The 72,089-nt window shown below is 36.2% G+C and overlaps 3 protein-coding genes and 1 long non-coding RNA gene across 5 annotated transcripts in view; 1 reads left to right on the plus strand and 3 right to left on the minus strand.

Annotated features, from left to right (window-relative positions):
- Nucleotides 1–4,687: 4,687 nt before the first annotated feature.
- Nucleotides 4,688–34,109, minus strand: LOC145801154 (uncharacterized). Of its 2 annotated transcripts, none has more exons than XR_014342140.1 (3): nt 10,928–11,594; nt 7,797–7,978; nt 4,688–5,035 (listed from the first exon to the last, which is right to left on the minus strand). It is a non-coding gene; the product is annotated as an uncharacterized LOC145801154 (long non-coding RNA). The 2 variants fall into 2 exon arrangements; XR_014342141.1 differs by lacking the exon at nt 10,928–11,594 and adding an exon at nt 33,975–34,109 and having other exon boundaries at nt 4,871–5,035.
- A 3,140-nt stretch (nt 34,110–37,249) lies between these two features.
- On the minus strand, nt 37,250–40,809 carry LOC145800455 (disease resistance protein At4g27190-like). Its single transcript, XM_082890133.1, has 2 exons — nt 38,579–40,809; nt 37,250–38,542 (listed from the first exon to the last, which is right to left on the minus strand). The coding sequence occupies exons 1-2, from the start codon at nt 40,064–40,066 to the stop codon at nt 37,250–37,252; spliced, it is 2,781 nt and encodes a 926-aa protein (XP_082746259.1). The 5' UTR covers nt 40,067–40,809.
- Nucleotides 40,810–65,442: 24,633 nt separating this feature from the next.
- On the plus strand, nt 65,443–68,044 carry LOC114287617 (protein FAR1-RELATED SEQUENCE 5-like). The gene is made up of 3 exons (XM_082890134.1): nt 65,443–67,319; nt 67,420–67,718; nt 68,022–68,044. The coding sequence occupies exons 1-3, from the start codon at nt 65,443–65,445 to the stop codon at nt 68,042–68,044; spliced, it is 2,199 nt and encodes a 732-aa protein (XP_082746260.1).
- Nucleotides 68,045–71,018: 2,974 nt separating this feature from the next.
- Nucleotides 71,019–72,089, minus strand: part of LOC114272826 (uncharacterized) — a 3,791-nt gene continuing 2,720 nt past the window's right edge. The window contains exons 6-9 of the mRNA XM_082890135.1: nt 71,911–72,012; nt 71,464–71,573; nt 71,297–71,363; nt 71,019–71,189 (exon numbers count right to left, since the gene is read on the minus strand). Coding sequence (XP_082746261.1) covers nt 71,019–71,189; nt 71,297–71,363; nt 71,464–71,573; nt 71,911–72,012 — 450 coding nt within the window. The remainder of the gene's footprint in view (nt 71,190–71,296; nt 71,364–71,463; nt 71,574–71,910; nt 72,013–72,089) is intronic.

The raw sequence follows: 72,089 nt of genomic DNA on the forward strand, positions 1-72,089 counted from the left end.
ATAATAAGAGATGTCAAATGAGTTTCTCACTTGCACGGATATCTTCTAGACTGGGCTATTTCTAAGAATTGTAGGTGAAAAATGGATCATCAAGGTTATGGTCCCAGACTTATCAGCTTATATTTTTTTAATGTTGTATTTGAGTGGTAGAGATTGAATTGATGTAGTGTGGAGTCTACTTATAAATGAATTTGAGCCATAGATTGATGTTTTTGGACAAAATTCGGGATAAAAATTCCGAATTCCTAGTATTACTGAAAATGGATAGGTTTAGGGCTCAACATGGTTCGGACTAAATCACTATTTACAGTTTTATGAAATTTAGAATCAAACTAAATTATGAAAATTTTGGAACTAAAGTACTATTTGGCATAAACTAAATAGGTGCATTGATTTGGATCACATCACCTCTTTATCCTTTTGCATATTTTTTTTTTCCATAAAAAGTAAAAAATTATATTTATTTAAATCATCTCAAACAATCCCTAAATCAAATCAAACTTAGAAAATGTAATTTGCTTCGGTTTGGAGTAACGGTTTTTATATACGTTGTCATTATTTACAAAATGATCACAATACGCTCAAAACATAGAACAATATGTCATAATTTTACAAACAATAATTGTTTAAAAAAAAATTTGGTTAAAACTCCCTCATAATAAAATTTTCATACATTAAGGACAAGCACAAATTTTTTTTTTTTGAAAAGTCCATTACGCATCACTATTATCAAAATTATCATCAGTGAGTAATTTAATAATTTAAATTTTAAATTCCTATTTAAAAAAAATTAAATTTTAAATTAATATAACTTTTGATTTAGACATCACTTTTTAATAAAATTAATATTTTTAAAATTCTCTTGTCAAGATCTATTAAATAAGATTTATGAAATTCTTTAAAAAAATTAATAAATTTTTTACCATTAAAATTAACGTTAACAATAAAATTTTACTCTATCTTATAGTAAAACTTATTGTGAATCAGAGTAAAATTTTATTATAAAATTTATATTTTATTTTGTATTATCTTCAGGACTAAATTGATTCAAATTTAATATTTTAATGATTTAATTGACAAAATCAAGACTTTAAGAATTTAAACGAAAAAGATGTTAAATTGTAAGGACTATAATCGTAGAGTAATATCAACCTGGAAGTTTATACATGTCACTACCCATTTTTCAATCAATCAACCCACATTAAGATTAAAAGCAACTTTTTCGAGTCTCTTCTATAATTTATTTAATAATGTTAAACCCACTAAACCTAACCCACTACTACCTACCACACACACTCACCTCCTCACCTAACCTACCACTACCACCTCCACTTCATCCCCTACCACTTCACCTACTACCTTCTTCTCTTCTATATATTTGATCATTGTAAACATAACAAAATATCAATATACACAACAATCTTGTAATACATCAAATAATATATACACAATTTATGCTCTCTCTCTATCAATTTATCTTACATGGTATCAGAGCTATAGGTTAAAGATCTTGGTGTTCTTCGCCTTCCGGCGGGCGGCAACCTTGCCTTGACCGCCCGCTGGACCTCAACCTATTCCGTTTATTTTCTACGCATACCTTCCCGCCATTGCCCTACCTCATCTTCGACGACATCGACAAATACTCCGTACCTGGATTTGGCCTTGAAATGGTCCTGTAATTCAGACCTCCAAGTATGCCAGATGCCTTTACCCATGTCTCCAAATGTTTGTCCCACGTATATTGTCTCATGAAATCAATGATCCCTAGAACCAGCTCTTTGCTCTCATCATCCACCCCCACCAGCAATGAATAATCCATCACGTCAACAGACGCTAGAAAAGAAGTATCATTCCAAACAGCCCGTTCGAGGCTTCTCTTTGCCGCGCTCCCAACTCATCCTCAACGTCCTCCCCCCGCCACGAGCAAGGCGGCCTCTTCACCGCCGGGGGCTACACACGCGCCTCCGGCCTCCCCAGCGTCTGCATCGCCACCTCCGGTCCCGGCGCCACCCACCTCGTCCGCGGCCTCGCCGACGCCATGCTCGACCGCGTCCATGTCGTGGCCATCACTGGTCCCGTCCTCTAGGGAAGAGAAGCATCACAAGTCAAGTAGCAGAAAATGGAGATATCTTCCAGAGAAAAATCCATCCAAGAACTGCAGCTCAACAATATCTTCATGCGGAACACTTGACTTTACTATCTCTCTCAGTCACTGTTTTTTTTTATATTCTAACCCATCCTCTTTTCTTTCTTTTATTTTACTATCTCTCTCTCTCTCTCTCTCTCTCTCTCTCTCTCTAGTTGAGCCGTGATTGTTTTTTTTTTTTTTTTTTCTCTTCTTTTTTTTAAAACAAACATAATCATCTCCTTTTACCCCCACTTTATCTTTATTTATTTTATTTTATCATCTCTTTTTCTTTATCTGCAGCTGCTCCCACACGGCACATGCTTTCACTATTATTATGTATTATTATTATTATTATTATTATTATTATTATTATTATTCTTACACAATCAAACCATTAATATATTATTATTTTATAGTTTTCCAGCCCACGGTTTTCCATTATTATTATTATTCTTATTATTATTATTATTTTTTTTTCAAAAAAAAAAAAAAAACAGCAAACAGGCAGAAGACGAACTGCTTTCATACCCACTACCCACTACACTCTTTTATTCACGTGGGGGTTCACCCCGATCCACATTTTACAAAAAAAAAAAAAAAAAAAAAAAAAACACAACAAAAACAACAAAAAAAAAAAAAAAAAAAAAAAAAAAAAAAAACAAACACAACAACGGCTTTGTTTCCTTTTCTGCAGACCCACACACCGACATTCCTTCTCTACTCTACCGCCGGTCTTTTCTTCTTGCCTCCGTCCTGGACGGCCCTTGCCGGTGTTGCCTCCGTGTTTCCCAATCCACTGGGCACGATCACTACTCCCTGCTCCTCCACTGCAGCATATGGCGGCCCTCCAAATCGGAACATCACGGTGGCCTTCCGCTTCAGCTCCTTGTTTTCTGCCCTTAGCACGCTTATCTCTGCTCGCGCATCCTTATACATGCGTTGGAGCAGAGCCAGCTGGGAGTTTAATTGCTGCACCTCATTTGTCCTACTCTGCAGCCGGTGCGACAAGTTTGTGACCGCCGTCATGGACTCCACACATGCCTTCAAAGTATACTGATTAGCTTCCACATCCGTTTGCACTGCCATTTTTTGCTCCACCGACTGCATCGGAAAGTTCAACGGAGCAAACCCAGTGGTGTTTGGTTGAGGTTCACGGGACACCGCACCAGTTCTCTCTCCTGTGGACTCGTTGAGATCGGGAAAGAGAGTGAGCAGCCCACGGGACGACGAGGCCATTTTCTGGGCAACAGAGTGTTACAGAATATCTCTCGCAACAGAGTGTTACAGACTATCTCTCTCAGCAAAACGACCTCTCTTTCTCAGCAAAACGAAGAATTTTTCAGAGGTTTCTCTCAGTTTTTCTGTCTCAGCTTCTGCCTCCTCCGCTTCGGTTTATAAAGACCATGACACAGAGGCAGCCACGCGCATCGCGCGCCTCTTGACGCCAGAAAAACGGGCACGCCAGCCAAAGCACTCACGTGCCTCGCCATCATATCTGGCACGCCTTTTGATGCATCGGGCACGCCTTTTGATGGCACGCCTTTTGACAGATTGGGCACATCTTTTGAGGGCACGACTTTTGAGAGCTCGATATCTACATCCATGTATATTTTTTTTTGGGCAGCCTATATACACACTCATACAGTGTCTTCTACACCGGTCAGCTTTCTCAATCCTTTTGTTTCAACCTCAAATAGGTTTCTATCTTCACACCTATTTGAGTTTGAGGGGGGGTTATACACAGTATCATGTATAAGTCGCTCATGGCGCACTCCCTAAGTCGCCTATACACAGTATCATGTATAAGTCGCTCATGGCGCACTCCCTAAGTCGCCCCCTTGGTGCACCACCACAACCTCTGCTACATCGGTCCGACATGACCCCATAAACTGTCTTCTACATCGGTCCGACATGACCCCATAAACTGTCTTCTACATCGGTCTGACACGACCACACAGTGTCTGCTACAACGGTCCGACATGACCCCATAAACTGTCCTGCTACATCGGTCCGACATGACCCCGTAAACTGTCTTCTACAACGGTCCGACATGACCCCGTAAACTGTCCTGCTACAACGGTCCGACATGACCCCGTAAACTGTCTTCTACATCTGACACGACCACACAGTGTCTGCTTCAACGGTCCGACATGACCCCGTAAACTGTCTGCTACAACGGTCTGACACGACCATACCGTGTCTCCTATCCTGTTTTATTTTATTTATCAGTTTATTTTTCTGTTTTGTAACTCTCTCCAAACTCAAGTTGGTTTGTGTCTAACCTCCTTGAGTTTGAGGGGGGCTGTTAAACCCACTAAACCTAACCCACTACTACCTACCACACACACTCACCTCCTCACCTAACCTACCACTACCACCTCCACTTCATCCCCTACCACTTCACCTACTACCTTCTTCTCTTCTATATATTTGATCATTGTAAACATAACAAAATATCAATATACACAACAATCTTGTAATACATCAAATAATATATACACAATTTATGCTCTCTCTCTATCAATTTATCTTCTTACAAATAATATTGACAATCACTCATGACATTGGTGCAATTGCACACAAAACACAAATTTCAAATTCATCCATAAATTATTACATGGCTAATAATAAAGTAAGTCCAGTTGTACCCACAAAACACAAGGTTTTGCTAGTAGCATCATCAACCCAACAAACAAGAACACACACTACAAAGAGCAAAAACACACGCTACAAAGAGCAAACAGTAAGAGCCAAAAGCTTATTGAAATTTAGACAATAGTCCAATAAAATGTAATCGTAACAACTAAATAGTTTCCATAGATATATGAGACCACCCTGTAACCTTGGTTGGTTTCTCCAACTTCTTGATCTTCATAGAATTTGAGAAAGTCATGCCTCGAAAATCACCTGCGAAGGAAAAAGCCAAATCTTAATAGTTTATAAAGAAACCAGAGAGAAGAAAAATACTATAAAAGGAACAAACACATTTCTTTTCTTTCGAATAGACAACATGGATGTCTCAACAACATATGCCTTATCTTAGTTAGAGATGCCAAAAAAAAGCAAAGCCAAATAGTTATTAGGTCAATCTCAAAAGAAGAAGAAAATTATTAGGAAAATCAGAAGGGATAAAAATGCTAAAGCAGGAACAAAGTACAAACATATATATTCCATGTATTTGTTTGTACTTTTATTTTAGCATAAATTTATTTCAAAGTTTATTTCTTTCCTTAAAAAGAAGTCTACATACAACCTACTATGTCCTATGCTCTGTCTGTTTTGAAGGGGAAACAAAAATCTATGAATGGTTTTTTGAAAAATGTGTTCAATAGAAAATAGTTCCTATATTTGGTTAGGACTCTAAAAATGATGATACTAATAGTTGTGGTAGCGGTGGTGTGGGTTGTGATAGTGGGTGGTTGGGTGGTGGCTATGGTAATGGTAGTGACAATGGTGGTTATAGTGTGATTGGTGGTAGAGAGGTGATAATGGTAACTAGTGGGCTGTTAAGCACACCAAAAATAAAGTCCAAACTGTACCTAAATTCCGTAGAATAATGGCAAGTTTAGGTATCAATTCACAAGGACTAATGTGAAATTCAACTAATTTTAATGGCAAGATTCCTAGATTAATTTAGATGAGAATAATAGATGATAATTAAATTAAAGTGAGAATTAAAATAACAACTAGAAAATTAAAGGGTAAATTACAAATACACCCATTGAGGTTTGTTTAAAGTATAGATTGCCCTTGTGATTCGAAAAATTATAAATACCCCCTTTTCAAAAAAAAATTATTTAACAGAATTAACTAAAAAATGAAATTCATAATTGCTCTCCTATACAATAATAAAATTATTTAAATTATTAATTGAAACATATTTGTAATATCATTAAAAACTGTTAATTGACTTGATGATTTATTAATAAAAGAGGCAATTTGTTATGAAATTAGAAATCTCAGAGGATGACATGTAATTTCCAAAACCACAAGGGGTGATTCATATTTTAATCAAACATCGCGAGATGTATTTGTAATTTACTTAAAATTTTAAATTAACACTAAAGATTAAGATTGAGAATTTGATTTGGGAAAAATCCTAGGGCAAAAAATCCACCAATAGCTGCATAAATAGGGTTTAACATTGACATCTAATTGCAATACGGTTTGAACTACTCAATGTTTCACAACTACAAGTTTGAAACATTGATCAAAAGGATTGTCGTGTTCAACGTATAGGAACGAATCATTTCAAGTAGTACATGTCGTTCGCTCTAGACTACGGTAGTAATATGACTCGTCTCTCATAGCATGACTTGTCTCACACTTTGAGTACAACACATAGAAAACCATTGTATGAAAAGTATTCAATAATCACAGAAAGTAGAATTCTGAAAGGAATAGAGAGAAATTGAAGTTAAAACTTCTAAAACATTTATACAACTTGCTCAAACTATTTAAACAATCAAAGCCTAGTTAAAACTCTATATACATGGCTAGGGTTTCATCAAAACTCTAAAAAGAGAAGCTTAGCCGCTCATGAAGGAGTAGAAAGATTGATGAAGAAGCTGCCATGGAAGACCTCCAATCCTTCAACTCCAAAACTCCAAAACCCTAGCCTCCTTTGCCTATTTTTTAAAGAATTTTCGAACCCTAGAACAGCATTGTTTTCCTCATCTTATACTTTTCCAACAAAACAGGTGACTTTAGAAAAAATGTGCATGAAAATCAACGTAGCCGCACGTGCGAGAAAGGTCGCACGTATGGGAAAGGCTCCGCACATGCGGGAAAAACCCTCTGCACGTGTGCATTATGCAGTTTGTTTGGATTTTCAAGAAGGGGGCCGCACGTGTAGGAATGACCCTCTGCACGTGCGGTGCATGCTTTTCAACTAAAATATCACTTTTTGGCTCATTTTGTAGTTCAAACGCGTCAAATTTGATTCACATCAAACATTGGTAAAATGTACAAAGTCGTATCAAGAAGAGGGTTAAGAAATCTCAATTATAGGCCTCAATTATATACATTTCGGTCTCAATCACATCCCTCAACTTACAACTTGCTAGTCATGGAGTAAGGAAACAAAGAAAGAAGGAAAAAAAAGAAAGCAAAATCTAGTGATATCCTCTTTTGTTGAAAGAATGATTGCATTTAGCATATGTTTGAACTGGATAATCCTTTGTGATAGGTTTAAAGTTGAACAAATTGAAATAGGAAGAAAAACATTAATTGATGCAGGGAAATGCTATATGCAAGATATGTCATTTGTGAGTTTGATTATCATAAATGGCATAACTTAATACCACGGGAGTCATGACTAAAAAAAAAAAAAAATTGAGTTATAACCAAACATCATTTGAAGTATAACCAAACAACTCTTGAATCATAAATAAAATAATGTTATAATCAACATCACAATATGTCATAAGTAACAACACTGTAAGTCATAGCAAATGACACATAAATCTAACTAAAAGTGTATATAGTACACACTACCATAAAATTTCCATACCTAGCATTCCTCAAAAATAAAGTTAATAGTAAAAACAAGAAGAACTAACATTTTGTGCAATAACATTTTTTTTTTTGTGTGTGTGTGTGTGTATCAATAGGATATGTATGCATAAACCTTTCCTCTAAAGAGTTGATAATCTGCAATTGTTAATACCTGACAACGGTGTTAACATTAGTTATCTTCGGCAAAGTCATTATTTTCGACAAAGTCATCTTCAACAAGTTGTCAACGTCAAAGTCGATCATATTCATCTTCATCTTCGCAAAGTTTGTCAACGTCAACGTCAAAGTGATAGCGAATGTCAAGTTCCTCCCAGTCAAGGTCATCATCATTGCCTATGTAGCAATTAAGGAGAAACTAATGTTAATATTTGGCAATGTTGAAGTAAAAATAATTTGTTTGTAAAATAATGAACCTAGCCACATCTTCTATACTGTAAACAATTGGCGGTGGCATGAAGTATATCTGAAGCAATGGCGGAGCTAGAATTTTGGCTAAGGTATTAGTAAAATAAAATGTTATGTTTATAATAGTGTTTCCCATTCCGTTGCGCTTCGACCCTAATAAACTTAACTCTTATTTCTAATCATGACATTGACTTAGACTATAAGGATCATCTCCAAACAAAATAAACTATTTTATTGAGAGATTTCATCAAAAAAATAAATAATCATTCTACATATTTGTATATATATTTGTCACAGAAGGGAGAAAAAATACCAATAAGAACTAACTAGCAAATATTATCAAAGATAAGGAAACAAACATTTAAAGACAGATTTTATAACATCATCAAGGTGATTTCTGTCATAAAATGAACATTTGAATAGTGCAAATTATAAGAACTGTTTTAAAATAAAATAAAATAAAATAAGAGTATATAATCAAATTTAGAGGAGACAAATTGAAAGAACTATTTACAAACCTATACTAAACCATAGATTTTAGAAAGTTGAGGAGGGGCACTAGGCCCATGCCCCCTTCGTCCCTGATGTGAAGAGAAATTCTATAATTCACACAATAAAAATGATGTGTATCATATGTTTAATTATTCCGTTCAAAAGAAAAAGGACAAACTTCACTTTACCCCCTATAGTTTGGGTTATGTCTTGTTTACCCCCTTAATATTTAAAAATGATCACATAACCCTTTTGTGGTTTGTGGATTGAAGTGCACCGTTAAGCCGTTAAAGATTTAATAAAAAAGACTAAAATACCCTTGTATTTTCTTCATTTGTTTGAAAGGTAAGTTCATTTTAACCCCTTGTGCTTTATTCCATGTGCGATTTGTTACCTTGAAATTTGAAAATAAGCATATAACCTTCTTATATCTGCCACATGTTTTACACTACTTGTTAAGTTGAACGGAATGTTTAACGGTACACTTTAGTCCACAAACTACGTGGGGGTTATGTGATTATTTCCAAACATCAAGAGGTGAACCGTACATGACTCAAACCACAAGGGGCAAAGTGAAGTTTGCTCAAAAGGTTAGTTATAATCCGTAGTGATGTTTGTTATGATTTAGGTATGATTCATTATAGTGTTGGTTATGATTTAATTATGACTTATTGTAATTGTTACTTTGGTTATGGTTAAATTTTTTTTAGTTATACCTCAAATGATATTTGGTTTATGACTTATTGTGGTGTTAATTATGACGTATTGTGGTTACTATTTTAATTATGACCAATGAGATCTTTAGTTATGTCTCAAGTGAATTTTGGTTATGACCCGTTGTTTTTTATTTTATTTTAATTATGACTGAAAGTGATTTAATTATGATATTTGTAATATTAGTACCACAATTATCATAACTTGCATATAGTACACACTCTAAAAATATGTGTGTATTGTATGATCCATCTTAAGAATATATATATACTATTAATTCTTAAATACAAAGTTCATTGCTGCTAACATCATTTGTATCTCAAGCATGTGATAGGGTGTGTATCATATGTATTTTTTTATGTTTTTTTTGGGTATATATTATGAAAATTTGTGACAATTGTTATATAATTTTCTGATAGAATTACGAGAGTTTATTATTAAAAAATAAAGTTAAACATTACAAAAATGTCTAATTTTAGTTTTGAATCACAAATTATTGTAATTTTATTAAAAAACTACATAATATTTAATATAAAAATATATTTTAAAAAAAATACTTGCACCACCTTCGGAAGGGATTTCCCGTATTGTTGGACACCAATAATTATATGAACCCCACTTAACTACGCCGAATTTACCTAGAATGAAAATGTGTAATTGAGATTGAATTTATGTAGTGTGTGGTCTATGTGTGAAATAAATCTAAACCATAAAATGATAAATCTAAATGTGTAGTATTACTGTGTTGGACACACCATGGTTGTTAGTGAGGTAGCTGTGTGGTCAGGTCTAGTACCTTATTTCACCCTTTTGACTGACTAGTATTTACCTTGTGAAAATATTTTTAGAAGTTAATTTTATGTTTGCACTTTTATAATTTGACTCAAATTTTATTTTGATCCCTACATTTTAATTCCAGTTTCAATTTGATTCTCTCATTCAAATTTTCGTTATTTTTTCTATGTGTACATTTCAAAATCGTTATTTTTAACTTCCAACTTGAATAGAAGGACCAAACTAAAACAAGATTTAAAGTATAGAAATCAAACTGTTTAATTTGAAATCATAGGGACCAAAGTGGAGCTTGGTTTAAATTATAAGAGTTAAAAGTGCAACTAACCCTAATCTAATTATTAACTTGCTAATTTCCTAACTTTGTCAAAAATAAAATAAAATAAAAATAATAATTAAAAAATAAATAAATATTATCATTTTGCAAACTTATAAGCACCTAACTGTAATGTTGCCTAAAGTTAACCATATTCATTAGTAATGTGAGAGATTGTGTAGAATATTATGTAAAATATTTGGGATTCCTAACATTGTTCAATTATCATTGGACACGGCATAGGTTTGTGTTCCCTTATCTTATGTTTGGTTCATTGGAATTAAATGAAATAGAATGGCCATTCCATTAGAACATATATTTTCATATTTGGTGTACTAAAAATATAATATAAAATATATTATAAATAGAATTATTGTTTACTATTGTAAAAGATTGATCATTTCACAAAAAGGCTAAAATATGATTATTCCATTTCAATCCACATTTTTATTCCAATGAATCAAATAGTACCTTATCATAACTACTTTTTTCTTAGCTGTAAGATGTATAGGTAAAAAATCGAGAAGTGAAGTTGCCTTGCAAATATATAATTGGAGTTTTACCTGGAAATTTGGGGCAGAGTCGTGCTTTGGTTTTGGCTGGAATTTCAATATCATTTACATTCGGGCCAAAACACACGAGACTTGGAAGATTTAGAAGCCTGACAATGGAAATTTATCGCGAAAAGATTTCTTGCGAAAAGATTTTTTGCAAAAAGATTTCTGCTTCGTTTTCCCTGGTGACAATCTTTTCTACCTTCTCGCAATGTTCAACTGTTAGATTTTGTAGATTCACAAGAGCGTTGGCCATGGAAATTGTGAATATATATCTCAGGTTGTCAGAGTGCTGCACTGTTAGAAATGTTAGACTTTCGAAACAATGAGTTTGTTGGGAAATATTCTTCCATATGTGCGTCAACTTTGGCAAATACATCAATTCCAATACGATTAACTGAGCGATTAATGTTTCTTTCTTAGCAACATCAGCACATACACCCTCTTGGAGATCAAATATCATTTCCAGTGAATCACACCACCATACTTTTAGCCCTTCTATATTGTGCAGCCTTTGCATTAACTTGGACGAGACAACACTTGATAATTTTCCACAACACTGCACCCGCATGAATGTTACTTTGTCAAGGCATCCGACTTCAAGTTGATTGTGCCATATCTCAGTTGGCTCATCAATTCTTGTGACATTAAGTGTTCCCTCGGTGCTTAAAATAAACTGCAACTGTTATCACCTCAATTGTGTTAGTGACATATTTACTAATCCATTGTTTAGTTAAAAAATGAAGATCGGATTAATAGTCAAATACATATCATTTCTAACAAAATAGTCAAGGGACTAATTATTTAGGGCTAACAGTTCATTGTATCGTAATTCGCCTCTATCTAGTCCGTCCAAACAAACACTTCTTAGTGTTAACACCATTTATTTGGGAGCTGGGAACAATTGACAACAGAATAATGATATACAAACAGAAAAAAACATATAACTAAGACTTATCCTTTTAAAATTATGTGCCCATTAAAATGACATTTAATTACAAAAAATACCACCATTACATCATTCTAGAAAAAATTGGGAAAAATATCATATCAGTAGAGTTTTGAAAAATAATTACAAATTAGTGAGAAACTTAATAAATATTTAATCAAAATTGTGAACTTTTTCACGGAGTTGTATTTTTTTTTTCTTTTCTGACATCCACTGTGATGTAATAATCCCAAAAAAATTATGCCTAATTTTTTTTTTTTTTTTAAAGAATTGATTGAATTTCTTGACAAAATCTTTGACCACATCAATGTTAAGAGTTTATTCTCCTTGATGTTGTGTACCCAACAATTCTTTCCTCTTCAAACATTTAGAGGTTTATCCTTAGTTTAATGAATATTGGAAATATTTTCTTTGAAAGAATGGGTTGTTAATGTCGAACACTATAATTTTAAGACAACTCACTTACCTTTCTATCCAAGAGATGGTGTTGAGCTGAGTTAAAAAATTCCACTTTTCGAACATTGCGCTGTGATGCTGAAGGGAGTGCCCTCATGTTGGGACAGTTGATTACTTTTATCTCCTCGATGAATGATCCTTTAATTGTGTAAGCTTGGGGACAAACTCTTGAGGCTTGGCAGATGATAGAGTTTGAGACTACTTAGTTGAGGGAACATGATTATATTTGTTGCGACTTCATCATCTACTTTTGGTTCCTCATTAACAATTGCTTCCAGCACACCACATTCAGCCACAACTATTTCTCGTAGTTTCACAAGAAGTTTGGCTTTAGAAGATGAGAATACATATCTCAAACTGCTACAACCCACTACTGTTAAGGATGTCAGGTTCTGAAAGCTTGGAATTCTTAGTAAGTTGTTCTTCCAAACATGTGTCAACTTTGGTAGATAAAGTAGGACCAATTTTGTTAATGAAGGGAGTACGATATCTGGATAGCCTTCCCTAACAATTATTCCTTCAAGATCAAATGCTACTTCCACAGATTGACACCACGCCACCTTAAGTCATTCAAGACTCTGCATGCCCTTAATCACATTGGATGGAAAAAGAATATTCGATAGCTTACGACACAAACCAATAATCATGTCTCTCACTTTAGGTTGAAGTTCCCTAGGCCATATCTCTATCATGTTATCCATTCCAACGATCGACAAATGCTTCAGGGTAATTAATTCAACCTATAAAATCCATTCACAGGATTACAAATATAGTTAAACACAACATATTTTATTTCCATTAAATATCATTCATTTATGTTGAAAATAACATAGCAGAATTTTCAATTATGTTTGTGTCTAGTGTGGTTTAGATAATGAAGTTGCTAACCACTTAGTCATGATCTTAAATGAATTTCATCGTGATTTAAATTAAAATTATTTTCTTCAAAAACTATAAAATTAGAGTATTACTATACAAGTTTAAAAATTACCCATTTTTTAACTTCAATGATATGACAATCAATTAAGATATCTAAGACAATATTCTTCATCATCTCTTCTCTAATTATCAACTAATCACTTCACTTACATGTCATTAAATCTAAAAAATGAGTCTAAAACGTGGACTTATATATCATTTTTCATAAAATTATACATGTTTTCTAATGCAAGCTCGCTGTACTTGAAAATCATTGATTTTCTCATGTCATAGCAAGATAAGGTTAACAAGAAAAAATAGAATATATTTTTGAGATTAATAAAATATTGGCCTCCAAACAAGTTTTACAATGTAAATCAGATTTTTGACAATTTAAGTAAATATGAGCAAGTAAAATGATTGAGTGGGATCCTTCTTGTTGTTTTTCCTTTGATTGGTCCCTCTCCAATTCTTGGGTCTAGTGCTAGTATAGGATTGTGTTTGTTTTTCAATGGCAATTTAATTGGGATAGTTGACTCCAACTATGATACTTTGTGCACTTCCCTCCTCTTTTTTTTTTTTTTTTTTTTGATCGGCAAAATAGAAACTTTATTGATGTAAGAATCAAGTATAAAGTATAAAACAAAATACATCAATAAAGAAAAAGGAAGTGCAAAAGTATCACAATGAGCTAAATCATCCCAACTAGGTTGGCATCAAAAAGCCCATAACACAGCAAAGCAGCAAAGAACAGCAGACTGAACCGCCCTACCACCAATAGCAGGTCACGCCAGATTCCATCCCAGCCCTATATATCAGCCAACATATCAAACAGAACAAAACCAACAAGACAGACCAGTAATAGAGCTTAACTGACCAACAGACCACTACCTAAGCAAAGCATTCCAGCAAACCAACAGACCATTTCCCTCCTTTGTTGATGTAAGTTATGCTTGTAATTTTACTTCTTCATCAATAAAGGCTTTTATTTGTTGATCAAAAAAATAAAATAAAAATAGATACTGTAATTAAATTTTACCATATTAGAATATTTTTATGGATAGCTTTCTTGGTGACCACTCATTGTATTGTAAAGAGACACATTATTGAATACACTTTTCTATTTCTTTAATACTGTAAACATGGTATCAGACATATTACAACCTTTTCTTGGCTGCTCGCCGGATTTCAATCCTATTTGCTATCTTTTCATCCCAAACCCCTCAGTCCTTGAACTTGAGTATCTCACAGCCACACATTTGTCTCTTTCTCCAACCATCGCCGCCATTACTCACCACAGCTCCAGCCATTGCCTCCACCTCGGACATTTATTCCATCATGCCAGCTACAGCTTCTGCCATCACGCTGGCAGTTCCGGCCCATCACCGCCGTTCTTTGCCGTTGCTCAACTACTAGCCCACATTCAATATCTTTCCTCTCCCTCTCTCAAATTTACCCATCTTTGTAATCTACACTCTCATTTTTTTAAGCAAACCCGTCCTACACACTTCCCCAAACCCACAATTTTTTAATTAACCCATCTAAAATTCTCTCTCTCTCTCTCGGGTACACTTTCTATTCAAACAAAACAATATGTTTTTCAACTCAATGACATGGGCTTGTCCCACTATTAAAATAAAAAATCCTTTTTACTAATTTTTTTTTTTTTTAAGAATATGATCTCTTGTTTCTACTCCACTCTGTCTTTTTCTCTATTTTGACATCAAATAGGTTTCTATCTTCAAACATATTTGAGTTTGAGGGGGTGGAGGGCGGTCACCGAAGGGGCGCAATGTACTTATATCATGGAAAGCAAGGAGATACACCATGCGAACCACCCAAGTTGTCCCTTGGCACACCACCCATGCCACCTCCTAGCGCACTACCACCTAAGCTGTCCCTTGGTGCACTACCTAAGCCGGCCCCTGGCGCATTCTGTCTTAAGCTGCCCCTTGGCGCACTCAATTCCTACAATGGTCTGGTACGACCATAAACTATTTTCTGACATTAACTCCGGTTGCTCATACAAAGGTCCGATACGACCATAAACTATCTTCCGTCATTAGTTTTGGCTGCTCTTACAACGGTCAGGCACAACCATAAATTGTCTTCCAGCATTATTATTTTTATTTTATTTTATTTTCTCTAGTTTCTCTTTCCAAACTCCAGTTGGTCTCTTTGCAACCACCTTGAGTTTGAGGGAGACTGTTATATATATTATATTCACTATATATATATATATATATTAAATACTGTAATTAGGTTTTACCATATTAGGATATTTTTATTGTTAGCTTTCTTGGGGACCACTCAACCTTGCCTATATATAGGCCTCTCATTGTATTGTAAAGATACATTTTATTGAATGCACTTTTCTATTTCTTCAATACTGTTAACATTGAGAAAAAATAAGGTTAACAAGAATGTTTTCTATTAAAATATCAAGCTTAAATTAATTCATTTTTGCTTTATTAATATTTTGAAAATTGGGGAATGACAAATTAGAGGCTTTCTTCTACTTTATCTGGGGAAAACTCACCTAAAAACAAAATAGGTTTATCATATACAGAGAGAGAGAGATCAGGGTGGCTTAGGGAGATAGAGGTAGGGCCACTCTTGAGATTTATGATATCTTAGGCAAACTATGAAATGAGGCCCTCTTACATATATACCTTTTTGGGTAAATTACAAATACATCTCATGAAATTTGCTTAAAATATGAATTGCCTTATGTGGTTTTGAAAATTATAGCTTGTCTCTTGAAGTTTCTAATTTCATAACAAATAGCGTATTTTATTAATAAATCATCAAGCCAATTAACAGTATTTAATGATATCAAAAATTTATTTTAATTAATAATTCAAGTAATTTTATTATTGAATAAGAGAGTAGTTAGAAATTTCTTATTTTTTCAATTAATTCTGTTAAATAAAATTTTTTGACAATGGGATATTTGTAATTTTCTAAACCACAAGGGTAATCTATATTTTAAGCAAACCTCAAGAGGTACTTATAATTTACCCTACTTTTTTTGTAAAACTTTTATGGATAAAATGAAATTTTTTTTATTTGTTAGTAGTCACAAAAAAGTTTACTTGCACAAATAATCGTTAAAATTATAAATTAAAATTTACTTCCATATATTAATATAAAAAGAAATCATTGCAAAGACTCAAAAAGATAAAAATTTGATGTTATTATTTTATAATTTAGCAATATTCAGTTTACAATTGACCCAAGTATCACATTTTAGCGGCAAAATCACTAATTAAATTTGCATAATCTAATTTATTTATCAAATCTTTTTCAATAGATAATATAACTAATCCATTCAATAATTCTTGTAACATTGTTGATCAAAGGAAAAATTTGTTCAATATATATATATATATATATGTATATATTCAATTTGGCCCAACAACACATATGAAAAAATAAAAAAATTGTTCGTCGCTGGTATATGAATTTTTTTAGGGGCCCTTTAGACTAGGCCTCAATCAATAAAAAAAAATTACAGTAAATTACAACTACACCTTTTAAAATTTTCTTAAAATACGGATTCCCCTTATGGTTTGGAAAATTATAAGTATTCTCAATTTTATTTTATTAATTAATTCATATAATTTTATTATTGTATGAGAGAGAAGTTAAAAATTTTATTTTTTCAGTCAATTTTGTTAAATAAAAAATTTTGCATAATAAAATAATAATAAAAATTGGGCCCCAATGTTTATTGGGTCTATTTGAATAATATAGTATAAGGTATTAATGAATTGGGTTATTTACTGGTCGGTCTCGTTTTTGGATTTTATTACCCATTAGATTCTGACTTAGAATCTTATGTACACATAAGTCCTGGCCCATCTATTATTTTTCCTTTTTTACCCTTGAGTGTTTTGTGTTGCCCTAAACAATCTTTTGTTCTCTCTCTTCCTCCACCATTTGTGCAGACTCTCTCTCTCTCTCTCTCTCTCTCTCTCTCTCTCTCACACACACACACACACACACACAAGACTCATCTCCCTCTACCATTCTGTAAAGAGTTTCATCGTCACACCACCATCGTCGCCTTGGTTGTTTACCCACTATGGCCACCGTCATCAACCACTGCCACCTTCGCCAACCACTGCCATCACCATTGTTCACCAACCATATCCACCGTTGTCCTCCGTTGCCATCAACGTCACCAAGACCACCACTACGGTCGTCGTCGAACCATTACCACCACCCCCACCATCATCTTCCATTCACAACTGTCGTCGTCCGTTCGCAACCACCATTGATCTACACTCCACAGTCACGAATCCACCACCTCGTTCACCAACCACATCAACCATCAGTGATCTATACTTTACCTCTATGATCTTCACTCTATTGTCGCCGATCCATCAATTTAGTTGTAGATCTACATCGATCTAGTTGTTTCAATGGTGAAATCGACTCCAAATGATTCCAAACAACACTATTTTTTCAGATCTTACTTCTTCTCCTCCTCTTCTTCCTTCTTTCTTTTTCCTTCCATCTCTCTCTCTATTTTTAAAAATAGATTTGCTGCAAAAAAAATTTTGTAATAAATTTATCAGTATCTAGTTGTGTTCAGTGATAAATTTATCACTGAATGTATTATTAATTTTTCTTGATTTTGTATTGATCTATGATGGATTCGTTTTTTTTTTTTTTTTTTAATGATAAATTTATCAGTCTCTATTGTTTATTGTGTGTGTGTATGGATTATTGTAAATAAGTGAGTGAACCTGAGTAAGAGTGAATGATTCAAATTTATTTGTAATTTTTTTTAAAAACTATTAACACTGATGAAAGTGTGTGTGTAAATATGACTGAGTAATTGAGTGGTGGAGGTGGTGGCAGTAGTGATGTAGTGGTGATAGGTGTTATTTTTGTTGAAACAATTCATTAAAATATCGCCGGAGGTGGTCGCCAGTGCTGGAGGTGATTGCCAATGACCGAAGGTACTGGTGACCGGAGGTGGTTTCTGGCGGAGGGGAAGAAAGATATAATAGTGTTGTTGGGTAGTGGGCAAGTTGCTGGATGGTGAGTTTTGGGCTAAGGGTAAAATTGGAAAAACATGGTTATAATTTGGGGTTAGGACCTAGTGGGTATTGGGGGTGTTTGGTGTGGATTATAGGGGGTGATTATAGCTTATTTTAATTTGGGAATCTGTGCTAAACTGTTTAGTACAGCTTCTGCTTACAACTTTTTAGGCAGAAATAGCTTAAATAAGCTGAGAAAAGCTGATTATTTAGAAGCTAGGGAAGGGATGCTTATGCTTACAGCTTTCTAATTATCAACTTTTAGCTTATAATAATCCACACCAAACACCCCCCTTAAGTTGTTGGACTGGCCCTGTAACTCCCCCCAAATTTGGAGCCCTACTTTGGGCCAAATTCTGGAGGCCTAAACCTTGCTTGCTCACTCTAGGATGGTGAGGAGGTATCTACTGGGGAAAGGGAAGAAGGAGACGAGATATTATTTTATATCCAATAATCTAAAACCATAAAATCTATTACTAAAATGTACATCTAAAAAAAATAGATTGAATTAAGCATATATTCCTCAAATGAGTGATGTGAAATCTGTTTATTTCAAATTCATATCTAAAAACACAATTATATTATTCAGCTTAGTGATGATTTCGAAGGTTGATAAGAATGAATATAAAAGGCGCATTACACACAAGTTCCCTTTTGTGAACTTATATTCCATTGTCTTAAATAAGAATTTGAGTGCTGCTATTAGCACTTACCTAATTGTTTTGGACCCTCCAATTCTTACTTTTATTTATTTGTTTATTTATTTATTACAATTATACCTTGAAGTAAAATTACATTAAAAGACAACTTTTAATGAAATACTCACCCACCAAATGAAAATAATTAGAATGACACTTTATAATATTGTACACGCACCTTCATTCCCATCTATACATATTCCTTATCAATCTAAACCCTAATCGTATTCTTCTTCATCGCCATCCTAAACCCACGTATTCATCTTCAATGAAAAACATTTGAAACTACTTTATCAGTTAACGTTTTGTTCAGTAGTTTCAAATGTGTTCGGTGTTCCAAATCAGTTAACGTTACAAACAATCCTATTACAGACTCTAAGTTCATACGTTTGTGGTCGTTTTCACCATTCGTTGATAATTAGAGTAATGGAGGACGATGACAACAACTCTGATGAGGTTGACGTTGTATTGGTAAGTTTATCTAACTTGCATTTATGATTGGTTGTTTTCGATTTGGTACTAATTTGCTGACTATTAAAGTTCTGTTCAGTAATACAATGCTGAAAAAAAATATTTAGTTCAATAATATAGTGCTGAACATAAATATTTTGTTTGGCACTGGAATAACTAACGGTTCCATTTTGTAGGATTTTCCCCCTATTTCTATTTTGTCTGAGGGTTTTTCCCTCTAAAACCCCCTGTATCGAGGGTTCTGCCCCAAAATAAGGATATATATATATATATGTAATAGGGAGTTGGAAGTTACCTAAGAGAAGAAGAAATAGACTGTCAAAGAGATTTCTGACTGTGATTCTATTGTTCATGGTGACAAAGAGAAAGAGACCATCGTTTATGAGAGAATGAGAAGAGAGGGACAGTCGATTCATCTCTTAATCGTTTGTTATTCTCAATCGTTTCTCAATTGTTCATCGTTTACTGAGAGAAGAAAAAGAGGTGTGCAAAATTAGGTGGGTGTGCACTTGGGTGTGATAATATTATGAATATGAATAAAATTGGTATTAAGTGGAGTGTTCAAAAAATATTTATTAAAATTTAGAGTTTAAGGTGGGGGTTCAAAGAAATGGGTGGTCCAAAGAAATTAGGTAGGTGGTAATAGCAGCCCTCAAGATTTTTTTGTTCCTTCAAGTCCCATTAATTTTTAATAGACAAAATTACCGTTCAAACAATGGTTGTTCATCATTTCTAATTGTTTATAAAAAAGTATGGTGATGTAACATTTATTTTGATTTTCAAAACTTCAAATCATCATAATTTGTACAATGCATATTTATTTTTGATAAACTTTATGTTTTTAGAATCAACACAACAAAATCTATCAAATAAAATTAATATTAAATACAAAATTATATAAAATACAAAATTATATAAAAATTAAAATATGTTTTTTATTACAAATTTACAATTTAAACCATTTTTAATCGTAAGTTTTAACTTAACTAACAATATTTTTTTGATCTAATTTTTTCAGTTTTTTTTTTTTTCCAGGTTTAAAACTAAGAATATTCTTAGTTTAAAATTGGAAAAACTAAGTTTTAAAACTAGAAAAAAATTGAGAAATTTCCCAAAAATTGAGAATATTCTCAATTAATATTGAAAAAAAAATAGAAATTTCTCAGTTTTACTGGATAATTTCGTAAACTGAGATATGATTAGTTTTGTAAGGCTAAAAATATAATATTTTATTTTTATAAAATTTTATATTCAGTATTTGGTCTTATTTGATAAATCTCGTTGTGTAGACTCCAAAAATATAATTTTTTTTTTAATTATGATGTTTTTAAGTTTTGAAACAACAAAATAAACGTAAAATGCCACATCAACAATACCATTTGAATAATGGAAAATATCTGGTACTTTTGAGGCATGGTTACGTGATTACCAAAAGTTTTGTGTATGTGGAGAGGGTGGGGCCGCAACTTATATTGAAGCAAGAAGCATAATGCTGGGTGATTGGTAGATAACATTGTCATGTATTGCACTTGTAACACCTAATAATTTTTTATTAGCACTTAATGAATTGACGCTTCTCAATTCATTACGCCTTTAATAAGGGTAAAATAGTCATATATACATAAATATTTTGAAAATAGAACTTCGTGTGTTAAAAAAATGGTAATTCTATTTACACCTTAATTACTCTCAGTTCACACCATTATTCATAATTTTTTAATTACAACTTTATCTTTCAATTAAATATCCAAATTGCCTTCATCTCTATTCCATCCCTTCATCAACAAACCCAAAACTAACCTATTTACAGCCACCACCATTGACCAACCATCACCGATTGGCCAACTACTACCATCACGAAGTCATCTTCACCGTTATTGTCGCCACTCTCCTCCTTCTTTCATTTCCGTCGTTGCAACCATCACTACCTTCCTTTGCAACTCGTCTTCTCCGTTGCTCCGCTATCGCTGCCATTGCTGCTTCACTTTCTCAGTCCATCGCTGCCGCCATCCCGTAATCACTACCATTACAATGACCTGTCGCCATCACGCCTCTCATCATGTGGAGACCACCACCATCGCAACTTGCCTACATCTAATGACCAACCGTGCGTAGTCTATAGAGAGAGATTTGTGGAGTTGCGACAACTGTGCATTGCGGCAATGAGGGTTGCGATGATGGTGAGGTAGTGGTGGTAGGGATGAAGATAAGTGTCACGACCACAAACCGCCCCTAGTAGTTTAGTGCCGTGATGGCCAGTAATCCGAGATTACCGAAGGCCAACTTTCAAAATTCACACACAAACAAAGTATAAATATATATGGGGCTCACAAGTGCAGAAGCAATAATTTTAAAATACAAGTGGTCCATAAGAGCAGTGCGTAAGTTGCATGGAATGGCATACAACTTTACATAGTATTACAACTTGAATACAAATACAATAAAATACAAAATACATTTTACATCTTGATCAAAAGGCTTCTCCAGCCGACATGTGTAAATTACAGACATTATAAGCCGAGAAGCATAGTTTTCAAGACTGCCGACATGTATACAAGTTAAGTCGACATAACAAAAACCCAAAACAAGCTTGCGAGTCACACCTAGGCATCACCGCCTTCCTGCTCATCACCTACATATATATATAGAGAGGGTGAGCTTGGATACTCAGTGAATGGTATAAGAAATAAAGGGGTTTGCATGACTGGTATTCAAGATCTTTATCAAACAATACATAACATAATTAGTGCAAGTCAAAGGATGAACCAAGTCCATCTAGCAAATCTGTCAAGTTTCAAAAGATGCTTACTAACATCATTATAATACAAGTGATGACATCTCGGCAAACAAAACCCACGCGGTAAACCGTCAGTGGCAAGCAAGACAAAACAAGGCAAGACAAGGGAGATATCTCAATTCAATGGTGTCGTTGCATTATAGTCCCCGGACACTAAGGACTTGTGCTACTAATGCTTAGAGTCCCCTAGCACGTACGGACTTCCAAACTTTGTGCTACAATTGCTTATAGTCTCTTAGCACGTACGGACTTCCAAACTTTGTGCTACAAATGCTTATAGTCCCTTAGCACGTACGGACTTCCAAACTTCGTGCTACAAATGCTTGTAGTCCCTTAGCACGTACGGACTTCCAAACTTCGTGCTACAAATGCTTGTAGTCCCTTAGCACGTACGGACTTCCAAACTTTGTGCTACAAATGCTTATAGTCCCTTAGTACGTACGAACTTTCCAAGAATGTCATCAAAGCAAGATAATATATATATTTTCCAATTAGGAATAACCATTCATGTTTACAAATACTTTCCAAAACGAAGCAAAACAAGGCTTTTATCAAAGCATTATAACATAGCTTTATTAAAAATACCACACTTAGTTCTTCAAACGTCGGGGTCAAGGCAAGTCCAAACCCTACAAACACATGGCAAGGTCTGTTGGATGCACTTTCAAACAAGTTTCATATGCATGCAGATGATCTCGGCATTCCTCAAGACTAGGTCAAATCAAAACAAACACAGTTCTTTATCTCGGGGAAAACATGCTGGGCAACTGCCAGGTCTAGGCCGAGGTCCCACACCTCCTTGCCGAGGTGTTGCCTCGATGGCCACATTCAGCGGAATGAAGTCGGGAAAAATCTGGGTTTCCCCTTTCTTGAAGAACATGATGAACATGAAGAACATGAACATGAGGGAGATGAATGCAAGGATCGTGATTTGCTATTACAAAATCTGAGATTTCACGCTATGAGTTTAAAAACATGGACTTGGGTACCCATATTCAAGGATCTAGTGAGAACAAACACAAAAACGTGAAACTTAATGCAAACTTTCAGATCAAACAAGACCTTTCTTTCGAAAACACATGAACACCATTTTCTCTTTCTAAAACCAACTTTAAATCGATGCATGACATGCAAAATGGGTTCGATCATGCAATGCAGCTAGATGATCAATAAGAATGACAAGAGTAAATCAAGAATCTAACCTCAATACGCGAATCTAATGGTTTGATCTCTAGGAATCAAGCTCGAAGATCCACTCTCTCACTCTAAACTTCTTCTTCTTCTTCTTCTAGAGCTTCTCTCTCCTCACAAAGAAAGACATATAGCAAAATGACACATTTTTAGATCTGCTGGCTGACTTAACCTTCTACAGAGGCACGTGGCAGCGACTGGTTGGTGCTACACAGAAAGGTGGCTGAGTGACAAGACAAAACTATGACAAAGTGTGTTCAACAAGCAAGACGGCATGGGCACTTTGGCGAGTAATGATCTCGGCTAAGAACAAGACATCGGCAAGTAGGAAATAATGACCTCGGCTAGGAAGGACAACACTTGACTAAGCTGTGCCACACCTTGGCCTAGATGTGCCACACCTCGGTCTAGGTCATACCTCTCCGGGACAAGATCACTTAGGTGCAAGGGTAACATCTCGACCTAGATAATTCACACCTCGGCCTGTATGTCAAGGCGAAGGTAGAGGTCAAACAAAGTGGTTCCAAGGAGGTTCTAGACTGAAGACACCCTCAGCTAAACTCACACCAAGCAGGGTACAAAACATGCTGTAACACTTAAACGAACAAGGACAAGACTCGAAATGCAAGTTTACAAGACAGAAACACATGAATGCATATGAGTATGGCTAGGATAGTGTGAGGGTTATTACATCCTACCCTCCTTAAAGAAGTTTGGTCCCCAAACTTGAGTTACCTTGGTTCGAGAATAACTCCGGGTATCGGACTTTCATTTCTTCTTCCATTTCCCACGTAGCATCCTTGCCGTAATGCTCTTTCCACTCAATCTTCACCATCGGTATTGCCTTATTTCTCAATTGTCTCACTTGTCTATCGATGATGCGTATCGGCTCTTCTTCATAGCTTAGGCCTTCATCAACCACAATCCCGAAATGATCGATCACGTGTAGTGGATCCCGTATATACTTTCTCAACATCGAGATATGAAACACATTATGAACTTGACTTAATCTCGGTGGTAAAGCAAGTCTGTAGGCAACCGGGTTAACTTTCTCAAGAATTTCAAACGGTCCAATGTAACGGGGTGCCAATTTACCCTTCTTCCCAAATCTTGAAACTCCTTTCATCAGCGAGGTTTTCAAGAACACATGATCCCCTACTTCGAATTCTAACTCTTTCCTTCTCTGGTCGGCGCAACTCTTTTGTCGGCTCTGGGCGGTTCTGATTCTCTGTTGGATAAGCTTAATCTTTTCAATTGTCCTTTGAACTAAATCCGGGCCGATCAAAGCTTTATCTCCTACTTCGGTCCAACATATCGGCGATCTGCACTTTCTCCTATACAAGGCTTCATACGGCGCCATGCCAATGCTAGCTTGGTAGCTGTTGTTGTAAGCGAACTCTACTAATGGCAAATGCACTTCCCAGCTTCCCTTGAAGTCCAATACACACAGTCTAAGCATATCTTCAAGTGTTTGAATTGTTCTCTCTGTTTGGCCATCGGTCTGCGGATGAAAAGCTATACTAAACCTCAATTCGGTCCCCAAAGCCCTTTGTAAACTCTGCCAAAATCTAGAAACAAATTTTGGATCTCGGTCTGACACGATGGACATCGGCACACCATGAAGTCTAATGATCTCATTCATATACAACACAGCAAGTCGATCGGCACTGAACAAAGTCCTAACTGGCAAGAAATGCGCTGACTTAGTTAACCTGTCGATTATAACCCAAATCAAATCCATCCCTTTCTGTGTCTTCGACAACCCAGTCACGAAGTCCATGGAGATGTCTTCCCATTTCCACTCAGGAATCGGCAAAGGTTGGAGAAGTCCTGCCGGCCTCTGATGTTCTGCTTTCACTTGTTGGCAATACAAGCACTGAGACACGAACTCGGCTATCTCTCTTTTCATATTCGTCCACCAAACGATCTGTTTTACATTTTGATACATCTTGGTGTTCCCTGGATGAACTGCAAATCTGGATCCATGAGAGTCTTGCAAAATCCTTCTTTTCAATTCTGGGACGTCGGCCACGCACAATCTTCTTTCAAACTTAAGCACTCCATTCTCAAGGGTGTAACCCGACTTCGGCTTGGTGGTAATCTCGTCGGCTACTTTCTTTAGGAATCCATCCTCCATTTGCCTTGTCTTTACTTCCCCAATAGTAGTCTACTCCATTGAAATCACGGCTAGGCATGCCAAACCTCCCATTGACTTTCTACTCAACGCGTCGGCTACTGAGTTTGCTTTACCTAGGTGATACTGAATCTGCATGTCGTAATCTTTCAATAATTCAAGCCATTTCCTCTGCCTCAAATTCAGTTCCTTTTGGGTGAACAAATACTTCAAACTCTTATGATCTGTAAAAACTTGGCAAGAGGCTCCATACAAGTAGTGGCGCCAAATCTTCAAAGCAAACACCACGGCTGCTAGCTCTAGATCATGGGTTGGATAGTTCTTTTCATGAAGCTTCAACTGACGAGATGCATATGCTATGACTCTGCCCCCTTGCATTAATACACAACCCAAACCCCCTTATGTGAAGCATCGCTGAAGATCTGAAATTCCTCATTACCCGACGGGAGTACAAGAACTGGTGCCGTAACTAATCTCGTCTTCAACTCTTGGAAGGTTGATTCTCTATCATCGGTCCATTCATATGTTGTTCCTTTCTTAGTTAGTTGTGTCAATGGTACTGCTATCCTTGAGAAGTCCTTTACAAACTTTCTGTAATAACCTGCCAAGCCCAGAAAACTACGAACCTCGGACACGTTGGTCGGCGTCGGCCAATTCACAATGGCCTCAATCTTACTCGGATCAACTGATATACCCTCTTCATTAATCACATGTCCTAAAAATGAGATGTTGGAAAGCCAAAATTCACACTTACTCAACTTGGCGTACAGCTTCTTGTCTCTCAAGATTTGCAGGGCAAGCCTCAGATGATTCTCGTGCTCAATTGTACTCATGGAATAGATTAGTATGTCGTCAATAAAAACAACTACGAACTCATCTAGATACGGCTTAAAGACTCTGTTCATCAAGTCCATGAACGCTGCAGGAGCATTGGTCACTCCGAAAGGCATTACCAAAAATTCGTAGTGGCCGTACCTTGTCCGAAAAGCAGTCTTCTCAATGTCCTCGACTTTAACTTTCAGCTGGTGGTAGCCCGACCTAAGGTCAATCTTGGAAAAGACTCGTGCCCCTTGTAATTGATCAAGTAAGTCGTCAATCCTAGGCAATGGGTACTTGTTCTTGATGGTTACCTTATTAAGTTCTCTGTAATCAATGCAAAGGCGAAGGGTGCCATCCTTTTTCTTAACAAATAAAACGAGTGCTCCCCACGGTGAAGTGCTCGGCCTAATGAATCCCTTATCCAACAACTCTTGTAACTGTAGTTTCAGTTCTCTAAGTTCAGCGGGGGCCATCCTATAGGGTGTTTTGGAGATAGGTTGCGTTCCCGACATGAGGTCCACGGTAAACTCTTTCTCTATCGACTAGGTGGCCAGACAACTCATTTGGAAAGACATCGGGAAATTCCTTAACAACTGGTATGTCGGCTAACTCAACACTTCCATCCAAATCCCTTAGTATACTGCACAAATAACCCTGACACCCTTTTTGGATCAACTTATAGGCTTTCATGGATGAGATTAAGTAGGGTGGGGGCACTACTCCCTTACCCTGGAAAAAGACCTCGGTTTTGTTTGGGGTCTTCAATGTAACGCTCTTAGTAACACAATTAATGGATGCATGATGCGCTACTAACCAATCCATTCCCAATATGACATCAAAGTGAGTCATGCTAAATGGCATCAAATCAGCTAATAATTCTACATCCTCAATCATCACAACACACGCCCTATATATGGATGCAATAATTATAGTTCCCCCAGATGGAGTAGATACAGATAGCACATAATCGAGGGGTTCTAACGGTCTATTCAACTTCTCAGCAAACTTAACAGATACAAATGAATGTGTAGAGCCCGAATCAATCAAGACGTATGCAACTTGAAAGCAAATTGAGAGTGTACCTGACACTAACGTTTCAGCATTCTGGGTGTCTCCTGGCACTAAAGCAAAAACTTTGCCCTGTCTCATCTGTGTCCTTCCAACGTTGCTTCCTTGTGCAGAGCCTGAGGTGCTCCCATTTTTCTTACCATCACCAGCTCTTGCCTTTGGACAGTCCTTCACGCGGTGGCCTATCTCGCCACATTCAAAGCAGGCTCTTGTCGCCCAACGACAAACCCCTAGATGCGGCTTCCCACAACTCGCACACGTCGGCTTAGCATTTCCATCCCGATCTGAGTTGCTGGAACTGCCCATATTCGCCTTCTTCTTGGCATTAAACGGCATCCGACGACCTTCATAGTTCTGTCTCTTCTTCTGACTCTCTTGAACTTTGATATCGGTTTAAGTTAGCTTCCGCCAAGATGGCCTTGTCTAACACCTCGGCGTAAGTCGGCATATTGAGCATGTTGACCCGATCCTGAATTGGTCCACGTAGTCCACTTTCAAACTTCCTGGCCTTCCTATACTCATCACTGACCATATGAGGCGCATATCTCGCCAATTCGGTGAAGGCACGGTCGTACTCTGCCACTGTTCTGCTGCCTTGTGTCAGAGTTTGGATCTTTGTGGTCTTGCGATCTTGAACGCTAAGCGGAAAATGCTTGTTGTAAAACAGTTCTAAAAATCTGGCCCAAGTTAAACCAGGATTAGCCTCCCAGATCATCATCCACCACCTTCGAGCGTCGTCGTCTAACGTGAATGCTGCTAATGTTACCTTCTGAGTGTCGGTGCTAGGAAAGATCTCGAACAGCTTTTCCATTTCCAAAACCCATGCCTCGGCCTTCATCGGCTCTATGCCCCCCGCGAATCTCGGTGGGTTCATCTTCTTGAACTCTTTAATCAAAGTCATCGTCCCTTCCCCATACAAGGCTGGCTGTGGAGGCACTTGGGGCACTAGAAGAGGTGGAGCTGCATGTCAGCCATCCGTCTGTTCGGCCGGGGTAGATGTAGCACTTGCATTCTGTTGCCTCATCTGCCTCAACTCACGAGTTAAACCTTCAACTAGTCTCTCTAGTCTTTCCAATCTATCCTCTGGTTGATCTCGGCCAACTGATGGTCTACCTCTCCTCATGATGCTATGAGTAGGCAAAATGCAACCTTAAAACAAACTGAACCAAGAACCATGTATGCAAATAACAAATGGTTATGCCGAGATGATGCACACCTTGTCAAGTAACAAGCAATATGATGCAATCCTAAAATTATTCTAAGGGACATCCTATGCTCTTTAGGACTCAACGTGTGTGAATAACGTACTATAAGGAATGCGTGCTCTGATACCAATCTGTCACGACCCCAAACCGCCTCTAGTAGTTTAGTGCCGTGATGGCCAGTAATCTGAGATTACCGAAGGCCAACTTTCAAAATTCATACACAAACAAAGTATAAATATATATGGGGCTCACAAGTGCGGAAGCAATAATTTTAAAATACAAATGGTCCATAAGAGCAGTGCGTAAATTACATGGAATGGCATACAACTTTACATAGTATTACAACTTGAATACAAATACAATAAAATACAAAATACATTTTACATCTTGATCAAAAGGCTTCTCCAGTCGACATGTGTAAATTACAGACATTATAAGCCGAGAAGCATAGTTTTCAAGACTGCCGACATGTATACAAGTTAAGTCGACATAGCAAAAACCCAAACAAGCTTGCGAGTCACACCTAGGCGTCACCGCCTTCCTGCTCATCACCTACATATATATATAGAGAGGGTGAGCTTGGATACTCAGTGAATGGTATAAGAAATAAAGGGGTTTGCATGACTGGTATTCAAGATCTTTATCAAATAATACATAACATAATTAGTGCAAGTCAAAGGATGAACCAAGTCCATCTAGCAAATCTGTCAAGTTTCAAAAGATGCTTACTAACATCATTATAATACAAGTGATGACATCTCGGCAAACAAAACCCACGCGGTAAACCGTCAGTGGCAAGCAAGACAAAACAAGGCAAGACAAGGGAGATATCTCAATTCAATGGTGTCGTTGCATTATAGTCCCCGGACACTAAGGACTTGTGCTACTAATGCTTAAAGTCCCCTAGCACGTACGGACTTCCAAACTTTGTGCTACAATTGCTTATAGTCTCTTAGCACGTACGGACTTCCAAACTTTGTGCTACAAATGCTTATAGTCCCTTAGCACGTACGAACTTTCCAAGAATGCCATCAAAGCAAGATAATATATATATTTTCCAATTAGGAATAACCATTCATGCTTATAAATACTTTCCAAAACGAAGCAAAACAAGGCTTTTATCAAAGCATTATAACATAGCTTTATTAAAAATACCACTCACTTAGTTCTTCAAACGTCGAGGTCAAGGCAAGTCCAAACCCTACAAACACATGGCAAGGTCTATTGGATGCACTTTCAAACAAGTTTCATATGCATGCAGATGATCTCGGCATTCCTCAAGACTAGGTCAAATCAAAACAAACACAGTTCTTTATCTCGGGGAAAACATGCTGGGCAACTGCCAGGTCTAGGCCGAGGTCCCATACCTCCTTGCCGAGGTGTTGCCTCGATGGCCACATTCAGCGGAATGAAGTCGGGAAAAATCTAGGTTTCCCCTTTCTTGAAGAGCATGATGAACATGAAGAACATGAACACGAGGGAGATGAATGCAATGATCGTGATTTGCTATTACAAAATCTGAGATTTCATGCTATGAGTTTAAAAACATGGACCTGGGTACCTATATTCAAGGATCTATTGAGAACGAACACAAAAACATGAAACTTAATGCAAACTTTCAGATCAAACAAGACCTTTCTTTCGAAAACACATGAACACCATTTTCTCTTTCTAAAACCAACTTTAAATCGATGCACGACATGCAAAACGGGTTCGATCATGCAATGCAGCTAGATGATCAATAAGAATGACAAGAGTAAATCAAGAATCTAACCTCAATATGCGAATCTAATGGTTTGATCTCTAGGAATCAAGCTCGAAGACCCACTCTCTCACTCTAAACTTCTTCTTCTTCTTCTAGAGCTTCTCTCTCCTCACAAACAAAGACATATAGCAAAATGATACATTTTTAGATCTGCTGGCTGACTTAACCTTCTACAGAGGCACGTGGCAGCGGCTGGTTGGTGCTACACAGAAAGGTGGCTGAGTGACAAGACAAAACTATGACAAAGTGTGTTCAACAAGCAAGACGGCATGGGCACTCTGGCGAGTAATGATCTCGGCTAAGAACAAGACATCGGCAAGTAGGAAATACTGACATCGGCTAGGAAGGACAACACTTGACTAAGCTGTGCCACACCCTAGCCTAGATGTGCCACACCTCGGTCTAGGTCATACCTCTCCGGGACAAGATCACTTAGGTGCAAGGGTAACATCTCGACCTAGATAATTCACACCTCGGCCTGTATGTCAAGGCGAAGGTAGAGGTCAAACAAAGTGGTTCCAAGGAAATTCTAGACTGAAGACACCCTCAGCTAAACTCACACCAAGCAGGGTACAAAACATGCTGTAACACTTAAACGAACAAGGACAAGACTCGAAATGCAAGTTTACAAGACAAAAACACATGAATGCATATGAGTATGGCTAGGATAGTGTGAGGGTTATTACAATAAGGGTTGCGACGAGAAAGGGAGAGGGGTAGAGGTCGGTGGCTAATGGCTAGTAATGGACAAGGTTTTGGGTTAGGGTTAGGGTCGAAGATGATGAGAATAATTTGGTATTATTTAAAAATTAGTGGTGTGTATTGAGACAAAATTAAAAGCTTCAATTTCTGTGGGGTGAAGTAAGCAAGTGGTGTATACTGAAAGGATTTGTGGTGTGTAAATAGAATCACCCTAAAAAAAAGGAAGGAGGACTTAATGGAATATCAACCTTATCAATAAGACTTTTAGATGATTAACCTTACAAAATAACACTGTAAAACTAATCATTTCAAAAGTTCTTCCCAAGAATTCTAAGTAAAACAAAAACCTTATAAGTTATAAAAATCTCTTTGGAATTGCTACTCAGACGAGTCTAGATCTTCTATAGTGTTTTTCCTTGTAGTGTTTGTGTAGTGCACCAAAATGACGTCGTTTTGGTGCGTGCACAAAAAAAAATAAAAATAAAAAAATGAAACGAAACGAAACGTAGAAGAGAAGAAAAGGCCAAAGAGAAGAAGACCCACAGTGTAAACAGAGCACTTCTTTACATTCCTTTCTCACAATCGACCTCCATGACCACCTCTGGCAATCACCCATTATTTCCCATCTCCTCCCCTCCCTCTCTCTTCTCAAAATCTGCCATTAACATCTCTAGCGACCCCCCACCTACAAGATCCACCTCATCTTCCCATTGCAACCCCACCCCTACCAATTCTTCCTCCATCTCAACTCCAATGAGCCTCTCTAACCCATTCATACCCTCACTCGCCCATTCCCAGCCGTCATTGCCGCCGCAAGCTCTCTCTATGTCTATCTCTATTTCGATCTTGCCAGCGCTGGTGTTAGCGGGGGTAGTAGGGTGGTCAAATAGTAGAGGGGTAGTATCGGTCAAGCGCGCCTATAGGTCTTTTCTTTGGCGCTTTTTATGTTTTGCTCTTGCATTTCGTTTCAAAATTATTTTCTTGGGGATGTGCAACAAAACGACGTTAGTTTAGTTTTGCATGTGGCATTTATCCGTGCAAAATTCTAATGTTGAATGATAGCGAGACCACATTGCAACAAAATTGAAAATATAAGGTTTAAATTGAAACTACAGTGACTAAATTGACATTTCGTTTAAACTATAGGGACTAATGGTTGTTTCTTAACCTCAAAACCTTTTTAAATTCTAGGGATAATAACAAAATAAAAAAAAAACCCCCTCCAATGTTTGACCCTTGCAACAATATAAACTTTGAGTTTTCAATTTTATCAATTTAAACCTTAATCTTTTAATTTGTTTTTAATCTAAATCATTTGTCTACTTTTTTAACTAAAATTGACCCCCTCAAAAAAGTACTTTAGTTATTATGTAGGTATACATAAAATATCTAAAATACCCATTTTCATTGAGTTTAATGACTAATAGACCCATTTTTCTATTGATTTTACTTAACAAAAATAGGCAAATTGACTGAGATTGAAAACAAATAAAAAATTCAGGTTTTAAATTGACAAAATTAAAACTTATGGTTTATTTTCTTACAAGGGTCAATTTTTTTTTGATTTATTTTTGTGTGTGTGTAATTTCCCCTAAATTCTTCCATCCAAAATACAATTTTAGTATTTTTAAATAAGAGGACTTACATGTAAGTCCTAATATGTAAACTTATTGTCCAATATGTCCTATGAGAATTAATGGCGTTTTTTTATCAAACACTATTAAAAAACGTCACTGGTTGTTAATTTTCAGTGACAGTTTGAAAATTTTGTCACAAAAAATTGTCATGATTGTACTTATTGTCCAATATGTCCTATGAGAATTAATGGTACATTTCATCAAACACTATTAAAAAACGTCACTGGCTATTAATTTTCAGCGACAGTTTGACAAAATTGTCACAAAAAATGTCATAATTATAAGTTTTAATGACAGTTGAAAAAAATTATCACAAAAAAAGTCACTAATTTTCAACTTTCAACGACAGTTTGAAAAAATCGTCACAGAAAATGTCACTAATTGTAAGTTTTAATGATAATTTTTTAAAAACTGTAACAAAAAAAGTCACTAATTGTTAATTTTTAGTGACGTACAAAAAATCGTTACAAAAAATTATTTTTAGCAACGATTTTACTAGGATTTGATGGGAATTAAGTCAAACTATTAAGACTTATTGGTAATTTACCCTTCAAATAACTTGGTCAAAGTTCGCAAAATTACAGTTCAATTCATATTAGTTTAGCTAAATTTTTAGTCAAAAGAAATAGGGCAAATTATACATGTAGTCTCTATACTTGCCTCTCATGTCAATTTGGTTTCAGTAATATTAATTTTGCCCTTTAATTTTTCAAATTGTGTCAATCTAGTCCAAGTGATAATAGCCGTTAAAAAATTGAATAAAAATCAAAGGCAAAATGATCTATTAAAAAGGGAATGAATCATTTGAAATTGGAATCCTTCAATAACTTTGAAGGGAATTAAAAAACCATTTTGTCCCTTAATTGATACCATGTGCAAAATTGAAAGGTAAAATTGTTGCAATTAAAATTATAAGAACCAAATTGATATAAACAAACTACAAGAATTAACAATAATTTGTCTAAAGAAATACAACAAATAAAAACGGAATTTGGTTCCTAAATACTAATTAATATCAAGTGTAGTTTGCCGTTCTTATTTTTGCATCCAACAACATATTCCATCCAAAATATGTTGTGTTCTCATTATAGCCCAAAAGGTCAAATGAAAATAGCAAAATAATAAATAAAATCTAGGGATGCCCCACAGCAATGAAGCTTAAATAAATAAATAAGCTTAAGTCAAAGAAGCATACCTTATTGAAGAGAGGTTGAATAGTATTGTAATTGCTATCCAAAGTATTGCAAAAACTATTGAGCTTTGGTATCCACTAGAGGTCCAGCTGGTTCAATTGCGGCATCTCAATTCCATTTATAGCCTTGCAGATAGCAGTAAATTGACCCATACCAATCCATGCATTTTCAAAAGGTGAGCAAGTTGAGTTGGGAGGGGTAGATGGTAAAAATTGGTGGTGGGTCAGTTGCCCTACAGGTTACAATTTGTCATCCCGCCAACAAACCAATCCAACCTGCCTATATATATAGGCAAATTCCCTTTCACTCGCCCACATACATGGAATAAATTGTTCTAAATAATAATTCCCTTGCAGTACTAAAGAATCCCTATAGATTCCTTGACAAAGAAAGTTATCGTTACAGCATCCAAAAAAGTCTGCTGCCATATCGTAGGCTAATGAGGTTCCTCTAATTCAGTAATAAACATTAGGTGTAACAATGATACCACGTGACTATATTACCAACCAATGAGCAATCTTAATATGTGGTTGAGAGCACTACCTGGTTGGGTTAGCGGGAGATGAGATGTCTACTTAATCCTATTTGCAGTATTTTTTTGGCCGGTGACACCACATAGGATGGTGTTACTGTTACACTCAATATTTACTTTACTCCTAATTCAGGCAGGTGTAGACTTTTGTTTGTAAGTGTTGACGAGAACAGAGGACAGGAAAATACCTTAATGAACTTGTCCCAGACTTCATCCTCAGCCATGATCGTGCCTGTGGTTTCATCCCATTTGAAATCACTTTGATCAAGAAGCAACTTTACAATACTATACTGTCTCCTTAATACAGCGTATCGGTTCTTCAGCTGCTCTTTATCCCATTTAAGACCAGTTTTCTTTTGGAAGTCATCACTTGTACACTTCCATGCTTTCTTGCCAAAAGAATGGTTTTGTCTATTCCCCTTGTGAATCTGGTCAACCATCAAGTCCACTAGTATCTTAGTCAGGGGTGCTGTCCACTTGGCCCTTGACTGTTGTTCTGGCTATTGCCTGGGTGGTGGCCTCCTCGACCGGGTAGACCGGCTAGCCATCTGTGTGTTCACCACAAAAATTGATAAGGAAAGAAATGCAAAACCCATAATAACCATCAAACAAGAAAGAATTTGAAAGGACATAAAAACTGACTAATGAAGAATGAGCAGCGTCACCAAAATTCCAAAATCATTATAATGGCCTTTAACTTAAAAATGTAAATAGTGAGCAGACTTGTGGATATTAAAAAGAAAACAAAGTTCCAATCTAACCTCCCTCAGAGGTCTAAAGAAAAACTTGCTTAAAACATTGCTGTAATCACCAAGCAGATTATTCTAACTATATCTGGCTGTTTGCGTTGACATGAGAGTAAGTAAGAATTCAATAGTTCAAGAGAAGAGTTGCAGCATATTAAAAGGGAAAATTATCAATTTTATTTGGGATTGTTTAACTCTACTCCTTCCCCGCCCCCCCCCCCCCCCCCCCCCCCCCCCTCCTCTTCCATTAAAATTGTAGTTTGCTATTTCATAAATGTTAACAATTCACAGCCCAAAGGAGCCTCATTAGATCCCCAAAACTCTACTTATCACAACCCTATACCCAAAAAAAAAAAAAAAAAACTACTTTTGGCCATAATTCAACACCTAAAGTCCTGAAATACTTACTGGTTGGCATCTCTACCAACCCTAGTTCTAAAATTCCGACAACCTCCTTTAAAAGTAGAAAAATCCCATACTCATTCTTTATACCCACCACAAAACTAACCATTCCGAGTTTTAAAGTGCCTCCTTTTATCAGTTCTCTTGTCACACATAATGATTGATTATCAACACAAGACACAAGTCCATTTTGTACCCCAGAGCAAGGGTGATTTCAAAAATTATGTTTCATCAACAAAATGCTAGAAACTAGCCCAAGATTGCTTGGAGTGTTTAGACAAAAATAAATATTAACATTCAACAAATAAATAAATAAATAAAAATTCCACAGTAAAAATGTATTTGTGATCAAAGCCCTAAAAATTCATGAAACGTTCTGAGAGCCAAACATGAACAATGATTATGTAACCTTATAACAGAATAAAAAACCCTAAACTTGCATAGATCATTATGATCAACAAGAGCATTGGTGTTTGGAATGAATCAAGAAACAATCAAATTACCTCTGAGAGAGAAGCGCTTAACTCTCTGTAGAATCCTGGTCGGTGTCTCCGTAAGCCATTGACAAGATTATTTATGGGAACAGCTTCACTGCTTCTTCTCTCACCCCCAACGTCTCGGCTCCTCCTCTTCTCTTCGTTTCGAGTTTTTTCCATTCAAGACTTCATATTCGCTCACCTGCCCCTAAATTCTACACTAATTTAAACTTCTCATTCCTTAAATTTTATATTTTCGTTTTTTACCCTCTTTTGAAGATTTTGTTTCAAAGACACCCCTGCAAGTGAGGATGTTGGTTAGGCTTCTTTTCAAAAATGAGATTTGAACTCTAATCTTATTAAATCATTCCTGTAAAAATTAATTTGATTACATTAGCAATATATTTGTCCAATGACATCTATGATTTCAAAAAAACATTAGTCCATCCTATCTACAAAAAAAAAAATAATAATAAATAAATAAAAATGCATTTCTTATTCTTTAAGGCAAATATAATTTAATCATGTAATTATTAATATCTAAATAATTTATTTAGCTAGCCTTGCACGAAATTAATAGTTCGGATTACTGAGATTGGCCACGACACTCTCAACTAGACCAGTTAGCCAATTAATATACTTGAAGAAAGCCAATTCCTGTACTAGGATATGAATAATAATTAGAGCAAACCTTACTTTACCCTCTATGGTTTAAGCCACGTGTGGATTACCCCATTGACTTTCGAATATCACCACATAACCCCCTGTGGTTGATCAAGTAACGTTCACCATTAGTTTTTCTGTGTATTCTAACCGGCTGTGCAGTGCACGTGAGCGTGGTGCAAGTGGGCATGAACTGACGATGTTCCCTCACAATGAAAAGACCAAAATGCCTTTATCTTCATCATCAATTTCCAAAGAATACCCTCATATTATTTTCTTCATCATCAGATCTGGAAATGTAATGATTTTGATTTTGTTCTAGGGCTGGTATTAAAAAATAAAAATAGAATGATTTTTATTTTGATTTCAAAATCATCACATATTTTCGTTAATGGTTTTGATTTTGATTTTCTTTATCTTCATCATCCTCTCTTGTGATGCTTTTATCTTTATATTCATCAAATAAAGAAATCATAAAATTTAGGAAACACAATTTTATTTGTTGTTTCTGTTGTTGATGCTATCTCATTTTGATCTCCTTCTTCTTCACTCGAAATAAGTACTTCCATCTTACGACAATGAAATACACCAATATCCTGTAGTTGCATCAGATCTCTGGCTATGGATAATGAGAACACGCTTTCCAGTTCATCACAATTACTCAATGTTAGAGAAGTGAGGTTGCGGAGCCGTACAAGTTGAGTAGGACCCTTCCACAAATGTGTCAATGCGGGCAAGTCTCGCAGTTCCAGCTCTGTCAACGCACTGAAGGCCTCCTCTGGTAGTTGGCCATGACAAATCTTTTTCAATTTTTCTAAATTTTCAAGATGTAGCAACTGTAACACAGGGAAGGCTATTTGCGGAACTGGAACCCCATCTGCTGTTTCAATGACATATTCCAGATCCTGACAATCTTCCAAGAGCAATTGTGTTAATTTTTTGAAACCATCTTTGTCTAAATCATAGCCACCAACATTCTTCACACCTACTACTCGTCTTAGGTCTAAAATTTTAGTGATCTTGAGAAGATTCTTGAACTCACTCTCCATAAGATCGCTCTCGTGAAGATCCCAGAGATACAACTGGTTTTGTAATTGAGAATATGTAAAGGATATATTGCCAAAGGCTATATTGAATGCTTTTAGATTCGTAAGGACCAAGTCACTTGGCCAGTATGCAAAATGTCGCAGGTGAATGACCAATGTCGTAAAATTAGACAACCCACACAGCTCAGTGAAAGTTGCTTTAGTTTCTTCTATCCCGTGTTCATCATTAAAGCTAGACCCAAGATACAACTCTTCTAGCTTTGATAAGCTCGACAAAACACCTGGGCAAATCCTTTTCACACCACATTGTAACAAATCCAGTAGCTTCAAGTGACAAAGCCGACCTATTTCTTTTGGCAACTCCTCAATTTTGGTGCCTTCAAAACTCAAAATTTCTAGATTCTCTAATGCTCCTATTACAGATATATCATTGATCAGTCCGCATTTGTATAGTGACAAGCTTCGGAGGTTGGTCAACCATCGCAGGGATGTCGGCAGTGATCCTTCTATGTACACATTCAACATGCTTAAAGCTTTGAGTTCCTTCATCCCTCCGTAGAAACTATCTGGGAGATTTGGTAGATTTGATGCATGATTGTCCTCTAGCCGTAAAAGATAGAGTTTTGGAAACTCTAGATTATCAGGCAGCTTGCTCGTACCAGTGCATCGCAATGAAATTACAGCGTAATTTTTGTGTCGTTCTTTCTACGGCCATTCTTTCAATGCTTGGTCACATCTTGCCATAAATGAATGCTCCTCCCTAGATGCTATTGATGTAGCAACATCACGAATTATATCATGCATTTTAACACAACCGTCTCGTCCACCATCCATCAATAGATAGCCTTTTTTTAAGTCATCGACAAAGGCATGTACTCTGTCTCTTGTTTCGGCAACGCTATCAATGGCCTCAAACAACTCTATTCCAACACCACATCTAACGGGATCTTCAATTGGAATATTAAAATCTTCAGCATATAAGGAGCAGAGCAAAAAGCATTCCTTAATTTCTCTACTTCCTAAGAAGTCGTAACTTAACTCCAGAGATTTAAACACCTTTTCTTCTACTCCCCTGATGTTTTTTACCATGGACTTGCGTAACTGTAGAAGGGCTGAATTCCATGAATGCCTATCTTTATCTTTGAGTGCCCTCACAACTGTAACAATAGCAATCGGCAAACATTCACATTCATCCGCAACTTTCTTCTGTGTGATATACAAATCAGTACTTGTGTGACTTGTGTCATTGGAAATTCCAGCCATCTCCTCGAAGAGATTCCATGCTTCTTCTTCAGTTAAGACGTCAAGTGTAAATTTCTTTTGAGCATTCATATCGTTGGATACATTATCAAATCTGGAAGTAAGCAAAATTTTGCAGCCTCCATGACCATCTCCAAATGGAATTCCTATGTCATTCAGTTCGAGACGATCCCAAACATCGTCCAATATGACAAGGATTCTCTTGGTGCCCCTTAGTCTTTCAAGCAGTCGATCTGCTCTTCCACGTTCAGTCTCCTCCATAAATTCCAAACCCAATTTATCTCCAATTTCACCTTGAATCCTCCTTTCATTAGGACTTTGGGACACGACAGCCATCACAACCTTATCGAACAATTTCTCTTCTTTTGCTCTTTTGGCAACTTCTTTCACCATTGTTGTCTTACCAACACCTCCCATCCCGCATATCGCAATCATGTGGAATGTATCATCCTTCAGTGCCTCCATGACATCTTTCGTAATCAATCTTCTAGATTCAAAAACCTTAATACCTTCAGTGGATGTGGATTCTATCCCTGGTGGAGGCTCATTGTAGGCCACTTCCGTCAGTTTCCTTTCTTCGTGCAACTTAGCCACGTCTTTTGCCTTGTTGGTTGCTTTCTTACCGAGCGAGTAACGTAACTTCAGGTTTGGACACCACCCATATAGACACCCTTTGTTCGCTTCAACTTCATCTTTTAGAATTTCTCTGGCCTCTTCGCTGCATTTATTAACCCTTCCCAGCCATCCCTTTACATCAGGTCCTGTAACTTTTACATTTCTTTCTGCTTCATCAACTGATAGCTGCATTGCACTTCTTTTCTCATCCAACTTCTCGACTTCTTCTTTCAGATTCATGATCTCGCTTTTATAGGAAAATAGATAACCGAAATGACGGCCAGCTGGAGCCATTAGAAATTCTCCAATCTTGCCTACAATCGGGCCAACAAAGCCGAGTAAACCAGTAGCCATTTCTCACTTCTATTTCAGTTGTGTACCTCTCTCTCTGTTTCAAACCAGTAGCCAACTGAGTGAAAATAGAGAGGCAGAGGAAGAAATTACAAAGATTTCTACAACCAAAAGAAGATATGAAGATATGAAAGGAAAGTGAAATGAGAATCTGAAAGGAAAGTGATATGAAGATATGAAAGGAAAGAGAAATGAAGATATGAAAGTGAAGATATGAAAGAAAAGTGAAAGGAAAGTGATATGAAGATATGAACCAAAAGAACGGATCTAAAGTTTCTTTTTTTTTTTTTTTCTTCTTTTTTGAAGTAAAGTGAAATGAGAAAACAGGGAATTTTTGGTAATTGTTCAACATAGAGTTAATAAAATAGAGTTGCAGAGGAGAAGATTACAAAGTTTCCTAAAATCAAAAGAGAATACAGGGATTTTTTTTCTGGTAAGCAACAGTGGAACACAGAGATTTATAATAAAACTGAAGACAGAAAGTAAAATTATAGTTGAGATTTAAACAGAGAAAAAAATAATAGAATTGAAGTGGAAGTGGAAGTGGAAGTGGAAGTGAAGAAAAGCCTTGAAAACTTTCCAGAGCGTCTTAGAGATGAAACATGCACAGCCTTAACAACTCAGTCGACGGTGAAGAGAAAAGCTTTTCACCAAAGACAAACAAGACCATTAATATCCATCAAAGAGAAACAATCAAAGGGGTTTTGGAGGAGAGTTTGAGGAGGAGCGAGCAATAATTTTGAGATCAGTACTATACCTGCACCATCTGATGCTCTTACATCTAAAATTAATTTTTCATTGACTGCTTGTGTCTTGGTCTTTTCACTCTGTCCTTTCTGAAATTAATAATGCTTACATGTATATATCGATATATTAATTAGGGAAAGTCTATAGTACATTTTGTTTAAAAAATGTATGGTACATAGAAAATCAATGGTTCAGATTGAGCCACATCATTAAAAGTGACCTGGTAAGCAGGTCACTTTTTATAGTTATGAGCCAAAATCATATTTGTTCATAACTAGAACCAAATTAACCATAACTTAGTTATGAGCTCTCATCACATATCTCATAACCACATCTCATAACCAATACCATTTTGTTGATAACCAATATCATATATTTCATAACTACAATCACATATCTCATAACTACATCTCATAACCAATATCTTTTAGCTCATAATCACACCATTTTGATCATAACCAATATCACATATCTCATAACATTAATCACATATCTCATAACTACTACCCATATAACTCATAACCACATCTTATAACCAATCCCCCCTTTGACTAATAACCAACATTACATATCTCATAATCAACACCCTTTTGCTCATAACCACATCACTTTGATCATAACCAATATCACATATCTTATAACTAATAATCACATATCTCATAACCAAACACTGTTTTGACTCATAACTACACCACTTTGCTCATAACCAAAATCACATATCTCATAAACAACAATCATATATCTCATAACCATTACCCACATATCTCATAACCAACACTCTTTGGCTCATAACTAACATCACATATATCATAACCACTAATCACATATCTCATAACACCCTTTGGCTCATAGTCACACCACTTTGATCATAATTAACATCACATATCTCATAACCAGCACCATTTTGTTGATAACCAATATCATATATTTCATAACTACAATCACATATCTCATAACTACATCTCATAACCAATATCCTTTAGCTCATAATCACACCACTTTGATCATAACCAATATCACATATCTCATAACATTAATCACATATCTCATAACTACTACCCATACAACTCATAACCACATCTTATAACCAATCCCCCTTTGACTCATAACCAACATTACATATCTCATAATCAACACCCTTTTGCTCATAACCACATCACTTTGATCATAACCAATATCACATATCTTATAACTAATAATCACATATCTCATAACCAAACACTCTTTTGACTCGTAACTACACCACTTTGCTCATAACCAAAATCACATATCTCATAAACAACAATAATATATCTCATAACCATTACCCACATATCTCATAACCAACACTCTTTGGCTCATAACTAACATTACATATATCATAACCACTAATCACATATCTCATAACACCCTTTGGCTCATAGTCACACCACTTTGATCATAATTAACATCACATATCTCATAACCATTAGTCATATATCTCATAATCAATACTCTTTGGCTCATAACCATACCACTTTACTTATAACCACTAATCACATATCTCATAACCAACATTCTTTGGCTCATAACCACACCACTTTACTCATAACCACTAATCACATATCACATATCTCATAACCACACCACATTATAAGAAAAGTGGGCTTATGAGGCGGAACTTTTTGCGACGTCACATTTGGCGTCGCAAAAAATGACTTTTTGCGACAGCACAACTTGCTGTCGCAAAAAATATGACTTTTAGAGACGGCACAACTTGCCATCTCAAAAAATGTGACTTTTTGAGACAACACAACTTGTCGTCGCTAAAAAATGTGACTTTTTGAGACGGCACAACTTGTTGTCGCAAAAAATGTGACTTTTGGAGACGTCAGAACTTACCGTCTCAAAAAAATGTGACTTTTTGAGACGGCACAACTTGCCGTCGCCAAAAAGTGTGACTTTTTGAGACGACACAACTTGGCGTCGCAAAAAAATAGAGTATTTGCGATGATAGAAATTGCTGTTGCAAAAAAAAAAGAGTATTTGCGATGGTACCAGCTACAGTCGAAAAAAAAAAAGAAAAAATTTTTTGCGATCGTAATGCGTACCGTTGCAAAAAAAAAGTTTTAAAAAAAAATATATATATATTGGCTTTGAGACGGCTTCATATATATATAGTTATAAAATGGTTTAAATAAATGCAACGGTATTTTTCTGTTACCAAAAATAAAAAATAAAAACGACGTCGTCTTACTCTTTTGAACATTTCTCCTTTCACCCATTTTTTCATCTTTCTATCTCTCTGTCTCTGTCTCTGTCTCTCTTCTCTTTCTCTCTCTCACTCATAACTCTTCTCTGTCTGTCTGTCTATCTGTCTCTCTCTCTCTTTCTCTATGTGTCTTTGTCTCTCTTATCTCTGTTTCTCTCACTCATCACTCTTCTTTGTCTGTCTGTCTCTTTCTTTCTCTCTATGTCTCCGTCTCTCTTCTCTTTCTCTCTCTCACTCATCATTCATCACTCTTCTTTGTCTGTCTGTCTCTCTTCTCTTTCTCTCGCTCACTCATCATTCATCACTCTTCTCTGTCTGTCTGTCTGTCTCTCTTTCTCTCTGTGTCTCTCGCCCATCTTTCTTTTCTTTATCTCTCTCATCTCTCTTCTCTCTCTGTCTCTCTTCTCTTTATCTCTCTCTCTCTCTCTTTCACTCATCTCTCTCTGTCTCTCTCTCTCTCGTTTATCTCTTTTCGCTCTTTTTTCCTCTCTCACTCTCTTTGTCTATATCTTTTCATCTATTTTTTTTATCTTCCTTCCTTTCTCTCTTCTCTTTCTCTCTCTCACTCATCACTCTTCTCTGTCTGTCTGTCTGTCTATCTGTCTCTCTGTCTCTCTGTGTGTCTCTTACTCATCTATCTCTTCTCTCATCTCTTTTCTCTCTCTGTCTCTTTCGCTCATCTCTCTTCTCTTTATCCCTCTCGCTCATCTCTCTTCTCTCTATCTTTCTCTCTGTCTCTCTCGTTCATCTCTCTTCTCTTTATGTCTCTCTCGCTCATCTCTCTTCTCTCTATCTCTCTTCTCTCTATGTCTCTTTTTTGTCTCTCACTCTCTATCTCTTTTTCTTTCTCTCTTTCTCTTTCTCTTTCTCTCCCACTGTGTTTGCGTTGTTCAGTCTCTCACTCCCGTTTTCTCTGTTTGCGTTGTTCTCTCTCTCTCTCCCACTGGGTTTGCGTTCTTTCTCTCTCTCTCTCTCTCGCTTATCACTTTATCTCTCTCTCTCTCCTCTCTCTCCTCTATCTGTCTTTCACTCATTTATCTCTCTCACCACCCATCTTCTCTACCACCTTCACCACTACTACAAACGCTATTCCACCACCACCACTACTTCCACTGTCGCCACTTCACCTCTACGACTACCATTACTACTGCCATCGCCACCATTTCATTACCACCATTACCACTACTGCCACTACTACTGCCATTACCTCTTCTTCACCCCTGTCACTCCATTTACACTACCACTACCACAACTTCACTACTAATCTCTTTCACCATCACCATCATTTCTTATCCACCATCTTCACCACTATTGCCGCTCCTTTTCCTCTACCACAAAAAATTAGTTCATGATTTTTAGTAACCAAAAAAAAAAAAAATGGCCGCAGAAAAATATTTTTCATTGACTACAAAAGATTAACTTTTATTTTAGTGAAAAATATTTTTCATTAAAATATTACCCCTACTTCTACCAAATAAATAATAATAATATTTTTTTAAAAAAATTCATTAACTACAAAAAAATATATTTTTTAACAAAAAATAAATTTTTTTGATGACGACAACCCCCGCCGCAAAAAAAAAAAAAAAAAATTAAACGACGTTATTTTATTATTTAAATTTCATTTGTGACTAAAAAAAAATATATATATTTTTATTTTTATTCCCGCCCCCTTTTTTTTTCCATTCCCGCTCCTCCCTTTTTTTTTTCCATCCCCCCACCCCCCAAAAAAAAAAAAAAAAAAAATCCCCAATCTCAAACCCAAAAATCCCTAATCTCTTCTTACCCCTCTTTCTCTCTCTCTCTCTCTCTCTCTCTCTCTCTCTCTCTCTCTCGATCGATCGACGTCGAGCGGTGGAGGAGCAGCGTCGGAGCAGTAGCAGCGTCGGCCTCCTCAACTTTACACCTACATTTTTAATTCCTAATAGGCAGTTACAACATGCCCATGCAACTTTTGTGAGGGGATTCTTGAATCCAGTGAGTATTCTAACAGTTGTAGTATTCAAAAATTCATTACTCATATGCTTAGTTACACTGTTTTCACTATAACAAAAGTAACCTATGGTGATGAAAAGTAGTGAAGAAAATAAATTTCGTCACTAAATAAGAACAATTTGTGACGAATTATAAAATTTTGTCACATATAATAAAAAAATAAAAATAATAGGTGACGAAATTTATTTGCGTTAATAAATACTTCTTTTTAGGTGAGAAAAAAATTAAGTTTCGTCATTGAAGGCTTTTCCGCCAAATGTTTTTTGGTGGCGCCAAAATTTTGAGACTTTTGGTGAGAAAAAAATTTGTCACTAATTATAAAATTATTAGTGAGGAATATATTTTCGTCACCAATAATTTTACATTTTGTTTTTAAAAAAAACTTGATTTTAAATATTTTAAGATTATTTGGTGAGAAATATATTTTCGTTACTAATAATTTTTAATATTTTGAGACCTTTTACTGAGGAAATTATTTTGTCACTAATTTTGGATGGAAAATTTTGACAAATTGGGTAGTAATGAAAAAAAAAATACTCTACTATTTTTTTTTTTTTTTTTTTTTTGTGTGTGTGTTTATCAGTTTCCTCTCGTATCTCTCTCTCACTACAACAAATTATAATTTTAACGATTAAAAAAATTCATAAAACAGACATTTATTTTTTAGCAGGAATACTTTCACATTACCTGTCCAATTTATGAATTACTGTCTTTTTTATTTTTTTTTTCATATTTTTCCATGTCTTTACATAAACCTAAAATTAAAGCACTAAAAAAATTCTGATTTACCCGTCCAATTTATGAATTATGAATTATTTTTATTTTTTTTGATATTTTTCCATGTCTTTACATAAACCCAAAATTAAAGCACTAAAAAAATTCTGATTTGGGTTGGCGCCTAAATTGTTTTCAACTCCTTGGTTAGAACTTTGTGCCCTAATAATCTATCCATAGTTCTTTCACAAAGCTGTAGCAGAGAACAACGTGAGCTCATCCTCCACCGTGAGGACGGTTTATCCTCCACACCGTGAGTTCATCCTACACCGACATCAAGCTACAGCACCACCGTGAGTTCTAGGTCAGTTTGTTGTCTCTGTTTCTCTTTCTCTACCCCTCTCTCTCTCTTCTGGTCTCTGGGTTTCTCATTCTCTACCCTCACTCTGTTTTTGGACGTGTTTCTGTAAATGGAATTCATTGTTAAGATGAGATTAAAGTCATTCCATTCGTTAGTTCTAACATCTCCAAAACTTCTCTACTTTAAAGGGTTCCATGAACAACTTGAATGATTTTAATTTGGGAAAAAAAATATAGAAAATAGAATGATTAACATGTTATGTATTTTGATTATGATATTCATATTCTACCCAATATAATCATTGAAGTGAATGAATTGTTGGTGATTCTACACACACAGAGAGTAAAGTCTCATGCTTCTGATTTTGGGTCTGCTAGGTGTTTGATAAAATGCCACAATGGCTAGTTTTTTCTTTATTGTTTTGTTCGCGTTTTTTTTTTTTTTTTTTTTTAAAGGAGCAGTAGGATTGGATAATTATAAAATCATATTAATCTTCCCCCCCTTTCTCCAATCACAAAGTTATTGTAAGGATAATGACTAATAAATGACAATGATGCCCTTATTTTGCATTTCACATCCTTGGTTCTTGCAATGAATGATAAATGATAATGATGTCCCTGCTAGACATGGTCTAAATTCATGCCAGAATTGCTCATTTGCTAAGTAATAGAAATTCCCTTTCTTTTGTTAGATGTCCTGTATTTTAATGCATTATCTTGCATCTCCCACATGTAAGAAAATTTAAGCAACATTGTAGGTAATTCTGTGATGAGTTTTGTTAATTTGTAGGTTTTGAATTATTTGAAATTATTGACGCCCTTCTTTTTTCAATTGACAACAATTCACATAACTATTTTAGTAATACACAGTAATGTTTCTCTTTATATGTACTATTCATTAGGCAAACCTTTCCACGGCCGGAGACCTGCGCCGCCGCATCCTCTACCACGGAGAAAAGCTCCCAAAGCTGTTGACAAAGATCTGTATAGGATCTCGCCGGAGCTCCTTCTCGCCAAGCACCGAAGAGTGAGTTTATTCTGCCCTTTTCTTTTCCTCCTCGTTTTAGCAAGCTACATGCCTCAATGTATGTCTCTCTTTCTCGCTCTACTACTTGTTTCTCTCCCTTTCTCCATCTCCATTCTATGAAACCCTAGACCGAAATCCCCTTCTTCGAAACTGCCCCTTTCACCTTTGTGAACTCACTGGGTTGGTTTATAAAATTAGGAAAATATGATTTGAATAGGTTTAGGTTTTTTATGTTTGTTAGTTGTGTTGATTCCATATATATATATATATACACTTGAAATTTGGCTTGTGTGAAATCTGATGTGTTGGTAATTGAATTTTGTAACCATGTAACTGATATGAGACTAATTTTTTATTTACTTATTGAAATCTGTTTATTTTTCTAACAATTACTCTTGTGGTGGCTTGATTTTCCTATGAGAAACAAAATTAAAGTGGTTTGGATGTATTACCTTTAGCAATTTTTTGGGAATTGTATAAACTGAGAAATGAATGGATATTTTGATGTTACTGTATAAACCCATTCAACATACTCTATTTGCTTATTGGACTTTTGTTCTGCAACCCAACTTTGAAGAATCATGATTTGAGGCACCATACTAGGAACATAGATTACTATTAATTCAAATAATTTGTTAAACAAAAGAAGTGTTTGTGCTATAATCAGTTGAGAGATTACTAAAATAGGTCCATGAGATATATACCTTTTAGTTTAGGGCTACTTTTCCTTTCTTTTCTTTCTTCCCCCTCACCTTGCATTTTGAGTTGTCTATGACTCTTTTCTGTTGGATTGATTATTTAAATTCTGCCTTCTCAACCCTGATTTGACTAAGAACCAAACCCATTTAAGATAGTTCATCTAAATGGTTAGGCCTCCATAATCCAGGCCATAAACTTGTTGGACCTTCGGTGTAGTGTTCATAATCTCGACCTTCTTTAAATTTTTAGCATGTTCTCTTTTGGGATTGGTTAGAATTATCTATTTGTTTTGGTTTTTGAGGGAATTGTAGGGAACTATACAAGAATTGAAGTAATAAATATGTTGGGCAATTTGTGAGCTCACCTATGTCATTAATCTGGCACTGTCATGTGTGATTATCTTCTTTTTGAGATGTAAAAAATGTTCAATACATATTTTCTTTCCATTGAATGGCAAGTAATGTAGGGTACCTTTTTCAATAGTAATATCAGTTTAGGTTAATTTCTAACAAAATTTCAGATAAACAAAAGTCTTTTCTAGGATGGTGAATTCTATAGGACAGCTTTTGTCAAGCATTTGATAGGATCAAGCAAAGATAGAAAAGGGGGATTGATGACTCTGATTTGGTCTTTAAAATGGAATCCAATGCTTTTCATGAAAAGGCAACCTCATTTTAGGGTCTAGATCCCTTATGTCTCTTACAAGAATGAGAGACTATCAGATAAATAAGAAATAGATAAAGTAATTGCAAATTTCAAAATTTAATTTTCATTTGCACCGAATACATATCTATACTCTATTAGTATGTAATTATTTTTTCGATTTTCATTTATCTGATATTTGTCCTACAAGAACTGTTATATGCCATTGATGTGTGCAGGCAAAATATAATGCCATGTTAGGTTGATTGGTATAGGGTATGTTGAATGATTGTGCACAACATCATGACTATTGTGCCTATACTCATTAATGTTGGAAAGTATGCATTTTCGACTATGTTAAGATATCAATGCTAACAATCAATATGGGTGGTTGGCCATTTTGGTGTAGCACCATGAAGCTTCTTAGGAGGTCTTGGAAAATGGTTTTGAGATCATTGTCATATCTCAATATATGACTGGACTCTTTTTTCTCTTTTCTTTTCTGTTTTTTTCCTTCTTTTTTTTTTTGGTTGATGTATTACCTTTAGCAATCTCATTCTTTTTGGTTTTCTCCTTAATTTTCTCTTCAATGCAATGTTCCAATCACAAGCATCCTTTTAGGATGTGACACAAAAAAGGTGAAACTCACCATTTAAAAATAACATTTTGATTTAGTTTTCTTTTCCTTCTAAATCTTCAAATTTCAGAATTTATCACCAACTTGGTTTGGGAAATGAAATCAAAGCCAGAAAATCAAAGAAGTTGGGGGACTTGGTGGCTTACATCTACCATTTGGGGACATTGATTGTCAGCATCTATACAAAAGTCCTAGTCTAGTTTTCATATCTCTTTTCTGCTCCAACCAGAGCATTTTTTATGCAAAGTTGATCTTACAACCCATGCATTTTTTTAGATTATTGAACATGCAAGTTGAATTGGTCTGATAGGCACTCCAATTTACTTAATTGTTGATTTGTGATGGGGTTTAATGTGTTATCTGTGTGTTGGTGTGTAGGTTGATTATGTAATCATCATTGGCTCCTATTTCTTATTATCTACCAGTAATATAGTTGGAATTTGCATTTTTTTTTCTTTTTTCATTTCAGTTTTTTAATTTTCATGGCTCCGAGTGCTGAGAAGTGGATTACTGGATTATGTGGAACATCTGTATCTGGGTATCTACCGTAAGAGTCTTATGTCAGTTTTGTCTTAAGGGTGCAATTCTGGGTTCTGTGGTTTTGTTTTGTTTTTATTTGATTTTCTCTGCCTAGGTTGGTTTTGTATTTCAGAGCTCATGCTTTTGCAAATGGATTTCGCTTGTGAAGTTTTGTCATTCTTTTAACAAATTTTTCTTCATGAATTGTTTGTGTTAGTGAAATAGATTTTCTTCTAAACTAAGAAATGAAAAATAGAGAAAAGACCTAAAAATTAGGATACGGGTACAACCAACATACATTCGTAAAATATATATATAATTTTTAGTATTGTATTATATATAAACTCAAACCATTTTTGAGCCAATGACCAACCACTTTATGCTTTTTTAGTAGGTCCTACACAAATTTCATTTCAATATCAAATCTACATTGTTTTTATTGTCCTTGTACATTTTGTTTTTATTCTTTATATGTCATATGCAATAGTGTTGTACACAAGTTTACTTGCTTGTTTAACTCCAATTTTAGTGTGAAACAAATAATAAATAAATAAAAATATAAAATTTCTGAAACCTCAATAGCATTAGAAATTTCAAGAATTGCTGATAATTCCCCACCTACAACTTTGAGTGTAAAGTCCATATTTTTCTGTGGCAGAATCATAGGGGGAATTGTAGTATCAAAAATCAAGTGCATAGTAATTTTTCAAAATTTTATATAATTCTTTTTATGATGACATGATAAATATATGAATATTTGCACAAATTTGTGTGATTTATCATGAAGATGACTTCCAAAATGTTGGAAACTAGACTAACATTCCAATAAACCTAGATGAAAATATATACGAAAAAATATTAAAGTGGCATCTTATGGTAAAATTCCAATAACCGAACATTCTTTACTTTATATCATGTTATCCAATTTTTTAGTCACCTATTATTCTTCAAAGAGAGTGAAAGAGAACACATTGATTATCTATAAAATAAGTATTAGAAGTACTATACACACAAAAAATAAATAAATAATATAAATAAATAAATAAAATGTGAAAATAAAATAAATTTGAGAGTAGTTTTTAATAGTTTTGCTACTAGAAAAAGTTTTATTGATATGAGAAATAAGTTGAAGATCACCTGTATAGGTAATCCAATGCCGACTCTAGTTTTAACATCAAGTATGATACTTTTCCTATATGGTGAACTGCCAGTCTCCTTGCTGTATTGGTTTACTGTATGGTGAACTGTTCTGGGTTCTGATTTCACGTAGGCTCTGTTGTTTTGAACTGCCATTCTGGTGTTGCTGCTATTTGAGGTGTTTTGTTTGCCTCAGTTTTGGTGTGGCCTCAACTGTTGGCCTTGTCTGGTTCTGCTAATCCAACTTCTGCTTATTCTGGTTTCCTTATCTATCTGTGCTGTTCTCTGTTTGATTTGTGGGTGGCTGTTCTTTTTTTGATCTGTTATTTGGGGGCTGTTATTTAGATGCCATTGTAGTGCTCTTGTAGTTTGGTTATAAGTTGGAATGTTCATCAGTTTTCCCAAGAAAACATGCATGGAATTCTTTGAAGCCCAAATTCTGTTGTGCCAATGTTCTTTTTAAGGATATTTTTTGGCTTATCGGATGCCACTGCCAGTGTTATGTCAAGGCCATGCTTCCATAGCACTTTTTGTTGTCTCAGTAATATCAGATGCCTGCTCTGCATAAGTATTCCTGCTCTAGGTGTTGTGTCTGGTTGTTGGTTGGTATGTTTTTTTCTTTTTTTCTTTTTTCTCGACTTCCTCATCAAAGATCAAACAGAAATCAAACAAACCTATGAATTGTGCAGCCACAGTACCAAGAGTCAACTTTTAAAACTTGAGAGATGATAAGATAACTGATCTATATTGTTCAAGAATTGGCTTAGCAGAACTTCGAATTAGCTCTGATGTTGCCTATGCCACCATGTGTCAAAATTGAAGTAATTTAAGTAAAATAAAATAAAATGCTTTCATTATCATCACATTGAATCCAACAACAAATAAAAGGGTAAACTACCAATATGTCCTAATAGCTATCATTACTAGCATCATCAATGATCTTCATTGATATAGGGTGTGGTCCACATCATATCAAGTTAAATCTATACCAAACATTCAAATTCTAGGAACTTTTCTACGTATAAATAATTTATGCTAAGCAAGAATTATAACCAAAGCCATAGTTGTTGTCATTTATAATTACTCACTTTATGATATATAACTTCATGTAACTATAACATATTAATTGATGTTGGCTCAAATCATTTGGAAAATCCACTCCCACATTTTTATTATATTTTGAATTTTTTTGGAAAATAATAAGCTAGCACAAAAGAAGAAGAAAATTATTTGAATGTGCTTTGCTTTCTATAACGTTGAAACCATCATATTTCCTTAATGTTATGTTTGGATCATAGATTTAGCTAGGGATTTGGAAATGGAAAGGGAAAGGGAAAGGGAAAGGGAAAGGGAAAATGTGTGTTGAATGTAATTATAAGAACATTTGTTTATTTAATTTTTTTTGTATATATTTTTATTTAATTTTTTGTTGAAGTGGTCAAACGGTTGGTTGTGGTACATTTGTTTAAGTGTTTATTTATGTAATGGTTATTAAGACTTTGAACAAAGTGTCACGACCCCAAACCGCCCCTAGTAGTTTGGTGCCGTGATGGCCAGTAATCCAAGATTACCGAAAGCCAACTTTCAAAAACTTAACACAATCAGAGTATAGTATGCGGGGCTCACAAATGCGGAAGCAATAAATCAAAATATAAGTGGTCCATAAGAGCAGTGCATAAGTCCAATGAAATGGCATACATCTTTACAATTTGAATAGAACAAAGCAAAATACGTATTATATCTTGATCAAAAGGCTTCTCGAGCCGACATATACAAAATACAGTGAATACAAGCCAAGAAGCATGATTTTCAAGATTTGCCGACGTAAAAGAAATGATATCGCCGACGTGAATACAAAACAAAGCCGACAAAAATCAAGGATCCAAAACAGTCTTTCAAAAACACATCTAGGCGTCGCCGCCATCCTGCTCATCACCTACATATATATAGAGAGGGGTGAGCTTGGATACTTAATGAATGGTGCAAATAATAAAGGTTTTTGCATGAATATAGCCGAAGTCTTTCAAAACAAAACATGCCAAAACCATACGAATTTAGCCGAGGTCCTTACAGAACCAAAACACGTCAAAACTTTATCAAAACAAAGGATGAACCGTATTCATCTATCAAGTCTTACAAGTCTCAAGGGATACTTACCGACATCGGCAAAACACTTCAAAACCTTATCAAAACAAGGGATGAACCATATTCATCTATCAAGTCTTACAAGTCTCAAGGGATGCTTACTGGCATCGGCAAAACACAGATCAAGTTTTCCGAACAAACAAACCCATGCGGTAAACCGTCAGTGGTAAAACAAAGACTGCACGATCCGTAATCGATTAGTCACAGGTACTGCGAAAGTTTATAGTCCTCCAGCACAAGGGACTTGTGTTACTTAAGCCCATAGCTCTTTTTAACACGATGGTCTTGCGTTACTTAGGCCCGTAGCCCGCTTTAACACGATAGTCTTGTGTTACTTAGGCCCGTAGCCCGCTTTAACACGATAGTCTTTCCAAGAAAGGACCGTATCTTTTTATACTTAGTGCTGTGAAAGTTTAGAGTCCTCCAGCACAAGGGACTTCTCAAGAACGACATCAAAACAAGGCTTATACTTCAAAATAGGGCTATTCATTCATGCTTAACAAATACTTTCGTCAAAACAAAGCAGAGCAAGATTTATCAAAACAATATAACATAGCTTTATTAAAAACACCACTCACCTAGTCCTTTAGGTGTAGGCTCAAAGCAAAGATCAAGGTCCTACAATCACAAGGCAATCACATTCTCAAAACAAGCTTTATTCATGCAAATGATATCGGCATTCTTACCAAATCCAAGTCAATAATGAAGCAAAACATGCTGGGAGTTTAGACACTGCTTCCGTCTCATGGAAACACACTGGGTACCAACCAGGTCTTTGCCGAGGTCCTACACCTCCTTGCCGAGGTGTGGTCCCGATGGCCTCATTCAAAAGTAAAGTCGGGAAAACCTGGGTTTCCCTTTGAAGAACATGATCATGAAGAAGACGAATGCAAAGATCATAACTTGTTACAAAAATCAGAGATTTCATGCCATGAGTTCAAAACATGGACCTGGGTACCCATACAAGAAGGTCATGCAAGAACAAACACAAAAACATGGTTCTGGTTCCAAACTTTCGGATCAAAACGAGACTTTTCTTCAAGAACATATGAATACTATTTTTCTCTTCCAAAACCAACTTCAAATCGATGCATGACATGCAAAACAGATCCGATCATGCAATGCAGCTAGATGATCAATAACGACAACCAAAGTAGATTAAGATTCTAACCTCAAAACTCGAATCCAACGGTTCAAACCTCGAAGATCAAGCTTGGAAGAATACTCCTTCCTCTAGAGCTTCTCTCTCTAAAGGCAAAGATTTGAGACAAAATGATTTGTTTCTAGGTCTGCCGGCTGTCTTAGCCTTCAGCTCGGACACGTGGCGCTATCGAGTTGGTTCAACTCAAAAGGTGATTGATTGATAAGACAAGTCTATGACAAAGCGTACACAGCAAGCTAAGGCAAGACACATCGGCAAGTAATGACATCGGCTAAGGTAAAAGCTCGGCAACAGGGTAACAAAGACATCGGCTAGGGAGGACGACACTTGACTAAGCTGTGCCACACCTTGGCTGGGGTGTGCCACACCTCGGTCTAGGCCATACCTGCCCAAGGACAAGGATTACTAAGTGCAAAACATCTCGACAAACATGCCCGGGGTGAAGATGGGGGTCGACCAAGGGGTTCCAAAACAGTTCTAAATACAAAGGTTCAGATGTGAACTAAGCTCAAGATGACCTCGGCTACACACCAAGCAAGGAACAAAATCATGCAAGCAACACTTAAGCAAAACAAGGCAAGGCAAAACTTTCAAATAACATATCAAGACAGATCATGCATGAATGTATACAAGTATGACAAGAGTAAGGTGAGGGTTGCTACAGTCTACCCCCCTTAAAGAAGTTTGGTCCCCAAACTTAAATTACCTTACTCTATAAACAACTCCGGATAACGGATTCTCACATCCTCTTCCTTTTCCCACGTGGCTTCTGTGCCGTAATGCTCCTTCCATTCGACCTTTACCATTGGTATCGATTTGTTTCTCAACTGTCTCACTTGCCTGTCAATAATCCTCATTGGCTTCTCCTCGTAGCCCAAATCCTCATTAACCGAAATCCCAGAATGATCAATTATGTGTAGTGGATCTCGGATGTACTTCCTCAACATCGAAACATGAAACACATTGTGGACTTAGCTTAAATCTGGCGGCAGAGCAAGTCTGTAGGCAACGAGGTTAATTCTTTCAAGAATTTCAAATGGTCCAATATATCGGGGTGCTAATTTACCTTTCTTTCCAAATCTTGAAACTCCTGTCATCGACGAGATCCTCAAAAATACATGATCGCCAACCTCGAATTCTAGCTCCCTTCTCCTCTGGTCGGCATAACTCTTCTGTCGACTCTGTGCAGTTCTAATCCTCTGCTGAATGAGCTTAATCTTTTCGGTCGTTCCTCGAACTAACTCGGGGCCAATCAAAGCTGTATCTCCCACCTCAGTCCAACATATCGGCGAACTGCACTCCCTTCCATACAAGGCTTCGTACGGCGCCATTCTAATGCTGGCTTGATAACTGTTGTTGTATGTGAATTCTACTAATGGCAGATGCGATTCCCAACTTCCTTTGAAATCCAATACACACATTCTGAGCATGTCCTCAAGTGTCTGAATGGTTCTCTCTGTTTGCCCATCAGTCTGGGGATGAAAGGCTGTGCTAAACTTCAACTCAGTCCCCAAGGCTCTTTGCAGGCTCTGCCAAAATCTAGAAACGAACTTCGAATCTCGATCTGATACAATAGACACCGGCACACCGTGAAGTCTAATAATCTCATTCATATACAGTTCGGCAAGTCGGTCGTCATTGAACGTAGTTTTAATTGGCAAGAAGTGTGCTGACTTAGTTAACTTGTCAACGATAACCCAAATTGAATCCATACCTCTTTGCGTCCTCGGCAAACCCACCACAAAATCCATGGAGATGTGTTCCCATTTCCACTCAGGAATTGACAAGGGTTGTAGAAGTCCTGCTGGTCTTTGGTGTTCTGCCTTCACTTGCTGACAACACAGACACTGCAATACGAACTCAGCTATTTCTCTTTTCATATTTGGCCACCAGAAGGTCCGCTTCACATCTTGATACATCTTGGTGCTTCCTGGATGGACGGCAAATTTGGAGTTGTGGGCTTCTTGCAAGATCTTCCTTTTTAACTCTGGGATGTCGGCCACGCATAACCTTCCTTCAAACTTGAGCACTTGATTTTCGATGGTGTATCCTGATCTCGGCTTTATGACAATCTCCTCGGCTATTTTCTTGAAGAATTTATCCTCCATCTGTCTTGTCTTTACCTCATCAACAATAGTCGGCTCCACTGCTATCATGGTCAAACACGCCAAATTTCCATCTGACTTCCTGCTCAAAGCGTCGGCCACGCTGTTAGCTTTACTTGGGTGATATTGAATTTGCATATCATAGTCTCTCAACAACTCAAGCCACCTTCTCTGTCTTAAATTCAATTCCTTCTGAGTGAACAGGTACTTTAAACTCTTATGATCTGTAAAAACCTGACAAGAAGATCCATACAAATAGTGATGCCAAATCTTCAAAGCAAATACCACTGCCGCTAGTTCTAAATCATGGATAGGATAGTTCTTCTCATGGGGCTTCAACTGACGAGATGCATAAGCTATAACCTTACCCCCTTGCATTAACACACAACCCAAGCCCTTATGTGAAGCATCGCTATAGATATGAAACTCTTCGTTACCTGATGGAAGTACGAGTACTGGTGCCGTAACTAACCTCGTCTTCAGTTCCTGGAAAGCTGACTCCCGATCTTTAGTCCATTCATACAGTGTTCGCTTCTTAATCAATTGCGTCAATGGAATTGCAATCCTAGAGAAATCCTTCACAAACTTCCTGTAATAACCTGCCAAACCCAGAAAACTACGAATCTCGGACACATTAGTCGGCCTCGGCCAATTTACTACGGCTTCAATTTTGCTAGGATCAACCGAGATACCCTCTTCATTAATCACATGACCCAAGAATGAGATAGTAGGAAGCCAAAACTCACACTTGTTAAACTTAGCATACAATTTCCGGTCTCTCAAAATCTGTAAGGCAAGTCTCAAATGATTTTCATGTTCAGCTTTACTCTTGGAATAGATCAATATATCATCAATGAAGACAACTACAAACTCATCTAAATATGGTTTGAAGACTCTGTTCATTAAATCCATAAATGCAGCAGGGGCATTGGTCACCCCAAAAGGCATTACTAAAAACTCGTAGTGGCCATATCTTGTCCGAAAAGCAGTCTTCTCAACGTCTTCGGCTTTAACTTTAAGCTGGTGGTAACCAGACCTAAGGTCAATCTTAGAAACGACTCGTGCTCCTTGTAATTGATCAAGCAAATCATCAATCCTAGGTAATGGGTACTTGTTCTTAATGGTGACCTTATTAAGTTCTCTGTAATCGATACAAAGACGGAGTGTGCCATCCTTTTTCTTAACAAATAAAACAGGGGCTCCCCATGGTGAAGTGCTCGGTCTAATAAATCCCTTATCCAACAATTCTTGTAATTGCAGTTTCAATTCTCTAAGTTCAGCTGGGGCCATCCTGTAGGGTGTTTTGGAGATCGGCTGGGTTCCCGGCATGATATCAACAGTAAACTCTATCCCTCTATCGGCTAAGTGGCCAGGCAATTCGTTTGGGAAGACGTCGGGGAATTCACTAACAACTGGGATGTCGGCTAAATTAACATTTCCATTCTGATCACTCAGTATACTACATAAGTAGCCTCGACACCCTTTTTGAATTAACTTATAGGCTTTAATGGACGAAATCAAGTAAGGTGGGGGTACTATCCCTTTACCCTAGAAAATAACCTCGGCTAGGTTCGGGGGTCTCAGTGTGACACTTTTCGAAACACAGTTAATAGATGCATGATTCGCGACTAACCAATCCATTCCCAGTATAACGTCAAAATGAGTTATGTCCAGAGGCATTAAATCTACTAACAATTCAACATTCTCAATCACAACAACACATGCTCTATAGATGGATGCAACAATCATAGATCTCCCAGATGGAGTAGACATAGATAACACATAATCAAGGGGCTCTAGTTCTCTATCAATTTTCTCGGCAAATTTAGCAGACACAAAAGAATGCGTAGAACCCGAATCAATCAACACATAGGCATTTTGGGAGCAAATTAGGAGTATACCTGACACCACTGTCTCAGCATTCTGAGTGTCCCCTGGTACTAGCGCAAATACTCTATCCTGTCTCATCTGCCCTTTTCCAACATTACCCTTCTGGACGGAACCCGAGGTGTTCTCACCTTTCTTGTTGTTATCTGCCTTTGTCTTAGGGCAATCTTTCACATAATGACCCATTTCGCCACATTCATAACAAGCTCCAGATGTCCGACGACAGACCCCAAAATGTTGCTTCCCACAATCCGAACACGTCGGCTTAGCACTACCTTCTCACCTTAGGTTACCAGCACTGCCCATATTCATCTTCTTCTTGGTGCCCTGCTGTGCTCGGCGATTGTCATAGTTCTGTCTCTTTCGCTGGTTCTCCCCCGAGCTCTGGTATCGATTTAGGTTAGCTTCGCCCGGAATGGCTTTGTCCGATACTTCGGCGTAAGTCGGCATATTGTGCAAGTTAACCCGGTCTTGAATCGGTCCGCGAAGCCCACTCTCGAACTTCCTGGCCTTCATGTATTCATCGTTGGCCATGTGAGGTGCAAACCTCGCCAACTCAGTAAAAGCGCGATCGTATTCCGCCACTGTTCGGTTGCCTTACGTCAAAGTCTGGAATTCGGTAGCCTTGCGGTTTCGAACACTTAGGGGAAAGTGTTTGTTGTAGAACAACTCTAAGAATCGGGTCCAGGTCAGATCTGGATTGCTTTCTCGAACCATCATCCACCATCTGCGAGCGTTATCATCTAAGGTGAATGCTGCCAACGTCACCTTCTGAGCGTCGGTGCTCGGAAAGATCTCAAACAACTTTTCCATTTCTAAAACCCACGCCTCAGCCTTCATTGGCTCTATACCCCCAGAGAATCTCGGTGGTTTCATCTTCTTGAACTCCCTGATCAAAGCTATCGTGCCATCCCCATATAAGGCTGGCTGCGGGGGAACTTGCGGCACTGGTGGAGGTGGAGGCGGAACTACATTTCAGCCGTTGGTCTGCTCGGCCTGAGTCGACGTAGCACTAGCGTATTGCTGTCTTGTTTGCCTCAACTTGCGGGCCAAACCTTCCACTAATCTTTCCAGTCTGTCCAATCTATCTTCGGCCTGATCCCGGCCAATTGGAGGTCTACCTCTCCTCATGATGCTATGAGCATGCAAAGTGTGACTTTAAAACAAATACACAAATAACCACGTAGGCAAGTAACAAATAGGTATGTCAAGACAATGCACACCTCGTTCAAATAGCAAGTACCATGATGTAAATCCTAACATCTTTCTAAGGGAAATCCTATGCTCTTTAGGACTCAAAGTGTGTGAATAACGTATACTGAGGAACTTGTGCTCTGATACCATTCTGTCACGACCCCAAACCGCCCCTAGTAGTTTGGTGCCGTGATGGCCAGTAATCCGAGATTACCGAAAGCCAACTTTCAAAAACTTAACACAATCAGAGTATAGTATGCGGGGCTCACAAATGTGGAAGCAATAAATCAAAATACTAGTGGTCCATAAGAGTAGTGCATAAGTCCAATGAAATGGCATACATCTTTACAACTTGAATACAACAAAGCAAAATACGTATTACATCTTGATCAAAAGGCTTCTCGAGCCGACATATACAAAATACAATGAATACAAGCCAAGAAGCATGATTTTCAAGATTTGCCGACGTAAAAGAAATGATATCGCCGACGTGAATACAAAACAAAGCCGACAAAAATCAAGGATCCAAAACAGTCTTTCAAAAACACATCTAGGCGTCGCCGCCGTCCTGCTCATCACCTACATATATATAGAGAGGGGTGAGCTTGGATACTCAGTGAATGGTGCAAATAATAAAGGTTTTTGCATGAATATAGCCGAAGTCTTTCAAAACAAAACATGCCAAAACCATACGAATTTAGCCGAGGTCCTTACAGAACCAAAACACGTCAAAACTTTATCAAAACAAGGGATGAACCGTATTCATCTATCAAGTCTTACAAGTCTCAAGGGATGCTTACTGACATCGGCAAAACACTTCAAAACCTTATCATAACAAGGGATGAACCGTATTCACCTATCAAGTCTTACAAGTCTCAAGGGATGCTTACTGGCATCGGCAAAACACAGATCAAGTTTTCCAAACAAACAAACCCACGCGGTAAACCGTCAGTGGCAAAACAAAGACTGCACGATCCGTAATCGATTAGTCACAGGTACTACGAAAGTTTATAGTCCTCCAGCACAAGGGACTTGTGTTACTTAAGCCTGTAGCTCTTTTTAACATGATGGTCTTGTGTTACTTAGGCCCGTAGCCTGCTTTAACACGATAGTCTTGTGTTACTTAGGCCCGTAGCCCGCTTTAACATGATAGTCTTTCCAAGAAAGGACCGTATCCTTTTATACTTAGTGCTGCGAAAGTTTAGAGTCCTCCAGCACAAGGGACTTCTCAAGAACGACATCAAAACAAGGCTTATACTTCAAAACAGGGCTATTCATTCATGCTTAACAAATACTTTCGTCAAAACAAAGCAGAGCAAGATTTATCAAAACAATATAACATAGCTTTATTAAAAACACCACTCACCTAGTCCTTTAGGTGTAGGCTCAAAGCAAAGATCAAGGTCCTACAATCACAAGACAATCACATTCTCAAAACAAGCTTTATTCATGCAAATGATCTCGGCATTCTTACCAAATCCAAGTCAATAACGAAGCAAAACATGCTGGGAGTTTAGACACTGCTTCCGTCTCATGGAAACACACTGGGTACCAACCAAGTCTTTGCCGAGGTCCTACACCTCCTTGCCGAGGTGTGGTCCCGATGGCCTCATTCAAAAGCAAAGTCGGGAAAACTTGGGTTTCCCTTTGAAGAACATGATCATGAAGAAGACGAATGCAAAGATCATAACTTGTTATAAAAATCAGAGATTTCATGCCATGAGTTCAAAACATGGACCTGGGTACCCATACAAGAAGGTCATGCAAGAACAAACACAAAAACATGGTTCTGGTTCCAAACTTTCGGATCAAAACGAGACTTTTCTTCAAGAACATATGAATACTATTTTTCTCTTCCAAAACCAACTTCAAATCGATGCATGACATGCAGAACAGATCCGATCATGCAATGCAGCTAGATGATCAATAACAACAACCAAAGTAGATTAAGATTCTAACCTCAAAACTCGAATCCAACGGTTCAAACCTCGAAGATCAAGCTTGGAAGATCTATTCTCACTCAAGAACTTCTCCTCCTTCCTCTAGAGCTTCTCTCTCTAAAGGCAAAGACTTGAGACAAAATGATTTGTTTCTAGGTCTGCCGGCTGTCTTAACCTTCAGCTCGGACACATGGTGCTATGGGGTTGGTTCAACTCAAAAGGTGATTGATTGATAAGACAAGTGTATGACAAAGCGTACACAGCAAGCTAAGGCAAGACACATTGGCAAGTAATGACATCGGCTAAGGTAAAAGCTCGGCAACAGGGTAACAAAGACATCGGCTAGGGAGGACGACACTTGACTAAGCTGTGCCACACCTTGGCCGGGGTGTGTCACACCTCGGTCTAGGCCATACCTGCCCAAGGACAAGGATTACTAAGTGCAAAACATCTCGACAAACATGCCCGGGGTGAAGATGGGGGTCGACCAAGGGGTTCCAAAGTAGTTCTAAATACAAAGGTTCAGATGTGAACTAAGCTCAAGATGACCTCGGCTACACACCAAGCAAGGAACAAAATCATGCAAGCAACACTTAAGCAAAACAAGGCAAGGCAAAACTTTCAAACAACATATCAAGACAGATCATGCATGAATGTATGTAAGTATGACAAGAGTAAGGTGAGGGTTGCTACACAAAGGTAGTAGACTTTCATCTTAGTTATTGTTTATGCAGTTTGTTAATGTCAAAAGATGTACAAAATAATATTTTTCGTACATAGATTCTTTCTTTTCTCCCCACAATCATTAATTTCCTTACGTATTGTCTTCTTTACTAACTCTATTTCAATGTTATGTTTTTGTTTGTTATAGGTCCTCAATTTCTCCATCTTAACGTAGAAGTAAAGCTATACCTCCTCCATCCCTTCGTCTCTAGCGGTTGCATTAGCAGGTGTGTTTTTTAATTTATTTGCTTTTAATTAATAGTAGGGCACTGGCGGGTGTGCTATTTTATTTATTTGTGCTGTCTTTTTTTATTTATTTGTTTATTTTAATTGATAGCAGGGCACTGGCGGGTGTGCTATTTTATTTATTTGTGCTGTCTTTTTTTATTTATTTGTTTCTTTTAATTGATAGCAGGGCACTGGCGGGTGTGCTATTTTATTTATCTGTGCTGTATTTTTTCATTTATTTGTTTATTTTAATTGATAGCAGGGCACTGGCGGGTGTGCTATTTTATTTATCTGTGCTGTCTTTTTTTATTTATTTGTTTCTTTTAATTGATAGTAGGGCACTGGCGGGTGTGCTATTTTATTTATTTGTGCTATCTTTTTTTATTTATTTGTTTATTTTAATTGATAGCAGGGCACTGGCGGGTGTGCTACGTAATTTATTTGTGCTGTCTTTTTTTATTTATTTGTTTATTTTAATTGATAGCAGGGCACTGGCGGGTGTGCTATTTTATTTATTTGTGCTGTCTTTTTTTATTTATTTGTTTCTTTTAATTGATAGCAGGGCACTGGCGGGTGTGCTACGTTATTTATTTGTGCTGTCTTTTTTTATTTATTTGTTTATTTTAATTGATAGCAGGGCACTGGCGGGTGTGCTATTTTATTTATTTGTACTGTCTTTTTTATTTATTTGTTTATTTTAATTGATAGCAGGGCATTGGTGGGTGTGTTATTGAATTTATTTGTGCTGTCTTTTTTATTTATTTGTTTATTTTAATTGATAGCAGGGCACTGGCAGGTGTGCTTTTATTTTGTTTGTTTATTTTAATTGATAGTAGGATATTTGCGGGTGTACTGTCTTTTTTTTAGAGGGAGATGATGTCACAAGAGAAAGATTGAATTCATTTTTGGTTGAACTCAAATTGGTTGAATGACATGTAAATGTCTGGAAATTCTGAACTGATACTTTTGCTTCCCACCCACGACAAAAATAAACATAATTTTGAGGGACTAGAGAAATGTACATGTTTGAAAAGAAAGAACTCTAGGGCAAATACATCACAAGAGAGTCTGGTTCAAGTAAATTCATTAATTTTGATAGACATTTGAAAATTCTATACTGAGATTTTTGCCTACAGCCACCCATCACAGACGAAGCATGAATCCTCTAGAGTGTTTATTTTATTTTATTTTCAAGTGATTCTACATATATAATAATTGCTTCCAAAATTGTGTTGTAAGTAGTAGAGAGAATAAGGTATGGAGGGGATGTAAAATGAGAAGAGAAATAGTTGTAGTCCTATTTAAACCCTCTTTAGGGATAATAAACGAGCTGAACAGTTGATTGTTATAACTTGCTTTGATAACTTTAGCGAATTTTAAAATTTGTTCAACTTTGGTTCGTTAAATTTTCGAGTCGATATCAAATGAGTTTTTGCTCAAGCCGACCTGAAGTAGTTTGGTAGTTTTAGATTCATCAAACAGAGCCGAACAAGCAATTGACTATTCAAGTTTGGCTTATTTACTTAACGAACTGAGCTCGAATGAGTTTTTAATGAGCTGAACATAAGTCGAGCTCAAGTTGTTTGGTTCGTTTATCACTCCTAAAGTTGTTGAAAAAGTTGCTAATGGTTGGCGGATGGCGGTAGCTGGCAACAATGGTTGGTAGCGGTAAGGTGGGACAAATAGGTGACACGTGTATAATTAGGTGGTATTTAGACAAGTAATTAGAAAAGTACGTGACATGTGTACAGATAAATAACATTTGAACATATAGATAAATTTTTGGACAGATAACCTCCTTTTCATTTGAACACGTGTATAATTTTTTTTTTCATTCGAGGGTATAACCTCCTTTTGCTTTCTATTGATGTTTTTATTTTCACTACCATTTTCATTTATATTAAAAAAAAGTAATTTGCTTGGTAGGGATATACATAATATCACTTTTTCCTGAATAATTTTTGATAGGGATATCCCCTAGTATATCAAAAAATTTGCCCCTATGTTTATGTTTGTTGTAATTATAAGAACTCTCTCGATTCTTATTTACTTGGAATGGTGATCCATAAATATATGGGTCCCTCTTATTTTCATAATTAATAGATCTATAAGATGAAAGATTATATCTACAGTATTTTTGAAAATTCTCATTTTGATTTGGTAATGAATATACTTCATAGTCGTTTTGTTTTTTGTAATGAATTAATAGGTCTTTTTCATATGAATTCTCTTTGTTTAAATATTGATTTTGAATTGTACGACATTGATTGATTCTATTTTTCCATTTTGCTGCTATTAATCTAGACCATCTAATTTGAGATAAATGGTATTGATAATGACCTTTTAACCAGTTTTTCTATTGATTCATTCCAGAATTCCGAAGTTTCTTATGTCTTAATTCATAATGAATTATTCCTTGTTTTCCAAAATAATCTTTTATTGAAGTCTTAAGAAAAAAAGACGTTCCACGATATTGAAGAATAGATCTTAACTTGTACAAGGAGGATAAGTCAAAAAAATTCTGTGAATTCTAATTACTAACATTATATATAGTCGAAATAAAATTCATTTTATTTTTATTTGTTTTATTAATTCTTTGCTATAAAGTTATAAGTTTGATTAGTTATTTGCTATAAGTTGGACAGTGTATAACGTTATACGTGCAGGTGTGTTTTAGAGCAATCCAAATACCTAAAAATAACCCAAGACAATTAAGAAAAATACCAAAGAACCCAAATGAATTGCCTTAATGAGTCTCCATATATTTTTATTTATTTGCTTTTTCCTTTTCTTTGTTTCTATTTTATTGTGTTTCTATTGATCAACCAATATTTTGATTGTTGATTACAGAATCATTCTCTATTTATTTTGATTTTCAATAACTATGTCATTAATGGCAAGTTATTGAATGTTTTCAATAACTATGTCATTAAATCTATGTACATTATTCTACTATTGTTTTTGTCTGTTATTTGCTCTTTTACAAAATTCTCTTATGTGATTTTAGGAATTTTCATTCATTTTATAAGATAATGTTATTCTTTTCGTATTGTTTTTGATGTAGTTATCATGGATCCTTTTGGATGTACCAAATTTGAGCGCAAGCTTGAAGATGACGAAGTTTGTGGGAATAAAGAAGAATTAGGTTCCCATGCAAATGACCCTATTCAAAGTTTAACCAAGAATGATGTTCTTGAAATGCAATTCAATTCAGAAGAGGATGCCAATGATTTCTATAATCAATATGCTAAAGTTGTGGGATTTAGCATTAGAAAAGACACGCGAACAATGCAGGCAACAAAGGTTCTTAGTAGAAAATGGGTATGCTCAAGGCAAGGCCAAAGAGCAAAGCAACACTTGGCCCGTATTGATCGAAAAAAAGCTGCCAGGGCATTGACTAGAGTTGGTTGTGATGCTCATTTCCGCATAAGGTACATTCTGGATGTAGGCAAATACATTGTCACTCACTTTAACATGGAACATAACCATCCATTGGCAACATCACCATGTGTGCCATTTCTTCGGTCGCATAGGTTTGTAAAGATCCCCGACAAAGCTCAAGTAAAGACTTTGCACGATGTTGGTGTCAAGACAAGCCAGATAATGGATTTGTCTTTCGCGAACGTGGGCTTTATTCACAAGGATTTGCACAATTATATTCAAGCCGAGCGCAAAGTAGAAATGAAGGATGGTGATGTGGAGTGTGCTTTGGCTTACTTATGTGCAAAAGCTGATGCTGACCCTTACTTCTTTTACAAGTATGACAAGGATCAAGAGAATCGGCTTGACAAATTGTTTTGGGCAGATTCAAGGTCTCGCCTAGACTATGCTGCATTTGGTGACGTGTTGGTCTTCGATACAACTTATAAAACGAATGCATATAACGAACCTTTTGTTATTTTCGCCGGGGTCAATAACCATTTTGAAACCACCATATTTGCATGCAGCTTGCTTGTTGATGAGACAATTGCAACATACACATGGGTTTTGCAGAAGTTGTTAGAGGCCATGGATAACAAAAGACCGGTGTCAGTGTTGACAGATGGGGATATGGCCATGCATGAGGCAATACAAAAAGTCTTCCCGAGTGCCAAGCATTGTCTATGTAATTGGCATATGCACAGAAATGCCAAGCGAAATGTTCGAGTTGATGGATTCGAGGGACATTTCAAGCATCTCATGGATCTTGATGCGAATGAGGTTGTATTTGAGGAAGCTTGGAGTAAGATGGTTAGAAAATATGGCCTTCAAAATAACAAGTGGGTATCAGACACCTACAACAACAAAGGCATGTGGGCTCAGTCATATTTGCGTGGTTATTTTTTTGCTGGAATGAAGAGCAGTCAGCGTTGTGAGGGTATGCATGCTTTTTTCAATGAGCGCCTCAAACGAAAACTGAAACTATTCGAATTTGTTAGATGTTTTGACATGGCCCTTTATCGGTTATGGAACAAAGAAGTAGATGCCGAGGCAAAAACTGACAGCAGTGATCCTTGTCTTACCACAGCACTTCAGCCTCTAGAGAAACATGCAGCAACCATCTTTACCAGACGTTTGTTCTTAATGTTCCGTAATGAAATAATTGAGGAAGCATTGTTGATTTTTGATGGAAGGAAAGAGGAGTTCGATCATCGCATATACAAATTTTCAAAGTACACTGAATTTGGTTCCACATGGGAAGTGTCATACCATCCCGCAACTAACATAATGAAATGTAGTTGCAAAAAGTTTGAGTTCTTGCGACTTCCTTGTAGCCACATGATTTCTGTGATGAAATGTGAACACATGACTGAAATTCCCCCAAGTTGTGTGATGCATCGTTGGACAAAGCAAGCAAGAAAGGTTGGTGAACAACATTGCCAAGCCCAATTCTCTAGCACTCTTACACAGGAGACATGTTTTGGGGTTCTTTGCTCTTTTCTTACTGAAATGTGTTACTATGCCTCACAAACATCTGAAGGATTTGAAGAGGCTAGGAATGCATTTTTCACTATGACATGTCGGATGAAGCAGCTTTGCATGGCCAAGGGAACTAATGTTGATGAAGGAAAAAGTTCACTGCCGCCATTTGGGGTTGGGGATCCTAAAGTAGTGAACACGAAGGGGAATACTGGGGGATCCTACATGGCTAAACCTCGAAAGCCAAGGCGATGCCAATGTTGCAGGTATACATTATAGTGTGCTTTGTGTCTTAATTTTGTTATTGTGAGGTAGTCTTGGCATTTTTGTTCTCTTTAATGATTGGTGATTTACTTGACAATGTAGGGTCGTCGGCCACACAAGGAGAACTTGCCCCCAAAACGATCATAAAACGGGACAAGTGGGTAGCAATTTGTTTGAGGAATATGATGATTATTATCCAATTGGTACTCCCACCCCTTTTACACCGAAGTGTCCCAGGAATAATATGAGGCCATGTAAGACCCACCCTGTGAAGAGACGACTTTTTGTCACTAATGTGGATGCGTCTCCAGTGCAGTTGAGCAAGGATGTTAATGACTTGCATAGTTGCGATGCACAAGTCGTCCAAAATTCAGCGTTCACTGATGTGGATACGTCTCTAGGTGATTACTTTTATGGCATCTTTTCAGTTCAAATTATGTTCATTTTGCTTACATTTGTTTCGCAAATTTCATGTGTGGCTGCTTAATTCTAATTTCTTGATATGCCAAGATAGATTTTAGCTAGAACATTTAGATGTCATAACTAATTATGATGTTTACAACTTGATTATGAAAATAAATAATTTACGAACAGAAAATGACAAAAGAGTGTAATGTCCAATATATCAAAATTCAATTTGTTATGATTTGAATCATAGATTTCAAGTGAACAAACCTTAACGACAATATAATTTGTTTCTGCAGGTGTTGCTGTGGGTAATAGTTGACATGATCGAGCGGGTGATATTGGGAGCTAAACTAAGATTTTTTTTTAAAATTTTTTTGAGAACTTAAATCTGTTAGTATTTTGTATAAATACTCTTAAATGATGGTTGATGGATATTTGTTTTGCTGTATGGAAGTTCATATTTTGTATGCACACTTTTTTTTCTTGAAGAAAGAATTTTGTAAGGAATTATCATTCACCAGACGAGGTTGTAAGAAATCCTACACTACCTTGCAGTAGTAACTCGCCTTTCAATATTGTTGATCTTCCGTCCAGGTTCATCAAAAGAGTTGAATTGAATAAATAGTTGTATGAACTTGACGAAGACTAGAAGAAAAACTCTGCAATATTATTTGGATATGATTGATGGTATAAATGGAAAGAATATTTCTGTTTCTACGTAAAATATTTTTTTTAATTCATCGATTTTATATAGAAAAATATTATTTTTATTTTTCGGCATTTGGTTGACACTTAAAACAAAAATATTTTATTACTTAATTTAGAAATTTTGATTTAATAAAGTGTAATTCATGACTTTTTAGTGAGTTAATATATTTATTTGAAAAAGGTAAGTCATTTTTTAAAAAATGATACAAAAATATTTTGCTTAAAAAATATTTTACTTACTTTTTATTTAGTCAAATAACAAACAAATATTTAAATGTTTTATGTTAAAATAAAGGGAACCTAAATTACTAGCTACTTCCATATCTCTATGTAAGCCCCCATATCTTATCCATATAAGATTGTGATTCACGTTATCATATGTACAGATCTAATTTAATTTATAATTTATTAGAATTCGTAAAACTATAATTTATTAGAGATTCAGAAAAACGAATGTTCAAGTTTTCAACCCAACTACCACGGCCTGCGTTGTCAACCACATGGCAAAGGAGTGAATTTATTTAAACAATTTAAAGTAATGATAGGGATCATAAAAATGGTTATGAAAGATTCTTTGTCGTTACATCACATATATAATAAAATATCTCACATTAATCAAAGAACGAAAAATTTTTATAAAATATTTTATGATATTTTTTCGTGATTTCTAATATTATTTTTTTTATTAGTTGAATTAAAAGAGTGTTCCTATAAATAATGTAAAATTAACTAACGAGATATTGAATTAAGAGAGTAGTCCAATAAATAATGTGAAATTAGCTAATGAGAGAGTTAGGGGTGTAAATCTGGCCCCCAGCCCATGTTGTGCAGTAAGAAAGATCTATGCCAAACTCACCCTCTTATGTCTCAATTTAACGCTCTTTTTTGAAAATCCTTTTGGTTGACAAATTAAGCTGCTAAGGCTCCCTTTATTTATTACTTATTTTAAATGGTTAAAAAGTCATCAACAGATGAAAGGAAAATATCACAAGAAACAAGCATTGATCATCAACAAATGGTAGGTTATTCATGCAATCAGACATATCAGTGAGCTACCAAAGCAGGTGGGGTATGTGATGTAATTTGGCAATGTTCTTCAATTCAATTCAATAGCTAAGTTTTGCAATGTTATAATTTGGCATGAGCATTGACAGACCATTGGAGTGGAGTTTTAGAGAGGTCTTTGTTATAATTTGACTTTGGCTGCTGTAATAGCATCCCATTGCTGTAATGCTGTAATACTTGTTTTGGTCTATTAACACAATTCCCCAACAATGGTGAGGGAACCCGTCTCAAAAATATTAAGAATATATATATATATATATATTATCATAACTAAGCAAAAATATTAGTGTTATTGATATCTAAATAAAAGATAAGACCACCATCTGAAAAAATAAAAAATATAAGATCAGACCCATTATCACATAAGATGATATCCAAAGAGCAATCATCAACCTAAAAAAGAATAACAGCCAAAATGTAGTGGTTGCTTTCATTGCCTCCTGTCTTGTCCTGGTAATTCCCGGGAAAGAAAATGATATAATGTGACTAAAATGACATACACACGCACAAAATGGATTGTAAGACAACTTGTTCAACCTAACAATACTTGAGCAACAAACAACTCATCGATTTTTCACTGGAAATTTCAATAAAAATTAAGCTACTTGATAATTGGTATTTTTAAAAATATTCTTTTCTTCCACACAAAAAAAAAAGAAAAAAAAGAAGCAAAGTTTAGCTATTAAAAGCAATAAAATAACTTTCAAAAGGTATAACCAAATTCACTGATTCCTTCCATTTAAAGATTCTGTTGAATAGTAAAAAGCAGTCAAGGTCTTGAAAACTTGTGGGATGGATGGCTAGAAAAAAAAAATTGAATAGTAGGGAATGGATAAAAGGCAGAGCATAATAGATGCACCAACCATCTCAAAGGGCTTCTCATATTCCTGTCGTGGCTGCTCCCAGACCCGCAAGAAGCCTACAACAATGCCATCTCAAAGCACTTAGTAAAGTAAAACAAAAACGAATGATAGAGGATGTAGCAAAAAAATTGTATCTTTAACTGAGCAAACTCATATTTGTTTGTACAACAACTATCCCAGAGAAGTAGACAAGATGAAGGTACAAAAATTATTAAGTATAATTTGACAAATTGGAAAAGTAAACACCCCTTGGCTACATTACAAATCTGAAAAATCTGGACAGATTTCACAACGTTTTTGAAAAACGTCATAAAAAAAAAAAGTCGTTGTATCCTCTTTTTCTTGTGGTGTCTTTTATCCTATAAATAGTGGTTGGCACTATCTTAATAAAATGACCAACAAAGTCAATATGAAGTTGGTAATGATGTATTGATAATGCCTCCATCCATTCCAAACATCAATAAGATCTGCAAAACTCATGCTAGTTTAAGTATTTGAAAACAGACATACCATCATAGGTCTCACTAACAAAATCTAATTTCCAGCTCATGTTAGCCTCTACTTCCATTTCAATTCACCCCTAGCTCTGAGTTCTGCACAAGATAGCACACTTGAGAATATAATTTTATAACAAAGGTTGAGTTATAAACTCAAAGTTCACGAGTTTAAGAAATGCGATAACGTCATTGATTGTACGAACTTATGAAAAATAAAAAAGAATAGAGCATCACCAGCTTTATATTGCGCGATATCACCAACAATAGGAACTGAATTATGCTTGTATATCACAAGATCAAGTAACAAGCGAGCCCTATGCAAATAGTCAAACTACATGCCAAAAGTAGTGAGTACATAAAAACATCACACATTATAAAATTAGTCTTCATAAAACATAAGATACTGATAAGTGGACAGTTGGGTATAAATGTAAGTACCTTGATTACACCCGAAGGCAAAGGTTTCTCTTGCATATATTTGATGACAAAAAGACCACAATCATAGCTATAGGAATGAGTGTAGTTGTAACAATAGAGTCAACGAACTTAGAGATTATAACATTAATGCTTATTTAAAAATTAAGAACGATAATGTAGTGTATTACCTGTTGTCTTGGCGTGGCATGTCTTCCAACCATTGAAATGCAAACGAACTAACATCTTGAACATAATCTTCTCCATGCGCATATAGAAGCAGCTTATGCAATGATTGTACCTGTTGGTGGTAGGTAGTAAGGTACATAGATCAAGAAACAAAAAAGTGGATACAAGTGGTATCATAATGGTTATTCTATTACCAATAATGTAGCTTGATTTTTTCAATCCTCATCGGTGTCAATACATCTGCTGGAGTCGAATAGATAGGCAACCCGTTTTTCCATGTTTACATTCAAGCACAACCAGTGGTTTTCCCTATGGTTGAAGGGCATGTAAATCTAAAAATATAACGTCGAATGTACATGCAAAAAATAAATAAATACATGACATGGATCAAATGTTATTGTGCATGGTAAATTTGGAAATTGGGTAATAGTAGTATTTTATCATGTTACCTCCTCACAAGCATGAAGGGGGCCAGTGTATCTGTAAATTCCAAAATAATCTTCTACTATATCTTTCATTGTGTCATCAGAAGGTTGACACAAAATCTTTTGCTGCATATTCAATTTTAACATATAAATAACTTGTGCCTAAATAAAAAAAGTCTTTAGGTATGGCTAATACTTACCGA

The sequence above is a fragment of the Camellia sinensis genome, chromosome 10 (genome assembly GCF_055761805.1).
Source record: "Camellia sinensis isolate YWXY chromosome 10, ASM5576180v1, whole genome shotgun sequence".
NCBI classification, from domain to species: Eukaryota; Viridiplantae; Streptophyta; class Magnoliopsida; order Ericales; family Theaceae; genus Camellia; species Camellia sinensis.

Bases quoted from the DNA above. Each gene is read 5' to 3' on its own strand.
- LOC145800455 (XM_082890133.1), bottom strand. From the start codon at position 40,066: ATGGCTACTGGTTTACTCGGCTTTGTTGGCCCGATTGTAGGCAAGATT. The intron at 38,543-38,578 runs GCAAGATGTGAC...GAATGGCCGTAG, and splicing joins GGGAGGAGCATTCATTTATG to AAAGAACGACACAAAAATTA.
- LOC114287617 (XM_082890134.1), top strand. From the start codon at position 65,443: ATGCAGGCAACAAAGGTTCTTAGTAGAAAATGGGTATGCTCAAGGCAA. The intron at 67,320-67,419 runs GTATACATTATA...TTGACAATGTAG, and splicing joins AGGCGATGCCAATGTTGCAG to GGTCGTCGGCCACACAAGGA. The intron at 67,719-68,021 runs GTGATTACTTTT...TTGTTTCTGCAG, and splicing joins TGATGTGGATACGTCTCTAG to GTGTTGCTGTGGGTAATAGT.